General features: G+C 33.4%; 3 protein-coding genes and 1 long non-coding RNA gene across 4 annotated transcripts; 2 read left to right on the top strand and 2 right to left on the bottom strand.

The window, feature by feature from the left end:
* The first annotated feature begins 41,842 nt into the window (after positions 1–41,842).
* Positions 41,843–42,907, top strand: LOC130591925 (protein FAR1-RELATED SEQUENCE 5-like). Its single transcript, XM_057395917.1, has 2 exons — positions 41,843–42,392; positions 42,751–42,907. Exons 1-2 carry the CDS (start codon positions 41,843–41,845, stop codon positions 42,801–42,803), a joined length of 603 nt encoding a protein of 200 aa, XP_057251900.1. The 3' UTR covers positions 42,804–42,907.
* Positions 42,908–44,811: 1,904 nt separating this feature from the next.
* On the bottom strand, positions 44,812–46,812 carry LOC130591854 (uncharacterized). Its single transcript, XM_057395795.1, has 3 exons — positions 46,444–46,812; positions 45,482–45,729; positions 44,812–45,225 (listed from the first exon to the last, which is right to left on the bottom strand). Coding segments are annotated over exons 1-3 (618 nt in total). The 3' UTR covers positions 44,812–45,224.
* A 10,480-nt stretch (positions 46,813–57,292) lies between these two features.
* On the top strand, positions 57,293–68,990 carry LOC104896980 (leucine-rich repeat receptor protein kinase HPCA1). The gene is made up of 19 exons (XM_010683773.4): positions 57,293–57,656; positions 59,105–59,225; positions 59,312–59,383; positions 59,597–59,671; positions 59,776–59,847; positions 60,007–60,168; positions 60,985–61,059; positions 62,313–62,384; positions 62,457–62,528; positions 62,632–62,700; positions 63,405–63,479; positions 63,652–63,723; positions 63,846–63,980; positions 64,254–64,729; positions 64,828–64,983; positions 65,064–65,200; positions 65,514–65,733; positions 67,325–67,563; positions 68,270–68,990. Exons 1-19 carry the CDS (start codon positions 57,551–57,553, stop codon positions 68,741–68,743), a joined length of 2,880 nt encoding a protein of 959 aa, XP_010682075.2. The 5' UTR covers positions 57,293–57,550; the 3' UTR covers positions 68,744–68,990.
* LOC125498314 (uncharacterized) lies at positions 58,391–60,102 on the bottom strand. The gene is made up of 2 exons (XR_007275219.1): positions 59,979–60,102; positions 58,391–58,753 (listed from the first exon to the last, which is right to left on the bottom strand). It is a non-coding gene; the product is annotated as an uncharacterized LOC125498314 (long non-coding RNA).
* Positions 68,991–72,089: the final 3,099 nt, after the last annotated feature.

The following is a 72,089-nucleotide window of genomic DNA, read 5'->3' as shown; positions in this document are numbered from 1 at the left end:
GTAGCTGAGTATGTGTCTAAGTGTCTAACCTGTCAGAAAGTGAAGATAGACCATAAGAGACCCATGGGGAAAGTCAATCTAGAGGTTCCTGGATGGAAGTGGGATTCTATTTCTATGGACTTTGTGACTGCCTTACCCAAGCGAGGAGTGGAAATGATACCATTTGGGTTATGTGGATAGACTGACCAAGTCCGCTGTTTATACCTATTAAGGAGACATGGAAGAAGAAGCAACTCGCTACAACCTATATCAAGCATGTAGTGAGATTGCATGGAGTTCCAAAGGACATTATTTCGGATCGTGACTCTAGATTTCTATCAAGTTTTGGAAAAAGGTCCAATAAACCTTGGGACAACATTAAAATGAGTACCGCCTTTCACCCTGCGACCGATGGTCAGACTGAGAGGACTAACAATATGGAGGATATGTTGGAGCTTGTGCATAGATTTTCAAGGAAGTTGGGAGGACCAATTAGATTTGATTGAGTTTTCTTACAACAATAGTTACCATGCGAGTATAAAGATGGCACCTTTTGAGGCTTATATGGACGGAATGTAGAAGTCCCATTTGCTGGAATGACTTAGTGGAAAATGTTTTGGGGACGAATTCATTGAGGAGACCGTCAAGAATGTAATTGATTCAGGCTCGAATTCAAGCTGCGCAAGATAGGCAGAAGAGTTATGCAGATTAAAACGCGCGAAGATGAGTTGCTGTAGGTGATAAAGTATTCCTGAAAGTATCACCCACTAAAGGCGTTATGAGATTTGGGAAAAAGGGCAAGCTGAGTGCTAAATATGTAGGCCCATATGAGATTTTGGAGCGCATTGGGAAAGTAGCTTATAGATTGGCATTGCCAATGGAGTTTGAAAAGATGCATGATGTATTTCATATATCCCAACTTAAGCGCTATATCCCTGATGAGCGCCATGTGTTAGAGCCTGAAGAGTGCAGATAGATAGTAGCCTCACATTGAGGAAAGACCTGTCAAGATTCTCGACAGGAAAGTGCGTAGTACGCGAACAAGGATGTTCATATTGTCAAAGTTCTTTGGTCTAACCACGAGTCAGAAGAGGCAACGTGGGAAGCCGAAGAGGATATGAAGAAAAAGTATCCAGACCTATTCCTTGAGGTGAGTTACGAGGGCGTAACTCGTTTTCTTTAAGGGGGGTAGAATGCGATAAATTTCGCGCTTTTGTCTATTTTTATGAGATTTTCATGCATATGTATGCCTATGTTGGGCAATTTGCACATGTTAGTGCAAAAGAAGTAGAGTCTCCGCATAAGAAAAGTGTTCATAAGTAACACAAGTTTTTAAAAATGGGAAAGTGCACGAGAGGCACTACCTGTTCTTCAAAAGTTTTCGAAATGTTGAGTTCAAACTTTTGAAAGTACGAGGGTTTTGTGTTAAGTTTCGGGACGAAACTTCTTTTAAGGGGGGTAGACTGTAATCCCCCACATTTTTAAAGGATTTTCATAAATATATTAAGGTATTTATGTAGTTATATTTAAATCCAAATGAGTTTGGAAAATGATTTGACTTTTAAAAAGGGTTGACTATTTTAAAAGTCAACTAAAAATATTTTCATAGCTTAATAAAATTTGAATTTTTAATTAAGCATGTTTTAATAAGAGTTTAATTATTAAAAGCTATTTGAAAAGAAAGCTTAATGGAATCGAAAGCCCAAAAGTATAAAAAGGGAAAGGTATTTGATGACTAAAGTCCTAATAGCCCATCTTTTAGTCATCAAAGTTTTAATTATTAAATCTCTTTTCCTAAGCCCAAAAGGAACCTTATTTAAATATCCTAAAAACCCAAATTTTTACCCTACACACTTTATTTCTCTCTCCTCTTCACGTGATTTTTCTTCTCTCACTCGCATTTTCTCTCTCTCTTCTCTTTGGTGCGTTCTTATTTTCTCTCTCAAAATGTTGTTTCTTCTTCGCTAAGTAACGTTTCTTGTTGAACAAGAAACGTCACAAACTTTTGAAGCCAAAACTGCCGCCGCCGTCCTTGCTGCTGTTGCCGCCGTTCCTCTCCTCCTTTTGTGGTTGTTTTTCTTTTCTTCTCCAAGATTCCATTAAAGTATTAGTTTTTTATTATTTTATTATTATTAGCATGTTTATGATTTAAATTATTTTTTTATGATATAATATTTTCGGTCATATGATATAAATAAAATTTCAGATTTTATTTATATTTATTTAGTTTTATATGAAAGATATAGTTTTTAGGGTTTTAATCACTAGAAACTATATTTATAAATATAAATATGAAGTTTGTTAGATATTTTATATGTATTAAAATATTTTCAGAAGATTTATAAATTTTATAATGCTGAATTCAGAAATAGTATTTTAAGGTTTTAATGATTTTTAATCACTAGAATAGTTGTACTATACTAGGGATTAAAAATAACGAAAGTTTAATTAAAAAACGATTTTAAAACAGTTTAAGGGTTTGGGTCGTTTTAAAGTTGCTGTAATTTTTAGTTCAAGTATTTATTTTATTTTATTTATTTTCTAGGCGGAGAATTTCAGTAGGGAGACTTTTAGAGCGTAAAAGTGGCCTACCGATTGTTTATACAAGGTACGTACATAGTCTACGTGCTATATGATTTAGAAACATGCCTTAGAGTATTTTTATTTATTAGTATCATGTATAGGACTCTTTTGTTCATATATATGATTTACTGGAATTGTTTTACATGTTATTTGCCTGTGTGCTACATGTAAACTAGAAGTATTTATGAGTATAATGTTTGTATGGAAGTTTGATGCAAGCAGATAAGTCAGTTTATGTATTAATTCGTGAGTGAATTAATGTAAGTAAGTTGAATCATGTGTTACAATGATTCTTGAGTATTATTTATTTATCTTATAAGAACCGTGGATCTTATTTGGTAAGTTAAGTTATACCTATATAAAGGTAATTGTTCTGTTGGCTAGGTTCAACAAGAAGTTAGTAAAGTATAAAAAGAAGTTAAAGGAGTCTTGATTGATAAGTTGTGAACACTTGTTAATTCTAAGATAAAAAGGATTTCTGTGATGATTATGTGATTATTAGTTATGTGTTATTTGCTTGGTTGGTGTCAACACAAGTATAAAATGTATGCAACGTAAAGTGAAACGAGAATAGGTTATAGACTTTAGACTGGTGCACGTCTAGAGTTGGACACTAAGGGTTGGAGTACATGGTGGTAGCCATGGCTTTCCTAGGATTGGATTGATCACCTTTCCTTTAGTTAAAGGTTCCTCGATATCGCAGGTCATTTGGAATATGTGGTAGCTCCCATATTTCCTATTTTAGTATAGACAACTCGTCCAAAATTCCATTTAAAGAATAAATAAAGTTTAGAGTCTAGTTCAGTAAGAGTTGTCTGCAGATTATTATATGTTTTATTATTATTTATTCCTGCAAGTTATTTTTGTAGTATCATGTTTAGGGTTATGTATGCCTGATATGTAGTACTCAGCTTTGCTGATTACGTGCTTGTCTGTGTTTATAATCATGGCTTTGCCTATTGATCCTGTGGTGATCCTTCGGGGGAGCAGAGTTAAGACGGCATTGACATTACAGGTTCAAAGATGCATATCATTGGGGAATCTGGAATGGAGGGGCTCTTGTGTTATTAGTTTCATTTAAGTTGTTTTCTAGGAGCTTATGTTTTCAGAAAATAGTTTTAAGTTGGTGTGTTTTAGTTTCTGACATTGTTTTTGAGTTCATAAATTTTAATAAAGATGTTTTTAATAAGTTGTTTTCCGCTGTAAAACACTGAGTAAGCCGAAACGTTATCACACGGGCGATAATGCCTGGGTAATTCTCTAAGGTTATTATAAAGTTATTTCTAGAAAGAGAGAATTATTGGGGTGTTACAAAGTGGTATCTGGGTGCTTTAGGTTAGTTTAAGACCTATAGGCGCCTAACTAACTAGCTTATTAAGTGACTTTAGCTTCTTAAGTTACCTAGCTTATTGGTTATTTGAATGAAACCTTCGTATTGCTCCTACGTTTCAGTTTTAGTTATTTGAATTATCGGGGTGTTACAGTTTTAATTCTATTCATTCCCATAATCCCAACCACTTAGTGTGTTTTCAAAGCCATTTTTTACTGGTTAATTAATGCTATATTAACCATTGTAAAAAGCTTTTTATGATTCCATTTCAAAGCAATTTTTTACTGGTTAATTAATGCTATATTAACCATTGCAAAAAGCTTTTTATGATTCCAAAAAGAAATTAATGGGCAAAAAAATCTCTAGATGGGATAATGGAGTAGGTGAGAGGGTGAATTAAGCTTTTTATTATTTTTGTAATTAATTTTTAAGAATATAGGAATAAATAATTATGGGTTCCACCTATTTAAAATAGAAATGGTGCAAGTAATTTGGTACATCCATTTATGGTATATGGTGCAAGTAAAAAAACGGAGGGTATCAACCTAAAATTATAAATTAATTATAACTTCCCTAATAACCACGTTTAATTTTCTAAAATCCACGTTTAATTTTCCAAAAATTTTAACATCCAAAATAAGAGAGAATAACATAAATTACTCAATCTCCAAGAATTAATCGTTTATTAATTAAATTATTCAATAATCACCCAAAAAAGAACGCTTATCTATTGAACTAGGTGCAAGAAAAAAAAGAGAATAAAAAGTTGCAAAACATCACCTTTAACTTCAGTGACATTCTCAAAAAATTATGGCTACAAATCTTCCCCATCATTCTCTAACCCTTGTTCAAAAATCTCAAGAGCAAATTGTAATTCATTTTTGTTCTTAAAAATCTCACAGCAAGATATTTGAATTGACCCTTATTATTATACAAACTCATCTTTGCGCCATGATTGTTGCGTCACCCTTTCCCAAACTCATCTTATTATTATAAAAATCTCATAAATTATGGCTACTGCTGGTTTATTACCTTCAAATTTAGAATTCTTCAAATTTTTATCAATTATGCCCAAAGCATCTTCATACTTTCCCTTTTCTATCAAGGTCGAAACTACATTTTCTAATATTTATAATTTTTTCAATAACTGTTGTTCTTCCATAGCATAGCAGACTAAGGAGTTTAATAAAGAAGAAAGATGAAGAATATGGTTGATGCGGAGGAGAGAGATCAAGAACGACTCCATGAAAACATGAAAAATAAAAAGAGGTCGACGTCGTTTTGATTTCAATTTTATGGACTTTTATTTGACCTAATCTATGTTCCTTTATAAAACAAAAGGGGTTTTTTGGTTGCTAAATTTCATAAACCTAAATTACCCTCACTCAACTTGCATAATTATATCTAAATATATGCTTTCTTTCTTTTTTATTTTATTTTTTGATATTTGGATGCACAATTAGTAATCGATATTTACCAAATGTGTTTAAGTCATGTCTCTCACATAAATTATTAAGTCTTGGAACAAAATCAATGCGTTCCCATAAATTGCAAAGTAGGGGTGATCTATAACCAAATACGGTGGCACCAATCCCAAGAAAGAAGGAAGGAAAGAAAAAAATGAGATAATTCACGTGGGAGGAAATCTAGAAAAACAATTGATGATGATAGCTTTTGGTAAAAAGGAAATGAAATGACAGACATATTCTTAACTCAAAATCATGGACATCTATCACTCCCTTTGAAGCGACGCCCAATGATTGCACTAATAACCCCGTTTAATTTTCCAAAATCCACGTTAATATTCCAAAATCCACGTTTAATTTTCCAAAAGTTTTAACATCCAAAATAAGAGAGAATAACATAAATTACTCAATTCTTTAAGAAGAAACCTTGGTCTTTCATTTATAAAAGTTAATACAACTTATTATAAATCAATCCTCACTCAGTTCCTCTAGGAACCAGTTCCCAGTCACCTTGTTCCCCCTGAACACGTGACTTCCTCACTTGACTTCAGTAGAAGTCTTCTCTTTCTCTTTTCTCACTCTCGAATAAAAGATTTGAGTTCGCTCAACCCACACTCTAAGAATAAATGACTTGACCTCGCATGAAAGTTCTTAAGTTTTTCTTTGAATAATTTCTTCCTTAAATAGCTGCTGCTATACTTCCTTCATCTGGACATGTTGTGCTCCATATTATCCTCAAACCGCGCAAGTGGAGTAATGGGGATCATGGCCTGATTTTCGCTGCACTTCTTCCACTCTTTTTGCAACGAAAATAAACGTTTATTTTCCATTCTTAGGGGGTTTCTTTAGGCTTTGTTGTAGTAGTGAACCGCCTTCCACTAGCTGTTAGTGAAAGCGTCTTCAGCGAGTTGGTTGGAGAGCTTCAAGGAATCAGCTCCATAATTTTTGCCATGCCATGGGAGTTTGTTGGAGATATTCAAGGGATCATCTCCAGGATCACCTACGTTATTTTCCACCTGATTTCTTACATAATAATAGCAACAAAATATCTACTAACTTAAAGAATCTTTTATCCAAAGATTCCTAAGTTACTAGAATATTAAATATACCATATGATAAAGATTCAAAGAGTATAATGTAAATACCTTGATTTAGATTAAATAAATAATCTTTCTCCACAAGATATAAATTCAAATTAGAACATTACATTATTTTTGGTTTTTTTTTCAATTTTCACTTAAATAAATAAATACTATATAGTAAATTTCACCTAAGTATTTGACATCATCAAAACATAGAATACAACAATATTCCCCCTTTTGATGATGGCAAATAATAGGCAAAAATTAAGAAAACAAGAAAATAATAAGAACGTAAAAAAAAAGTGAAAACTCTACGATATTCTAAAACACTAAGACACTAAACCTTGACTAGGAACAAAGATAACAATCCTAGGAATAGAGACAAAGATCATCAAGAAACGCAATAGAGACTAAGGAAAGTTCAGAAAGTTTTTCAAGTGCCAATACATCTTCCCCCTTTTGTCATCATCAAAACTAAGTAATGAAACCTGCAGCAGTAGTAGAGTCAACAATCTTAAATTAAGGCAAGTAGCTCTAACATACTATCTCAGAATATTAGCCATCCACACATTCCAAGAGAAAGACACAGGAACAAGCACAACAAAGCAGTAGTATATCAGGAGCAGAGTTCAAAAAGCAAAAGAGAAGATGATGAGAGATAGAAAAAGAAAGATGCATGTATTGAAAGTCTTGTGATTGTCACAAGAAAAAGAATAACAAAAGAAGATACGATGCAATTATTTGTCAAATATACAGCCCAAAATCAAAATATTTAATGTCTAAAGTAGAAGGGATCAAGGAAGTTCATGAATGGGAAAGGAGGCAGCAACATTATCGATCTTGGTACAAATGTTGGAGGTTGTTCATAGCATGAAGAAGCTGATCATGCTGAACATCTTGATGTGTAATTCGAGCCTCCAAAGCTTGCACCCTTGTTCCTAGTAGAGCAATTGAAGCTTGAATCTCCTTGAGTATCCCATGTAGACCCGAAGTAGACAGAAGAGGGAAATCCACAGGTTGAGAAGCTGTTCCTGAAGGACCTTGCTCCTCCTCCAGATCAATCATGATCCCACTAACTGGGTTCCTCCTATGTTCAGCAAGCCTCTGGCTTTTCCTCACACCCTGCTTGACCCCAGATCCTACTTCCTCTTCTCTCTTCCTCTTACTAGCAGGTGTAACTTCCTTCTCCACCTTAATCTTCACCTCTTCAACCTCAAACCCCAACACACCCCCATTAACTTGTAGACTTAGGCGAGAGAGGGTGTCTTTGGTTAGGTAATTCTTGGGTTTTAGGGCAAAAGAGGGTTTGAAGGGCAGTTTAATCTTGCACTTTTTTAAGATTATGGTAATGAGATTACCATAACCAATGCGAATTTTGTGGGTAATGCAATGAGTAAGGTGGGTTATGATTAGGGCAGGGAGATTGATGTGAATGTTGTTGGCTAGGCAGTAAATGAGATAAAGATCAAGGAGATTGGCTTGGGTTCTTTTTGAGGTGCGAGGAACAAGGAACCGCCAAACAAGTTGGAAAAGAAATTTGTGAAAAGGGCTTAGGTATTATTGATTCATAGACATATCAGAAGGATGGCCACCAAAAAATTTAAAAACTTTTTCATTTTTAGGCCCACCCACATTTAGTTTAGCCTCCCCTTCACATACTCCTTGTACCCAGCAGCAGGTACATGGAACCACTTACTCAGTTTTTGTTCATCAAACTGAACCAGATTTCCCCCAACAACACTAATACCTAAACCATTCAAATCACAAACTTTGAACAAAATTCAGTTATGTCAGATTCATACAGCCCCACATTAATACATAAAATTCCCGACCATTTTTGAAACTTAATTATATCAAGAGATTTCGTCCACTTCACTTTCTTGCACCAAACCAAATCCACACAAAAACCAATTAAAAATTTTGAGGACTTTGACTTTTTACCTCTTTTCGTGGGAATTTGAATTTCTCTCTCTACTTTGTCTTCTTCCTCAATTTAATCTTCTAATTGCTTGGAAGAGAGTTCCAATTCCACCGACTCTTCTTTGCATGCAGAGGATTCTTGGCTTGAGGCCTTGGTACCATTATCGCTTTCATCATAGTCCACAAGAGGAGTTTTCTCATGTGGAAGAGGGATACATTCGGTGCTTGAGCGTTTGGGAGCCATGGAGATTAGAGTTTATGATAGGATTTTTATGCAGAGTGAATAATAGCGCGAGTAATGATGGGATGGAGGGAAAGGTTTATGATAGAATTTTTATGCGTGTGAGAGGAGGTTTCATTTAATGTGGTGCTTTCCCCTTTACTTAGACATTCAATTTTTTAAAAGGGCCTGCATGTTGATTTTTTGAAACAATGCAACGTATGAAAATAAGAAAATGGAAATTCAAAAAATATAATAAAATAAAAAAAATAAAAGAGAGAAAAAGAATGAAGAATATTTGAACTCATGCTTATGATACCTTCTAACTAAGTTGTACAAGTATTGTATTATTCACGATGTACTAGTGATGACACTAAGGGGATATTATGAGACTAATGTGACTTCTCAACCTTAACCAAGGTGTATGAATAAGATTCATGAAAATTTGCAGGACACACTTAGTAATGAATATTACTTAGGAAAAAAATATAAAGGCATTTTCAAATTATTCTGATCATCCCTAGTTTCAAGTGTATCTTTTCAAATCTATCTCTAGAAAGTGGGTTGGTCAAGATATCAGCTATTTGATTTTCAGTGGGACAAAATTCAACTTTGACTAATCCTTTTTCTACATTGTCTTTCAAAAAGTGATGACAAATATGAATATACTTGACCCTAAAGTGATGTACTGGATCCTTGGAGATACATATTGCACTAGTATTATCACAGAATATAGGAACACACTTAAATTTTATGCCAAAGTCGCATACCTGTTATTTGATCCATAATATGTGGGAACAACAAGCAGCTGCTGCTACATACTCGGCCTCAGCTGTTGAAAGTGCAACAATGTTTTGTTTCTTTGAACTCCAAGAAATTAAGCTTGTTCCTAGGAACTGAGCAATTCCATAAGTGTTTTTTCGATTTACCAAGTCTCCAACATAGTCAACATCAGAGTAGTTAACTAAATTAAAGATGTCACTTCGAGGATAGAACAAACAAAGATCATCACTTCCTTTCAAATACCTAAGAATTCTTTTGACTGCTGTCAAGTGTGATTCCTTGGATTTGATTGGAATCTGGCACATAAACCAACATCAAAGGAAATGTCAGGTTTACGTGCAGTTAAATAAAGTAAAGATCCAATCATACCTCTATATAGTTTCTGATCTACTGATTTACCACTTGGATCCTCATCCAACCTTAACTTGTTCTTGTTCCTATAGGAGTATGGTTGGTTTTTGCTTGTTCCAACCCATATTTTTTCAGTAGTTCCTTCACATATTTTTGCTGATGGATCATTGTTCCTCTTTCAGTTTGCTTAATTTGTAAACCAAGAAAGAAGTTCAATTCTCCCATCATGCTCATCTCAAATTCAGTACTCATTAGATTAGCAAATTCCTTACAAAGAGATTCGTTAGTAGCACCAAAAATTATATCATCTGCATAAATTTGTACTACTAGAATGTTTATTCATTTAGATCGAAAGAATGGGTTCCTATTAACTTTACCTCTTATAAAATCATGTGAAAGCAAGAATTTTGAGAGTTTTTCATACCAAGATCTAGGAGCTTGTTTCAACCCATAAAGAGCTTTATCAAGCTTATAGACATGGTTTGGAAGATCATGGTTTTCAAATCCAGGAGGTTGTTCCACATAGACGTCTTCCATTAAATATCCATTTAAGAAAGCACATTTAATGTCCATTTGGTACAACCTAAACCCTATAAATGCAACAAAGGCAATCAAAACTCTTATGGCTTCTATTCTAGCAACAGGAGCAAAGGTCTCATCGAAATCAATACCTTCTTGTTGATTGTACCCTTTAGCTACAAGTCTGGCTTTGTTCCTAATGATTGTTCCATGCTCATCCCGCTTGTTCTTGAAGACCCATTTCAGCCAAATTACCTTTTGGTTCTTAGGCTTGGTCTCAAGATGCTAGACCTTGTTCCTCTGGAATTCATTCAGTTCCTCTTGCATGGCATTAATCCAATCATGGAGAGAAAGGCTTGGAATGCACAGAAATTCTTGAGTTGGGATCTTGTCTTAGTTCTCTTCTCAATGTCGCTTATGATAAGATCTAGTGGATGGGATCTTAGGTGTCTCTAAGGCCATGGTTCAAAACCTCTTCTTCCTGTTCTTTCAACTTGAGGTTCTCCAGTTGTTTCAATTTTTGGTTGTATTTCTTCTACTTGTGTTCCTTCATCTGCCTGTTCCTCTTGAAGAATAGGATCAGGAACAATCATCTCGTTTTCAGGAATATGCTTCTTATCGGTACCTGCAGGTGTTAGTTCCTCATCAACATTGGCTGACTCTTCAGAGCGAGTCAATCCAATTTCAAAATCATTTTCATAACATGGTTCTTGCAGAGAGTTAGTTTCATCAAATATGATATGGGCGCTTTCCTCAATGCACATTGTTCTTTTGTTATAATCTCTATATGCTTTACTATTTAAAGCATATCCTATAAAAACAGCTTCATCACGTCTAGCATCAAATTTCCTAGATTATCTTTACCATTATTGTGTACAAAACATCTACAAACAAAGACTATAAAGTAAGAGATATTGGGATTTCTTCCTTTGAGTAGCTCATAGGGGGTCTTCAAGAAAATAGGTCTCAGCATGACCCTATTCATTATATATAAAGCGGTGTTTACTACCTCTGCCCAAAAATTCTTTGGAAGATTGCTGACTTTAGCATTGTTCTTTCCCTTTCCTCCAGAATATGATTTTTCCTTTCCACCACGCCATTTTGTTGTGGGGTCCTAGGAGCAAATAAGTTGTGGACTAGTCCTTCATTGCTGCAAAACTCATCAAACTTGGATTTTTCAAACTCCTTACCATGGTCAGAACGTAAATGTTTCAATTTAAAACCACTTACCCGTTGTATTCTTTTTGCAAAGGTCACAAATTCATCAAAAGTTTCATCTTTGCTATGAAGAAAAATAACCCAAGTGTATATTAAAAAATCATCAACCATTACTAGTACATATCTCTTACCTGATCTGCTTTGGATACGTACAGGGCCCACATATGTCCATGTGAATCAATTCAAGTGGACTTTTTGTACTTACCATCTTCTTTGATTTGAACGAGGATCTAACATGTTTTCCTTTTGCACACGCGCCACAGACTTCATGATTAGAGACCTTGATTGTTGGAAGACCAACAACTAAGTCTTTACCACTTAGCTTATGGAGCAAGGACATACTTGCATGGCCACACCTTTTATGCCAAAGGAGTGGTTCGTTATCTATCGCACTTAGACAAGTCAGATTGTTCCTAGGAAGCATGTTCATGTCAATAACATAAGTATTTCCCTTCCTAGTTCCTTCCAGAATTTTGGTACCTGTACCTACATCACTTACTACACAACATTCGTCAGTAAACTTCACATTGTTCCCCTCACAAAATTAAGAAATACGAAGTAAATTATGTTTCAAACTCTAGACCAAAAATACATTATTTATGGAATGTGACTGAGATTTCCCAACCTTACCTACAGCTACAATATTACATGTAAGATTGTCTCCAAATGTCACAGTTCCCCCTTCATAGACTGAAAGTGAGAGAAATTTGTTTTTGTCTCTTGTCATGTGCTTAGAACAACCGCTATCGAGGTACTACAGGTTGTTCCCCCTCACTTTAGCATGTATCCAGAATAATTAGTCAGTGGTAGGAAACCAGTTTGACTTCGGTTCCTCTGTCGGGCTTGAGTTCCTTTTAACTTTTCACACTTCCTTAACTAAGCGAGTGTTCATTTCAATATGTTCTTCTCTGGAGGAACAGTCAGACACTAAGTGACCATTGTTCCCACAGTAAGAGCATACTCGGTTGCTTGGTAGATCAACATATTTTTTCATTTTATTTTTCTTCTTATGATTGAAACCTAATCCATTTCTTCCTTCATTTTTATACTTTTGTATCCAGCTTACTGGATCAGGAAGTTTTGTTCTTGAAGATTCAAATCTCCCTTTAAGTACCATATTTTCATTTAAAATTGTATTGAATTCGGATTTCAATTTTTCGAATTTGTTCTGGTATTCTTAGGGGAAATGGTTGCTTCAGGAACAAAGAGTTTCAATTTTACCATCTCCATATTCAAGAAGTAGTTTTCATTTCTAACCTTTTCAAAGGCTTCTTGAATGCGTCGGTTTTCATCAAAAATCTCAAAGAACCGATCCTTAATACTTGCATTTAAAGTTTCAAACCAGTTTGAATGTTCTTTGGGGACTTCCAAGACATTCTCCATATTCTTCTCTCTAATTCAGATTGCCTTGTAATCGTCCAAAGTCTCCAAAAGTATTTTTATTAATTGGCTCTTTTTAAGTTCTGATAAATCTTCTTCAATAACATTAACACATACCTTGTTGTTTGGAAAGTTCTCTTCATCACCTGTCTTTGCCATGAGACATAGATGAGTTGTTTCTTCTTCAGGTTGTTCATGCTCCTCGTCAGAATCGGATTCCCACCAGGCAGCAACCATGGCCCTTCTCATTTCCGTTTTCAAGAAAGGCTTTTGCTGTTTCTTTCCTTGATTTTCCTTTACCCTTGCCATTTTCCTAAAGTGGACATTCCTTAATAAAGTGATCAGGACTTCCACATTTATGGCAACTTAGCTTTGTGGGCTTTCTCATGCTCTTCCCTTTGTAGTGCCTATTAAAGAACTTCTTGATCGAACTTTTTCACGATCGATGCCGCTTCCTCATCATCAGTTTCTAAATCATCTTGTTCTTTAGATTTGAGAGCCAAGGCTTTAGGTCTACTAGGATCAGCCTCATGAGTTCCTAGGTGCAACTCATGAGTCAACAAGGAACCTGCAAGTTGCTCGATATTAAATGTGGTGAAATCCTTGGTTTCTTGCAAAGTAGTGACTTTCGCCATCCATTTCTCATCCTGTGGGAGACTCCATAGAACTTTTTGAACATGTTTTTCTAGAGTAATAGCCTTCCCTAGATAGTCAATCTCATTGATGATGTTGGAGAACCTAGTGAGCATATCATGAACTGACTCCTTAGGTTTCATCTGGAATAACTCATACCTGTGCATGAGCATATCTATCTTTGATCTCTTGACTTTGCTTGTTCCTTAGTGCGTAACCTGTAGAAGTTCCCACATTTGCTTGGCCGATTTGCATCCCATGATTCTATTGTGTTCATGGGGACCAAGGCTATGGTGGAGAATCTTCTTGGCTAAGTTATTCATCTCCATCTTATCGAAGTCATCTTTATCATATTTTGAGAGAGGTTTGAGAATGGTCTCGCCTTTTTCATTTTCTCTGTGACTTCAAAGTCACCAATATCAATCACTCCCCAGACTTGATAGTTTTCAGCCTTAATGAAAATTTCCATACGATTCTTCCAGTATGGATAGTGCTTGCCATTAAACATAGGTGGACATTGATTTGAGTAACCTTCATCCAATCTTTCTCCGCTAGTGTTCATAATTACCAGGTACTAGCTCCTTAGTGTTAACTGATTTTGGAGGAACCAGGCTCTGATACCAATTGTTAGTCTAGTATAAACACTAGATTTAACAACTACAAGAGGGGGGTGAATTGTAGTTGGGGAGATTTTTAAACTTTTTGCGTATAATAAGACTTGAAAGATAATGAGCAGAAATAATATATGGAAGAACACTCGAAGATCCTTTTAACAAGGTTCTCTTCCTCAATTCTTTAGGAAGAGACCTTGCTCTTTTATTTATAAAAGTTATTACAACTTATTATAAATCAATCCTCACTCAGTTCCTCTAGAAACCAGTTCCCAGTCACCTTGTTCCCCTAAACTCGTGACTTCCTCACTTGACTTCACTAGAAGTCTTCTCTTTCTCTCTTCTCTTACTCTTTTCTCACTCTTTAATACAAGATTTGAGTTCTCTCAACCCACACTCTAAGAATATTACAAATGTGTATGTTAAAATGAAGAAGCAATTACAAGAAAAACTTTCTAAGTAATAAATGACTTGATCTCGCATGAAAGTTCTTAAGTTTTTCTTTGAATAATTTCTTCCATAAATAGCTGCTGCAATACTTCCTTCATCTGGACATGTTGTGCTCCATATTCTCCTCAAATGGCGCAAGTGGAGTAATGGGGATCATGGCCTGATTTTCGCTGCACTTCTTCCACTCTTTTTGCAACGGAAATAAACCGCCTTCCACTAACCATTAGTGAAAGCATCTTTAGGGAGTTGGTTGGAGAGTTACAAGGAATCAGCTCCATAATTTTTGCCACGCCATGGGAGTTTGATGAAGATATTCAAGGGATCATCTCCACGATCACATCCACGTTATTTTTCACCTGATTTCTTGCATAATAACAGCAACAAAATATCTACTAACTTAAAGAATCTCTTATCCAAAGATTTCTAAGTTACTAGAATATTAAACATATCATATGATAAAGATTCAAAGAGTATAATGTAAATACCTTGATTTAGATTAAATAAATAATCTTTCTACACAAGATATAAATTCAAATTAAAACATTACATTATTTTTTAATTTTTTTTTAAATTTTCACTTAAATAAATAAATACTATATAGTAAAATTAACTTAATTAAGTATTTTGCATCATCAAAACATGGAATACAACACAAGAATTAAGCGTTTATTAATTAAATTAATTAATAATCACCCAAAAAAGAACGCTTTATCTATTGGACTAGGTGCAAGAAAAAAAAAAGAAAAAAAAAGTTGCAAAACATCACCTTTAACTTCAGTGACTTTCTCAGAAAATTGTGGCTACAGATCTTCCCCATCATACTCTAACCCTAGTTCAAAAATCTCAAGAGCAAATTGTAATTCATTTCTGTTATGAAAAATCTCACCAGCAAGAAGGTAGGATTCAACATGTTTGAATTGATCCTTATTATTATACAAACTCATCATCGCGCCATAATGGGTTGCATCGCTATTTACCAACAACTGATTTACCTTCATACTTAGCTCATAAATTATGGCTAATGCTGGTTTCATAACTTCAAATTTAGAATTCTTCAAATTTGTATCAATTATGCCCAAAACATCTTCATACTTTCCCTTTTCTTTCAAGGTAGAAACTAAATTTTCTAGTATTTCTAATTTTTCAATAACTATTGGTCTTCCATAGCATACCAGACTAAGGAGTTTAATAAAAAAGAAAGATGAAGAATATGGTTGATGCGGAGGAGAAAGATCAAGTGAAAAGAAAGTTAAAGAACGACTCCATGAAAACATGAAAAATAAAAAGAGGTCGACGTCGTTTTGATTTCAATTTTATGGACTTTTATTGGACCTAATCTATGTTCCTTTACAAAACAAAAGGGGTTTTTTGGTTACTAAATTTTATAAACCTAAATTACCCTCACACAACTTGCATAATTATATCTAAATATATGCTTTCTTTCTTTTTTTATTTTATTTTTTTGATTTTTGAATGCACAATTAGTAACCGATTTTTACCAGATGTGATTAAGTTATGTCTCTCACATAAATTGTTAAGTTTTGGGAACAAAATCAATGAGTTCCCATAAACTCCAAAAGTAGGGGTGATCTATAAGCAAAGACGGTGGCACCAATCCCAAGAAAGAAGGAAGGAACGAAAAAAAAAAGAGATAATTCACGTACGAGGAAATCTGGAAAAGCAGTTGATGATGATAGCCATTGGTGGAAGAGAAATGAAATGACAGACATTATTTTTGACACAAAATCATGGACATCTATCACTCCCTTTGAAATGATGTCCAATGATGGCAAAAATTTCCCCGTTTCATCGGAAGTGACAAACATAGTAAATCCAAGATTGCCACAAGTAAAATTCTCCTTATATAGAAATAATAAGGCTCGGGAAATATCTCGGAAAATATGCCAAAACTTGGTGGATATGTGATCCCGCCAAGTTTGCATTGAGAGAGGAGAATCGAAGAAAGGAAAGTTTTTCAACATCCGGTCAAAGAAATCATCAAGATTGTGTGCAAATTCACACACTAAGAGAAGAGATTCACTGTCAGGATCAATAACTATATTCTCTAGCGTGAGTAGAAAAGGATTAGAGGAGTACAAAGAATGTAGTTTGGAAGAATTATCAGCTAGTACATCATAGGCAACAACAAACAATTTTTTATGGTTATATAATCATCTGTTGAAGTTTCCCCATAATAAGTATCATCACGGTTTCTTGAGTGTAATTTAACTGTGAAAGGGACATAAAATTCTCTAATGATCCTAATCCTCAACCTCGATGTCACCTTTACTCTCACCATCCTTCTCTCCCTCGCCCTTTGATCTCCCCCTCTCCCTCGTCCTTAGATATCTCCTCCTTTGTCTTCTCACCATCATGCTTAGTCCTTTGTCCTTTTTGTTTCCCTTTTCCTTTTCCTTTTCTAGTGGACGTTTCTGACTCTGCAGCTAAAAGATCTCGGGCCGTTTTATCCGAAATTTCTATAAAAATTGAAGAGTATAAATAAATTGATAATAAGCAATAGATTTATATTTTCACAATATAATACAAGTATCAATACATAAAATAACACAATAGTTTTGGGTGGAACTAAACGACATGATAATAAGACATAAAATATATCACCCAAATCTCTAAATAATACTCCCTTCATTTATTTTTTTACTTGCACCACACCCAAAAACACAATTTTTTAGGAGAGTTTTAATTGTATTCATTCCCATAATCCCAACCACTTAGTGTATTTTCAAAGCTGATTTTTGCTAATTAATTAATGTTATATTAACCATTCAAAAAGCTTATTATGATTCCAAAAAGAAATTAATGGGTAAAAAAATCTCTAGATGGGATAAGTGAGAGGGTGAATTAAGGTTTTTTTATTTTTGTAATTAATTTTGGAGAATACAAGAATAAATTATTTTGGGTTCCACCTATCTAAAATAGAATGGTGCAAGTAATTTGGTACATCCATGTATGATATATGGTGCAAGTAAAAAAAACGGAGGGAGTAGGACAATAAACCTAAAATTATTAATCAATTATAATTGCCCTAATAACCACGTTTAATTTTCCAAAACTCACGTTTCGTTTTCCTAAATTTTTAACATAAAAAATAAAAGAGAATAACATAAATTACTCAATCTCCAAGAATGAAGTGTTTATTAATTTTTAATAATCACCCAAAAAAGAACGCGTATCTATTGGACTAGCTGCAAGAAAAAAAAAAGAAAAAAAAGTTGCAAAATATCACCTTTAACTTCAACGATTTCTCAAAAAAATGTTGCTTCAGTCTTCCCCAGCATACTCTAACCCTTGTTCAAAAATCTCAAGAGCAAGTTGTAATTCTATTATGTTCTGAAAAATCTCACCAGCAAGAAGGTAGGATTCAACATGTTTGAATTAACCCTTATAATTATACAAACTCATCATCGCGCCATGATGAGCTGCATCGCTCTTTCCCAACAACTAATTTACCTTCATACTTAGCTCATAAACTATGGCTAATGCTGGTTTATTAGCTTCAAATTTAGAATTCTTCAAATTTGTATCAATTATGCCCAAAGCTTCTTCATACTTTCTCTTTTCTAGTAGAAACTACATTTTCTAATATTTGTAATCTTTTCAATAAATGTTGGTCTTCATAGCATAGCAGACTAAGGAGTTTAATAAAAAGAAAGATGAAGAATATGGTTGATGCGGAGGAGAGAGATCACAAACGTCTCCATGAAAACATGAAAAATAAAAAGAGGTCGACGTCTTTTTGATTTCAATTTTATGGACTTTTATTTGACCTAATCTATGTTCCTTTATAAAACAAAAGGGGTTTTTGGTTGCTAAATTTCATAAACCTAAATTACCCTCACACAACTTGCATAATTATATCTAAATATATGCTTTCTTCCTTTTTTTATTTTATTTTTTGGATTTTAGAATGCACAATTAGTAACCGATTTTTATCAGATGTGATTAAGTTATGTCTCTCACATAAATTGTTAAGTTTGGGAACAAAACCAATGCGTTCCCATAAACTCCAAAAGTAGGGGTGATCTATAAGCAAAGACGGTGGCACCAACCCCAAGAAAGAAGGAACGAACGAAAAAAAGAGATAATTCACGTTCGAGGATGTCTGGAAAAGCAGTTGATGATGATAGGTTTTGGTGAAAGAGAAATGAAATGAAAAACATCATTTTTGACACAAAATCATGGACATCTATCACTCCCTATAATTTGAATCGACGTCCAATGATGGCAAAATTTTCCCCCTTTCATCAGAAGTGATAAACATTGCAAATCCAAGATTGCCACAGGTAAAATTCTCCTTATGTAGAAGCAATAAGGCTCGGAAAATATGCCAAAACTTGGTGGATATGTGATCCCACCAAGTTTGCATTGAGAGAGGAGAATCGAAGAAAGAAAAGTTTTTCAACATCCGGTCAAAGAAATCATCAAGACTGTGTGCAAATTCACACACTAAGAGAAGGGATTTACTGTCAGGATGAATGACTATATTCTCTAGCGTGAGTAGAAAAGGATTAGAGGAGTACAAAGAATGTACTTTGGAAGAATTATGAGCTTGTATATCAGAGGCAACAACAAACAATTTTTTAAGGTTATATAATCATCAGTTGAAGTTTCCCCATAATAATTATCATCACGGTTTCTTGAGTGAATTTAACTGTGAAAGGGACAACAAATTCTCTCTAATGATCCTGTTCCTCAACCTCGATGTCACCTTTACTCTCACCATCCTTCTCTCCCTCGCCCTTGATCTCCCCCTCTCCCTCGTCCTTAGATATCTCCTCCTTTGTCTTCTCACCATCATGCTTAGTCCTTTTTCCTTTTTGTTTCCCTTTTCCTTTTCCTTTTCTAGTGGATGTTTCTGACTCTGCAGCTAAAAGATCTCGGGTCGCTTTATCCGAAATTTCTATAAAAATTGAAGAGTATAAATAAATTAATAATAAGCAATAGATTTATATTTTCACAATATAATACAAGTACCAACACATAAAATAACACAATAGTTTTTGGGTGGAAGTAAACGACATGATAATAACACATAAAATATATCACCCAAATCTCTAAATAATACTCCCTCCATTTTTTTTTACTTGCACCACACCTGAAAACACAATTTTTTAGGAGAGCTTTAATTGTATTCATTCTCATAATCCCAACCACTTGGTGTATTTTCAAAGTAGTTTTTTACTGATTAATTAATGATATATTAACCATTTCAAAAATCTTTTTATGATGCCAAAAAGAAATTAATGGGTAAAAAAATATCTAGATGGGATAATGGGGTAGGTGAGAGGGTAAATTAAGGTTTTTATTATATTTGTAATTAATTTTGGAGAATACATGAATAAATTATTGTGGGTTCCACCTATTTAAAATAGAAATGGTGCAAGTAATTTGGTACATCCATTTATGGTATATGGTGCATATAAAAAAAACGGAGGGAGTAGGACAATCATCCTAAAATTAGTAATCAATTATAATTGTCGTAATAACCACGTTTAATTTTCCAAAAATTTCAACATCCAAAATAAGAGAGAATAACATAAATTACTCAATCTCTCAGAATTAAGCGTTTATTAATTAAATTAATTAATAATCACCCAAAAAAAGAACGCTTATTTATTGGACTAGCTGTAAGAAAAAAAAAGAGAATAAAAAGTTGCAAAACATCACCTTTAACTTCAACGACTTTCTCAAAAAATTGTGTCTTCAACCTAGAAAAATTTGCCTACGTGTCATGTCCACATCTCTTCCGTCCACAGGTCAAGTGCAAATGAATTTCATCCCACGTCAGCACAGCGTATTTCTTGGACAAGTGGCAACATGGTTGCTATGGGCATTGAACTTACCATATAATTGTCATGCAAATCTAACCAAATCATGCCTAATTAGTTCCATGATCATTGCCAAGTTTGGTAAATTTTTAATGCTATTTTTAATTGTCGGTTTAATCTAGATATTTTTAAATGCTATTTTTTTTAATGCGTCAATCAAAATTCCCTAAATTCGGTAAATTTATAATTTAATATACCCATTAAAATTACTTGATCTATGCAAATATAATCACCACTACATAGTCCATATCTATCACCTTATTTTTTAAGGAGAGTGTCAAACATAAAATCCTAATTATTTTATAGTTCAAAAATGAAAGCAAACAATCAAAGACTTCATGCATCCAAAAGAGTCGGTAGCCTTTGCAAAATTAACAACCTTACAGATATTGAAGACATGCTTATAAGTAAGTAACTATTACAATATCAGTGGTATCATTATTCTACTTTAAATGCATTAATATAATTACTTAGCCTAATTTTTATTAATGTTAGGTATCATTGGTATCATTATATATGCGAGTTCTATCACCTTGGCCAAAGATGGAGTGACATACCTACAAAATATTGTACTAATTGATACAAGGTAACATTTTTTTTACTTATCACAATATGTTTATTGGATCTATTCTTTTTTTTATGTAAAATAATGATTTCCATGTACTATGAATTAATTGCATGGCAGTTATGTTGACTATCTCAAGCCATTTATATTTGGTCCCAATGAATTGGACAACCTTTAAAGATTCAATCAGTTGCCTTATTTGTGGATTAGTTGTTGCAAGAAATTATGGTAATTGTATATCACTATTAATATTCATTGTAAATTTTTTTTTTGTCAATTGCTTGAAAATAATTTTTAAAGATCCCATTATTTTATATGTCCCTACATTTTTTTAACATTAGGTATATCTTCATTACATTGTGGAAATGCTACAACTATAACATGCAGTCCAAGGTGTAAAAAAGCAACAAGAATGATGTGTTGGTAAGGAACTTACAATATGTATCTAACTTCTTTTAAATGTTTACAATTACTTATCTTTTAAATTAAGTTTAACATGTTTCTTACTGATTGTTTTGTCCGACACAAAGTCAATTGGATAAAAAGAAGCACCTTCCCATTAAGTATGACACTGAAGATATCTAATACAACGAGAACAACAATTAATAAATTTATTAATATGAACCATGTATGTCAAGTTTAATTTACAACAATTCCAATATAATATCTTTTTTATTTTGATTATGTTTATGATACTTTAATATGTATAACAATATTTTATACTATTAATGCACGAAATACGTTGTCGAATCGTTGGCCGATTAGTCCATGTAAACATCGATAGTATCAAATGGATTGACTCATATTTTTTTTGTAATACATTAATGACTGACGTGGGACCACATAATATTTGCTACATGTGCCACAATAAGAATTTGCCACCAAAGAAATGGTAAACATACCTATATTACAAGTTAATGTACGTTTATTATAACTTACTAATATGTGCACTAACGTATTTTTGTATCTAAATTTTCTACAGCATGTCATTGAAGGTTACAATTAAGGACAAGAGTGGATCCATAACTGTCACTCTATGGGACAAGCAAATTGGCTTTCTATGAAATAAAAATGTTGAGGGACTCGGTTATTTAGAGATCCATGATTTATTCGTTTAATGTTTTCGTAATACTTTTAACTGTTTTTTTTAAATAAACATGGAGTTAGGACAAAAGAAATTTCTAAAATACTTGAAGTACATGTAGGATATGCTTATAATCTATGTTGATTGGGATGAAGAATGTGCTTATCATGTTTTTTTGGAGTTTTTCATGATTTTATATTTTTGGTTAATTGATGTCAAAATTTTGGTTGCTGATCATTTGTGGTGTTATTTTATATTGTTATGTTATTATATTTTATGTATGTTTCCAATAACATACAAAATAAAGCACATCAATATTTATGTTCTAAATAATTAAAGTACAAAATAATAATGTTGAATACATTATTATTTGCCTGATTTTAATTTGGCTATTTGACAAGAATTATTAAACAACATATTTCTATAGTGTACATCCAGTAGGCCCAAATATCTAATTACTAAATTGTTGAAAATATATGAGATCATGCTTGGGCAATTAATTAGGTTCAAATAAATTTACTAAAGGATAAATGAACATGTAGATTCACACTTTTTTATTAATAAAGGTGAGGGTCAAAATTGAACTCTTACATTTAGGGCTATTTTAAAATAATTATAGTTATTCCTTGACCCTAATATATATTTAGGTACATAGTGGATGAATCTTCTTTTTGTTATGAAATAATTATATTTATCTATAAACCTAACCTATATTTAGGTGCAAAGTGGATGAATTTTAATGTTGTAATGTTAGGTTTTGATCATTGCTAATCCGGGATCCACCACTTTTGGTAGGTGATTTAGGTAATTAATCTAAATGTTAGACTTGCATTTCTAACTTTTGTTTAGGAAATATGGAAGGGTTTAAGCTTAGCACTTTTGACAGCTCAAGACACGAATGAGAGTAAGAAAGAACAAATGGCCGAATTCCGTAAGCGAAAACAGGGATTGGGTTTGGGCTTTAATGAAGTGATGTAGTTTAATAATATGGTCTTATTAAGCTCAAATACTTAAAAAGTGGATCATTAAAACCCAAAACAGTTTTAAGCAAATTTAGAAAACTCATTTCATAGATGATTACGACTATGATTGCAAAAGTAATATCTATATTTAAGAGATAAATTCGTATTTCTCATAATATATCAAAAAGATATATATTATCACATTATTAAGCTCATAAAATGCAATTAGCCTAAATAAAAAATTGCGTGAAATTCGGGCTATCATATTATATGAGGCATTGATTCAACTATTACAATTGTATAAATCTCCGCACTATTCGGTGAATTATTCATATTTTGTTGATTCATTATCTTCCCATTCCAGAAAATGTATGTATCAACATTTCATGTTTTGTTGCTTTTTTCTCTTTACATTCTCATTCCATAAAGTAAGTATAAAATTGAAGGGGATGAAAAACAACCTTTAGAATCTATGTTATCTTTTTTTTCTACAAGAACGATAAGTAACAAAAATCTTCAAACTATAAAAAAAATATTTGTTAACTTTGGCAAATAAAAATGATAATAAAGTGGCCTGAGGCGGTGAAAAGTGATGCTGCATGAGGGCAAAAAAGAGAGAGAGAGAAAGGGGGGAGAGTAGGACTGTCGGAAGCGGGTGTATGGTTGAGTTCCGATGGTGGTTTGAATTATGATTTTATCTAGGCCTTTAAGAAAAAGTAGTAGGTGGAGCAAAGATTTAATCAACTTTTTCTTTTAAAAATAAAATCGTAAATCACATGATCCACCATGACATTAACTACGTCAACCATAGAACACATGGTTCATAAGCCAGTTTAAAAATATTTCCAATGTACGGTTATAAAACTTTAAATCACAAGCTAATATTCACAAGATAGTTTTAGGAAAAACATTCTGAAATCTTAAATTTATAAAAATAAATTTTTTTCTTTCAATTAGCACGGGTCTAAAATCTAAAATGTTTATATATTTTTTTATCCTTACCATCCCATTTAAAGGATTTTAAATTTTAGCATATTAGTTATAATATAATAGATGTCTTTGAATGATGAATCAAGAGACGTTTGAAAGAACAGGGACAATACAAAAGGAAAAAATCTAAATAATAAGATATTGTACAACTTATAGCTATTTTAACCTTTTTTTATATGCTTGAGAAAAATATGTGGCAAATTAAGAGTTACGTAGAAAAACTGAATATAATAATGTACGGTCCTATGTCAATGTAAATTAGTGACCCTAATTTTAATTAATTTATGTGCAACAAATATTACCAAGCTTTTGTGACTAGCTCGATATCCCTTACTCAAATTTCATAAGCAAAATTTATCCACAACAACAACTATCTACTTATATAAATCGATCAAACTGGGAACATGCCACATGAAGCCTGTAATTTGTCGGGAGCTGAAAGTTAATAACGGGACAAAGAAAACAAATGGAAAGGTAGATTGTATACTGTGTACGTATATTATTTTTTGAGAAGTTATAGTATTTCATTCACTTTTACAGATTTCCAAAACATAATTTAAGGAGAAATATCATAAATATATGATTCAATATCTTATAGTTTATCAACTTTTGACGCAATTATTGAATATATGCAATATATTCAGTTTTGTTGGAATATTTTAGGTCTAAAAGTTAGAGATGAAGTACCATACAATATAGTTTTACACGGGTCTAAGAGACCTACTTATAACTTGGTTATGAATAATAATCAACTACTTAATAGACAAAACAATTCCCGCACATTATGCACAGTCAAAATCATATTAACTATAAAACTTCCCGTGCATTTTTGCACGGGTAAAAAACTAGTTATTATACAAACTCATCATCGCGCCATGATGAGCTGCGTCGCTCTTTCCCAACAACTGATTTACCCTTCACACTTAGCTCATAAATTATGGGTAATGCTGCTTTATTAGCTTCAAATTTAGAATTCTTTAAATTTTTATCAATTATGCCCAAAGCATCTTCATACTTCTATCAAGGTAGAAACTACATTTTCTAATATTTGTAATTTTTTAATAACTGTTGGTCTTCCGTAGCATAGCATATTAAGGAGTTTAATAAAAAAAGAAAGATGAAAAATATGGTTGATGGAGGAGAGAGATCAAGTGAGAAGAGAGATCAAAACCGACTCCATGAAAACATGAAAAATGGAAAGAGGTCGACGTCATTTTGATATCAATTTTACGGAATTTTATTTGACCTAATCTATGTTTCTTTATAAAACAAAAGGGGTTTTTAGTTGCTAAATTTCATAAACCTAAATTACCCTCACACAACCTGCATAATTATATCTAAATATATGCTTTCATTCTTTTTTATTTTATTTTTTTGATTTTAGAATGCACAATTAGTAACCGATTTTTACCAGATGTTATTAATTTATGTCTCTCACATAAATTGTTAAGTCTGAGAATAAAGCCAATGTGTTCCCATAAACTCCAAAAGTAGGGGTGATCTATAAGCAAAGACGGTGGCACCAACCCTAAGAAAGAAGGAAGGAACGAAAAAAAAAGAGATAATTCACGTACGAGGAAATCTGGAAAAGCAGTTGATGATGATAGCCATTGGTGGAAGAGAAATGAAATGACAGACATTATTTTTGACACAAAATCATGGAAATCTATCACTCCCTTTGAAATGATGTCCAATGATGGCAAAAATTTCCCCATTTCATCGGAAGTGACAAACATAGTAAATCCAAGATTGCTACAAGTAAAATTCTCCTTATATAGAAATAATAAGGCACGGGAAATATCTCGGAAAATATGCCAAAACTTGGTGGATATGGATCCCACCAAGTTTGCATTGAGAGAGGAGAATCGAAGAAAGGAAAGTTTTTCAACATCCGGTCAAAGAAATCATCAAGATTGTGTGCAAATTCACACACTAAGAGAAGAGATTTACTGTCAGGATCAATAACTATATTCTCTAGCGTGAGTAGAAAAGGATTAGAGGAGTACAAAGAATGTAGTTTGGAAGAATTATGAGCTAACATATCAGAGGCAACAACAAACAATTTTTTAAGGTTATATAATCAGAAGTTGAAGTTTCCCCATAATAATTATCATCACGGTTTCTTGAGTGTAATTTAACTGTGAAAGGGACAACAAATTTTCTCTAATGATCCTGTTCCTCAACCTCGATGTCACCTTTACTCTCACCATCCTTCTCTCCCTCGCCCTTGATCTCCCCCTCTCCCTCGTCCTTAGATATCTCCTCCTTTGTCTTCTCACCATCATGCTTAGTCCTTTTTCCTTTTTGTTTCCCTTTTCCTTTTCCTTTTCTAGTGGATGTTTCTGACTCTGCAGCTAAAAGATCTCGGGTTGCTTTATCCGAAATTTCTATAAAAATTGAAGAGTATAAATAAATTAATAACAAGCAATAGATTTATATTTTCACAATATAATACAAGTATCAACACATAAAATAACACAATAGTTTTTGGGTGGAAATAAACCACCTGATAATAACACATAAAATATATCACCCAAATCTCTAAATAATTGTATTCATTCTCATAATCCCAACCACTTAGTGTATTTTCAAAGCAGTTTTTTACTGGTTAATTAATGCTATATATATTAACCATTTCAAAAAGCTTTTTATGTTCCAAAAAGAAATTAATGGGTAAAAAAATCTCTAAATGGGATAATGTGGTAGGTGAGAGGGTGAATTAAGCTTTTTATTATTTTTGTAGTTAATTTTAGAGAATAGAGGAATAAATGATTGTGGGTTCCACCTATCTAAAATAGAAATGGTGCAAGTAATTTGGTAATTATTGTATATGCTGCAAGTAAAATCAACGGAGGGAGTAGAATAATCAACCTAAAATTATTAATTAATTATAACTGCCCTAATAACCACGTTTAATTTTCCGAAATTTTTAACATCCAAAATAAGAGAGAATAACATAAATTACTCAATCTCCAAGAATTAAGCATTTATTAATTAAATTAATTAATAATCACAACAAAAAAGAGCGCTTATCTATTGGACTAGGTGCAAGAAAAAAAAGAGAATAAAAAGTTCCAAAAAATCACCTTTAACTTCAGTGACTTTCTCAAAAAATTGTGGCTACAGATCTTCCCCAGCATACTCTAACCCTTGTTCAAAAATCTCAAGAGCAAATTGTAATTCATTTTTGTTCTTAAAAATCTCGCCAGCAGGAAGGTAGGATTCAACATGTTTCAATTGACCCTTATTATTATACAAACTCATTATCGCGCCATGATGAGCTGCGTTGCTCTATCCCAACAACTGATTTACCTTCATACTAATAAAATTATGGCAAATGCTGGTTTATTAGCTTCAAATTTAAAATTCTTCAAATTTGTATCAATTATGCCCAAAGCATCTTCATACTTTCCCTTTTCTATCAAGGTAGAAACTACACTTTCTAATATTTGTAATTTTTTTAATAATTGTTGGTCTTCCATAGCATAGCAGCTTAAGGAGTTTAAGAAAATAGAAAGATGAAGAATATGGTTGATGCGGAGAAAGAGATCAAGTGATAAGAGAGATCAAGAACGACTCCATGAAAACATGAAAAATAAAAAGAGGTCGACGTCGTTTAGATTCCAATTTTATGGACTTTTATTTGACTTAATCTATGTTCCTTTATAAAACAAAAGGGGTTTTTTGGTTGCTAAATTTCATAAACCTAAATTATCCTCACACAACTTGCATAATTATATCTAAATATATGCTTTCTTTCTTTTTTATTTTATTTTTTTGATATTTGGAGGCACAATTAGTAACCGATTTTCACCAGATGTGATTAATTTATGTCTCTCACATAAATTATTAAATTTGAGAACAAAATCAATGCGTTCCCATATACTCCAAAAGTAGGGGTGATCTATAAGCAAGGACGGTGGCACTAACCCCAAGAAAGAAGGAAGTAACGAAGAAAAATGAGATAATTCACGTGGGAGGAAAACTGGGAAAGCAGTTGATGATGATAGCTTTTGGTGAAAGGGAAATGAAAGGATAAACATCATTTTTGACACAAAATCATGGACATCTATCACTCCCTTTGAAGCGACGCCCAATGATTGCAAAATTTTCCCCCTTTCATCGGAAGTGACAAACATAGTAAATCCAAGATTGGCACAAGTAAAATTTTCCTTATATTGAAACATTAAGGCTCGGGGAATAATTCGGAAAATATGCCAAAACTTGGTGGATATGTGATCCCACCAAGTCTGCATTGAGAGAGGAGAATCGAACAAAGGAAAGTTTTTCAACATCTGCTCAAAGAAATCATCAAGTTTGTGTGCAAATTCACACACTAAGAGAAGGGATTTACTGTTAGGATCAATAACTATATTCTCTAGCGTGAGTAGAAAAGAATAAGAGGAGTACAAAGAATGTACTTTGGAAAAAATTTGAGCTTGTACATCAGAGGCAACAACAAATAATTTTTTAAGGTTTCCCCATAATAATTATCATCACGGTTTCTTGAGTATAATTTAACTGTGAAAGGGACAACAAATTCTCTTTGATGATCCATATCCTCAACCTCGATGTAACCTTTACCCTCACTATCCTTCTTTCCCCCACCTTTGATCTCCCCCTCTCCGTCGTCCTTAGATATCTCCTTCGATCCTTTGTCTTCTCACCATCATGCTTAGTGCTTTTTCCTTTTTTTTCTTTTCATTTTCCTTTTTGAGTGGATGTTTCTGAATCTGCAGCTAATAGATCTCGGATCGCTTTATCCGAAATTTCTATAAAAATTGAAGAGTGTAAATTAATTAATAATAAGCAATAGGTTTATATTTTCACAATATAATACAAGTATCAACACATAAAATAACACAATAGTTTTTGGGTGGAAGTAAACGACATGATAATAACACATAAAATATATCACCCAAATCTCTAGATAATACTCCCTACATCTTTTTTTTACTTGCACCACACCTGAAAACACAAGTTTTTAGGAGAGTTTTAATTGTATTCATTCCCATAATCCCAAACACTTAGTGTATTTTCAAAGCTGTTTTTTACTAGGTTAATTAATGCTATATTAACCATTTCAAAAAGCTTTTTATGATTCCAAAAAGAAATTAATGGGTAAAAAAAATCTCGAGATGGGATAATGGGGTAGGTGAGAGGGTGAATTAAGCTTTTAATTATTTTTGTAATTAATTTTGGAGAATACAGGAATTAATGGTTGTGGGTTCCACCTATCTAAAATAGAAATGGTGCAAGTAATTTGCTACATCCATTTATGGTATATGGTGCAAGTAAAAAAAATGGAGGGAGTAGGATAATCAACCTAAAATTATTATTTGCTTCTCCTTCGTTGCCATCTCCAATATTCAATATTTATTTAGAGAATTTTCGAACGTCCTCCAAATCTGAAGTATCCTTTGGTCAGGCACATATTTTGCGTAAGTTGAAGCACATAACAGAAGTCCCATTGGTAAGAACTATTTATTACATCGAATACAATTCCTTTTGGAATAACCGACAATTTTTGTCTTAAATCATCAACAAATACGATAACCTTCCCATCAAAAATTATATGTAAGTTGACAGGATTCACAGACTGCATGATATCCTTCGTGCCTTTGTCAAGGGCTTCAAAGCAATATTTATGCATTATGAGGGCTTCATTTTCATAAGTCTGATCATGGCTTAATACCTACAAGTTGAGTTCTCATTAACATTTAATGGAATTCCAAACATGGAATGAACAGTTCTTGGGAAAAGTAAAGAGGCAATGGCACTTGAAGCCACATGTAAACCGATGTCATCTAAACATCATATTTCAGCGCATAAAGTTCTCCAAAGGTATGTTTTCCATGTTCCTCCATGACCATATACGAAAAAGACACCACCTTTACCTCTTAAGGCAGCGTCAATTGTCTCATGAAAATTTTTGTTTTACTCCACATACAAGCCTGAATACAGTTGACTGAACTCTTGTTCATGTAGTTTTACTCTATCAAAGGACAACTTGTCCATTATCGGATTTTTTTGACCTTCCATGACCATCAAGTTATCTTAAAAAAGGCATTTCATTAAAACACAGCAATGTGCTGCCATTAGTTTGTAGTTTTTCCTTGATTTCAGCCAACATAAAATTTTACAATTGTTCATTGCTTAATACCAACACTGTTAAACATGATTTTTTGTTCAAACATTTAAACATAAAATGGATCAATATAATATGACATTATGAGAAAATTTAAGAAAATAATAGTGGTTACCTTCATCATGCATAAGTTTGCGCTGTCTATAAAGTATATCATCAGAAAGAAGATACCAAGTCTTTGCCGAATTGTCTCAAATTTTGAAAGATTGCAAGATAAGAATAAAATGCAAACAGATTACGCAAATATACTCCGGATTCTAGAAGCTCGCTTCTATAATCGCATCAACATACTCTTTGTCATCAATCAAGAGACCTCTGGCATAACATGCTTCTTTGAAGGTGGGACGATGAAGTACAGTTCACAACATGTATCTCTTCATAACATGTTGCACCTTTAACGAAATTCAGCAAAGTCTTGAGATAGAATTTTTCTCCCGCACATGGTGTGACATGATAAATTCTTCTAATTGAAAAGCCCTTCTTCCTTGAGGTCCACTCACGTGCTCGGGAAATCAACATAACTCAATCTATATGCTTCAACGTATTTCTTATTGCACTCCATCCAGGCCAAAAACTTGGTTATGTCAATATTTGGCCTTTACCTCATCATCATCAGTAAACATGACAGTTTGTTCGTCGAATAAATGGAAAGTAGGCCTCTCGACAGTTGGGATACTGAAGTGATTGGTGAAACCAAGATATCCTCCACATTGCTTCACACGGAGATATGTACCGGCAATTATAGTACATCTTGATTTCATCAATTATTTCAGGATCATCACTGTTTTGACGCTTTTGATATGATGTTGTTGTAATTCTATCATAGCCTTTGTTTATGTACTCAACACAAGTATTTGTTAGATCTGAATTGGTTACTCGACATTAATATGTGCAGGGTACTTAGAGAGCAATTGAGCGTCATATGGCACGACGAATTGATTGTCAAGCAACATACCATTCTTTTCCACTATTGCTCCAATTTATCTTCTTTTATAAATAGGGTATCCAGCCTCATCGACTCTTTAACTATCATTGAATCCTTTTGCAAACCGCTTTGTGCATTTTTTATCCTTAATACATGGTGCATTTTCATTAGAAGCACCACGTGGACCATGCATCATATACTTTGTTGCAACCTCATATAATTCTGGGTTATCATCTTTTTGTGGAAGTTCGGCACAAAAAATCTTGTTAATAGCATTAACATATGGAAATTTGACTTCACAGAGTAGAAACAAAAGTGGCATACATACCATTGCATCTTAACATGTCGCAAACCACGCTTCTGGAATTCAACAATATATACAATAATTGCATCTTAACATGTAAGTAACAAAAAAAAAATTATGTAAGTACTTATACTAAGAACTAATGTTTACCTAGCTCTAACTCTTCCAAAAATCTTTCGATCCTTTAGATCTCTAACTATTCGATTTAGCTTCATCTTAAACACACGATATATAATGTTTGGTCTATCTTCTGACCTTAAACCCCTCACCGCATTTGGGATTCCATGTGAATGTTATAATAAAATTTGGATAACCATACCATCTACAAATATTGCATCTTAATACCCACATGTAGCTATGCCTTTTGGTGAATAATATTGGTATGGCTACACAACTACCAATTGATCCACCTTCAGTATCAACCCTACTCATAGCAGATCTTAGGTTATAGTCAGCTCTAAAACTGTCTTGGATATTCTTAACAAACGACGGTCTTTCAACGTCCATCATAGTATATCTTAGGTGCCTCTTTTTTCCGATCCTGCATTCGATGCGCAAACCACTTCCTCATAGTGTGGCTGTCCCTTTTTTATTTTTGAATTGTCAATTGGTAAGGTCTTGTCTTTGTGTGACATATCAACTAGATATCCATCCTCACCATACGAAATTAGAAGAGGATATTGTAAGGGAAAAATGAGGTTGTCTGAATCTCCCGCTTTTTGTTTCAACAACTATGTCTCATTTTCAAATAAATATCACCAACTATTAAAGCAGCAGCTTCAGATGTTGTTGGCAAGTTGTATGTCCTCCCATCAGATTCCCTCTTTCGAATTAGCTTCGACTTAACATTCTCACACGCATCATTATTGAAGTGATATCTAGCCATCCTAAAGTTATTTGCTAAAGGATTGTGTTCATGAGTCATATCTTTTAATTGGGCAATTATAGGGTCTTCAAACTTATCTAAATTATCAGAACTGTGTAAAAGTACGAAAAATGAAAACTAAGGTAAAAATAATGTATTAAGGCAAAAATTTAAGTGATTGTTTATTATTAAACATACATGTTCATTTAACATTACTTACCTTATAACAGTCTCTCTATTCACAATCTCATGTTCCTGTCACGCCGGTGAAGTCGTTGCCTTCACAAGCGGCATCTTCTCACGCCGGTTGTTGCGTCATGTCCCACCATCGCCAAAAGAGGAGTGAAGGCCACCTTTGATAATAACCACCCCTTATGAAGACCACCTTCGCTTTCAACCAAGCCACGTCTTCTCATGCCGATTTTCTTTGCCTCTTCATTTTTATAATTGTGTTCAAATCTAGGTTTTGTAATTATTTTTCATTTTCCTTTTTATTTTCATATTTTTCGTTCAAATTCAGGTTTTATAATTATTTTTTTATTTTGGTTTTTATTTTCATAATTTCCATTCAAATCTAGGTTTTGCAAGTAATTTTTATTTTCGTAATTTTTGTTCAGATCTAGGTCGTCTTTATTTTCGTTTTTATTTTCTTGCAATTTTTTTTTGTTTTATTTTATATTCTCACTATAATTTTGCTATAATTTCGTCAATTTTTGTTGATTTTATAATGTCAAGATTGGTTTATTTTCATATGTATCCACTATTTGTTTTCGTTAAGTTTGAGTGTTGGATCAATGGATAGCTTGATTTTTTTTATCAGGAAAGGTAATTGATTCGGAGACCAATCCCTGCTAGGCTACTAGCCTGCAAGGCACACTAGCTCAGACTGGGTAAAAGGCTAAACAACCCAGAATTAAATGCCCAACATATTGTTGGGATGAGGATTCGAACCTTGGGCAATGCCTGGAATTCGGGGTGGTACTCCATTGAGCTACCACCTCTCCCTCAATGGATAGCTAAATGAAGTTTCGTTTTTAATGTTCTCGTATCCTTTGTATTATTGATATATGCTATTGATTTTGTTTTGATTAATGATGAGAAAATGCAAAAAGATAAAAATGGCTTTTGGGGGCATCAACTAATGCAGTTCTGAGTCAAAATCGAATCAGTTAACCAAGTTAATTGATTTGGTTTTGACCCAAAATCAGATTAATTAGTTATCAACTAACCCGTTTATGCACCAGATTAGTTGGTCAATACAAGCCGCTTGAAGCCCAGCGAATCCGGACCAAAACCAGATTTGTAAGCTCGAGTTTTACCGGATCCGATGGGCTTTCTTCCACTAGTGTAAGTCTGAAGGATATTACCGGTTAATTGACGAGGCTAGATCACATGGTCGTCTTGGCGGCAAGGTTATTGTGTTTGCTGGTCATCTCAAACAAATATTACCAGTTTTACCTAAAGGAACCATGTAGGATATTGTCTTTACGACCATAAGTTCTTCTTATTTGTGCGGTTCATGTAAAGTACTTTGACTTAATTGCAATATGAGACTACAAAAAGACCATTCAATTCCAATTGGATGCTAAGTTTGGTAATGCAAGTTTGGAGAGGGTCAAATGATGGTGCAAGAGTAATTGAGATTACTCATGACATTCATGTTGATGGAGAAGCGAACCTTATTTCAGCATGTGTTGAAAGGACATATCCTTTCCCCCAGGTCACTTATGGGAATTACAATACTTTCAAGAAAAGGCCATTCTAACTCCGAGAAATGAGATAGTCGAGATGGTCAATGATCATGTGTTGTCCATTATTTCCGAAGAGTAAAAAGTTTACTTAAGTTCGAATGCAATTAGCAAAGACAAAGGCAATTTTTGGGTCCATGAACTTTACTCCACTAAATTCCTAAGTACAATAAAATGTTCAAACATTCCAAATCAGGAATAAAGTTAAAGGTTGGTGCCCCAATTATGCTTCTTAGGATCGAAATATTGATTACACAACTGGATTGTGTAATGGCACGAGGTTAGCTGTGCATCACATATATAACACTCAACACCTCAACGACTCAACCAAATTCCCCATTAAATTTCAAAGAGACAATTTTCTTATCTGGTGTGTTTTACTATGATTATAAATAAAAGCCAAGAACACTCTTTATCCCATATAGGTTATGCATATTCTTAGATTAGTTTTTCAGCCATGGTCAATTCTATGTGTCATTTCCAGAGTCATGAGTAAAAAATGATTTGAAATGCTTATTCATGTTGAGGAACATGGTGTATGTAGAACTACAACCAATGTAGTACATAAGAAAATCTTTTTAGAACGTATAAGTTGTAATGAATTAAAATATTTTAATTACTATTTGACTACTTCTAATATATTAGTTTTACATTTTATCTACTTTTATTGATTTCTATTCTTTGATGGTCTTACATCTATATACATATATAAAGCTAAGTACAATTTGCCTACGTGTCACTATCACAATCAATTCGCCAAATGGTGTTCTCCCTTGTAAATGTAAAATCCAACTGCCACGTGTAGATTGTTGCATAACTCAAGCATATGTGTCGCTTGCACATCATTCCCATGCGTGTGCCATGAAATTTCGATCTAGGCAAGAAATCATAAAATCAGTTACAAACATTCATACTAGGAAATAGTATTACAACGTTCCTAAATTCAAGCAAATATCCTATTAAATCAATGACTCAAAATAACTTTCCTTAGATAATCTTAAATCAACCCTTAAATTCTAGGAACATGTGTTGTTGATTGAAATCAATCATAGGATTAGTTTGTCAAACAATCAATTTATTATCTATTCAAATCTGTCATAATGTCGAATTAAATCAATAATTTAAAATCAATCATATAATTCACACAAATCAAGCAATCAAACATTTTGTAAAATAAAAATGGACCCATCTTACCACTTCACCATAATATACATTGATCATTTGCTAAAATTGCACTATGCCGACGACATGCAAAATAAAAGTAGCATATCAATGCTTAATCAAATTACAACTTATTTTTAATTATGAAACAACTTTAAGAAAAATTGAAGACATTAATAGGCATTTTATCACTCAACTTAATATTCATGTTTAATTAAAAGGGATAAAGACACCTCTAAAAAAGGGATAAAGATAATATAAATTACACAACATTACAAATTTACTTTTATGTTTTATAAAAAAAAATAATTAAAATTTCCTTTGTTTTATAATACAATCTGAATTTATTTTGTATTTTTGTAAAATAAAAGTAGATAGATTACGTTAAATTGTGTTGGGGTATAAATAAGGATAAAGAGTAAAAATTATCCATGGCAAAAACTAGATGATGAGATTATGTTGTCATTCGTGGTAAAAAATACATACTTATTCACGTATTACCTTCATATTATCAATTAGACAGGCAAGTAAGGCTTAGTGAATTTGAGAAGAAGCACAAATATAAAAAAAAAGTATGGCCATAGCTTTCATCTTAATCATCGTCGGAAACTTGCATTGGCATTTTCGCAAGAACAAGTAATAAAAAAGAGTAAAGGATTTAATTGAGGTTGTAGTTGTTCTGGTTGTAGAACGGGTTGGCGGTCCTGAGAAAAGTCCGCCAAGTAATGGAGTTGGCATCCGTTGATGAAAGTCTGCAAGGAAAGTAAATGTAAACCACCCTCGAGGGGGATGCGACGAAACCCCCTCCAACGCTCAAGTCAGTACGTGCCCACGAAGGATTTTTAGAGGAAAAAAGGAGAGAGATATAAGCTATTTTAGGTGGGAGAGAATATACCTGTAGAACAGTACTGTGTCATTCACTAAAAGAATCTAGCCACATGTCGTATGCTAATAAATCCTTCAAAATCTACTGCCACGTGTATAAATGGGATGCAAGTTGTTGATGTGTCACCTCTACACATGTCATTAGTGTTTGGCTATAAGCTTCAATTCCGAAAATAAGTTTATTTTTCCTTACATGATTTTGAAACAGAAGTGAATCATTAACAACCTTTTGTATTTTAGAAAGTTTTGGTGAAAATTTAGCACCCATACAAACCGTGTTAATTGACAAAGTAACTTTCATGCGTTAGGTATCATATATAAGTGGATACAACCTTCTGTAGTATGCTATCTTACTTTTCCTTTTTTTGAATTTTTTTTAACATCAATTGGTTCAAGACATAATTTATGCACAATACAACGACATAGACAACTAAAATTTAGCATAGGTTATTGAAAAATTAATTTGGACATGATAGACATTGCAGCCTCACCATCACCCAAGTATGTGCAAACCTACTACCAAGGGAGTGATAAGCATGCGCAAAATCAATATGATTCACAATGTTGAAGACATACTTATAAGTAAGTGAGGGCAAATCTATTTTTATTTTCAACCATTTTTCGTTAATTCTATGTTGAATTATAAGTTGCTTTTAGTGAATGACTTAAACTCAATGATAACTTATAAACATGTTAGTTGTATATTGTCTTTAAATACTATTTTATTATAACATGTTTGATTTTCTAATAATTAATGAAACTCAATAATAATTAGGAATTTATATATTCCGTGTACCTTCTAGATAACTACCAACATAGTTAATAGCGCGCATATATAAAGCTAAAATTTTATTGCAGATATGTAGCAACCCATTTTATCACTAATCAACTCCATTAATTTTTTGGTGGTTGTTTGATTATCAAAGAAAACTATAGCGTGAATACTTAAGCTATTTGAATCAATTAATTTGCATGACAAATTGCTCCTCATATTCTCAACATTAAATAGGCCCAAATGTATATTAGTTTAATTTTTAGTCTATATATAAGTTCAACATATTTACTCTATATATTATAGACATAATTTGTATCATTGTATATGCAAGTTCAATCAGGTTAGCTGAAGATGGCTTCACATACTTACAAGATTGTGTAGTTATAGACAAAAATATATATATGCAATATAATTAGAAATATATATGTATGATGATTTTTTGATCTTTAGTTTTATCTAATATAAAAGAGCATGATTATTGGATTAAAAGTGTGTGAATTGAAACCGATAGATAGATAAATTTAGCATGTGTGATTATATTAAGTGGTAATCGAGGATTTTATGAATTTTCAATGAGCACACCAAATTTACAAGACAAACGAAAAATTAATTGAGACCGACAAGAGGACCATAATAGTTTTTTTTTGGCGAATATTTTTGATTACCTTTGAAGAGGATGATATTAAAAAAAATGAAGAAGAATAAGAATACCAATGATGTTATTGATGGTAAGAGAAAGAAGGTGAGGAAAGTAGTATGTGATGAAGATGATATTGTTGGTAGTTTTAGTGAAGTACATGCAGCATATAATTTCTTTTACTTCTTATTTTTCTATTTTATATATTTAAAATCTTATTTGGTTGAATATATTTTAATTGTGTAAACGTGACTTTTTTGTTGAGGTGGCAAAAAGTCATACGACTCACTAACTAAAATCCGAATCCAACACGAAATTATCGGGTTGTTTAATTTAGTATATTTTGGTAAAATATTAGTAAATAAGAACTGGTAAAAAAGATTCATGAGATTGATTTGTTTGGGTTATGCATATGTTCAAACTTGATAAACGGTTTAATAAACGGGTCGGATGAATAAAATCAGCTAATAAATAAACAAAACAAATTCTGTTTCTTTAATATGCACGGGTTCAAGTCATATCTACATAAAAACTCCCGTATATTTTTGCACGGGTTAAAAGCTAGTATATATATATATATATATATATATATATATATATATATATATATATATATATTAATAGCCCCATGCATATAATATATTGTTTTTCCTTATACTATTTGAATAGATATGTCTATATGGGTTGTCAAATTAAATGAACTTCTTTAAAAATCTTTATCAGTTTGTCTAATATTAAATTTTGTTTAGTCATCCATACAAAGTACATGCTACTATGAGTATAATATTAGATTAATTTTTATACTTTCAAAGATCAAAGTAGATCTTATACAATGAAATTTCCGTACGTGCATGTTACACGGATCCAAAAATTAGTTATATTAATGTAGGAATGGAGAATTGATCCAAGATTAATCATTTCATTATATTTTAATTTTTATTTTGGTTTATTTAACAAACTAAAACACGATCATGAGGTATATTCAAGATAAGTAATATTTTGCTTGTGAGATATAATGTTACATGGTGTGCTTTCAAGAAAGTCTATATAATTAGTTACTTTTTTTTAGAACGTATTGTGTCGGACTCGTCCGACACAACACTCTCATCGGACGAGCAACGCAACGCGCGCGACTTATTAAAGACCGAAAAAATAAAAATAAAAAACAAAAAAAACACTTTCATCCCCTTCATTTCTCCGCCATTGTTCAAGAACAAAAACAACCAACATTCCAACAGATCCACTTTCTCACTCAAATCTAGTTCCACTACTGAAATCTAGTTCGTTACAAATTGAACAAGAATGTCAACCGAAGATTCGAATTCACAAATCGCAAGTTCGTTACAAATTGATCTGAGCAATGAGAATACTCACAGAGATCTCACATTACAAATTGAACTAAACAATGAAAACCGTAACACAGATATCACATCAGAAAAAAAAAAAAGAAATTACATGAAGAATCAGCTGGAAAAGAAGACAAAGCAACAGGTGTATGTCTAAAATTAATTTTCAATTGCATTTACTCATTTTCAGTTAGAATTTTGATTGTATCAGTTAGTATGTATAAAATTAGCATTTACATTGCAACAAAAGTCTATTTTTCACTCATTAACTTCTTTTTCAGTTAGATTTTTAGTTTTCAGTTAGACTTATTAAGTGTTCAGTTAGAGTATTTAGTTTTCAGTTAATATAGTTTTCAGTTAGACTTAATTTAGTTTTCAGTTAGACTTATTAAGTGTTCAGTTAGAGTACTTTAGTTTTCAGTTAATATAACTTTCAGTTAGACTTATTTAGTTTTCAGTTAGACTTATTTAGTTGTTTCAGTTAGACTTATTAAGTTTCAGTTAGAGTAATTTAGTTTTCAGTTGACTTATTAATCTTCAGTTAGACTTATTTACGCTTCAGTTAGACTTATTTACTCTTCGTTAGACTTATTTACTCTTCAGTTAGACTGATTCAGTTAGACTTATTAAGTGTTCAGTTAGAGTAATTTAGTTTTCAGTTAGACTTATTAACTCTTCAGTTAGACTTATTTACACTTCAGTTAGACTTATTTTCTCTTCAGTTAGCTTATTTACTCTTCAGTTAGACTGATTCAGTTAGACTAATTTAGTTTTCAGTTAGACTTATTTAGTTTTCAGTTAATTAGACCTTAGTTAACTCTTCAGTTAGACTTATTTGCTCTTCAGTTAGACTAATTCAGTTAGACTAATTTAGTTTTCAGTTAGACTGATTCAGTTTTCAGTTAGACTTATTTAGTTTTCAGTTAGACTTATTTTCTTTTCAGTTGGTCCTTAATTTATTTCATTTAGTATAATTATTCTTTCATTTGATACTATTACAATCATTTCAGCTACACTTGTTTAGTTTTCAGTTAGTGCTTTTGTTCTTTAAGTTAGTGTCCTATTTTTTGCAATGAACTCAACAGCTGAACATGAATATCTCAAGTACATCAATGACGAAAATATCAGTAGCAGTTTAATAGGGAGACATGTTACAGATCACAAAGATGGTTACAACTTGTATCAAGCACACTCAAGAGCATTAGGATTTAGTATTAGGAAACAAACTCTAAGGAGGAGGAGAATTGATAATTCAATATACGAATTCTACTTGGTTTGCTCAAAGGAAGGAGGCTCAAAATCAACAAACAAAATAACAGAACCAAAAGAAAAAGACACACAACAAGAAAAACCTGTTCAGATACCAGATGTTGAGCAGCCAACCAAAAAGAAAGGAAAGAGTAGTCAATGAAACAAGAACAGCATGCAAAGCCATGGTCAGATTTAAGCAAGAAAAACCTGGTAAGACTTTGTTGTAGTAGCTCATGAGTTGCAGCACAACCATGAGTTGGTAATACAACAAGAAATACATCATCTGAAATCAGAAAGGAAGATAACTGAACAAAAAGGACAACTAATACAAACAATGGTTGAATCTGGCATAAAGCCAATGCATGCATACAACTTTTTGTGTCATGAGGCTGGATCAGAAGAAGTAGTGGGCCACACAAAAAGGGACCATCTAAACTATATCACACAGTACAGAACAAGATTGGTTGAAGGAAAGGATATGCAGAGGTGTTGGACTTACTTCAGCAAAGAGCGATGATGATCCTGCATTCTTCTACAGGCTGAAATTTGGGGAACATAACAACATGTCAGCTACTTTTGGCGAGATTCAATGATGTTGGAGGACTTCAAAGCATATGGAGATGTTATGATATTTGACACAACATATAGGACAAACAAATATGGACTGATATGTGCACCATTTGTTGGCATAAATTGCCATTGGAAAACAACAATGTTTGCATGTGCTTTCATAACTAATGAAAAGGAAGAGAGCTTTGAATGGCTACTAGAAACATTCAAGAGAGCAATGTGCCAACAAGAGCCAAAGACAATTTTCACTGATCAAGATAAGGCAATGGGCAATGCAATTGAAAAGGTATTTTTCAGTTAGAATTATTTAGTTTTCAGTTAGAATTATTTAGTCTTCAGTTTGAGTTAATTTTATAATCAGTTAGACTTATTTATAATTCAGTTAGACCTATTTAGTTTTCATTTAGACTCATTAATTTTTCAGTTAGCCTTATTTACTTTTTAGTTAGACTAATTTACTTCTCAGTTAGACTAATTTACTTTTCAGTTAGACTCATTGAGTTTTCAGTTAGACTATTTAGTTTTCAGTTAGACTCATTTAGTTGTTCAGTTAGACTATTATTTTCAGTTAGACTATTTAGTTTTCAGTTAGACTCATTTAGTTGTCAGTTAGACTCATTAGTTTCAGTTAGACTATTAGTTTTCAGTTAGACTCATTTATTTCCACTATTTCAGTTAGACTTCTTTCTTTTTCGTTAGACTTATGATTATTCAGGTAGACTTAGTTAATTTTCAGTTAGACTTATTTAGTTGTCATTTACACTTATTTACTTTTCATTTGGACTTATTTAGTTTTCAGTTAGACTCATTTAGTTTTCATTTGGGCTTCATATTACTTCTTTTTGTCTAATGAAATTTTCAGTTAGCATTTACACTGTTTTCAGTTAGACTTCTTAATTTTCAGTTGGTCTTCATATTATTTCTTTACCTTTTCAATTAGATTCACAAGCATTCAAATGAAAGTGATTTCTAAGCATAATATGTACTATCTTAAAACAGGTTTTCCCAAATACAAGACATAGGCTTTGCCTTTGGCATATAGAGAAGAACTTTGTAAGCCACTTCGGATCCCTCAAGACCAATGAAGACTTCAAGAACATGTTCAAGAACTGTTTGATGGGGTGTCAAAATGAATCAGGCTTTGAAGAATTGTGGGCGAAAATGATGGAATTGTATGGACACGAGAAAAAGGAATGGTTCGAGCAAGTATATGATCAGAGACACAAGTGGTGCACCGCATTAAATAAGGGATATGTTTTCAGCTGGAATCTTATCATCACAAAGAAGTGAAGTCACAAATAAGGCAATATCATTCAATGCAAAAGCAACAACAAACCTGTTTGAATTCTATCATATATTTGAGCAAACAGTGAAAAGATGGAGAAGCAATGAAACTAGTGACAACTTCCGGAACAGAACTGAACGTCCCAAAGCCGTCAAATCCAAATCAAAGCTTCTGAAACATGCAGCTGATGTATACACACTAGCACTGTATAATGACTTTGAAACAGAGTATGAGTGGGCAATGGCATCATTTTTACGAGCATTTGCAACAGAAAACTCACAGCTGAAGTTGTTTGAAGTCTCACCAGAAGAAGATTTCACCAATTCACATACAGTAGCATACGATGAGGCTACAACAGAATTAGTGTGCTCATGTCAATGCTTCACAGAGACGGGGATGCTTTGCTTTCACATAATAAGGGTCATGCACATGTTCAGCATATTTCAAATACCACAACAATATATCCTTAAGAGATGGACAAGACTTGCAAAGTCAGCAGTATGGGAGAATGTTCAAGGTTAGTGAAATAAATCAATATGACTAACTGACAAATGAAAGCAACTAACTGAAAAACTGAAGACTCCAACTGAAACAATTAACTGATCACCTGAAAGATTTAATTAGTGAACTGAAAAAAAAAAGGCTCCAGCTGAAACATTATATAACTAACTGATCATTAATGTTACTACCAGAACATTAATTGGGGGTTTTGTTTGTGTGGGGAGGGGGATATTAGTGGTGGGGGTTTTGGGGGTGTGGGGTTTAACACTTAACTAACTGAAACAATTAACACACCACCTGAAAGAATTTATAAGCTATCTAAAAATTTAGTTAGTCAAATGAAATAATTGACTAAGAAACATTTATTAAAGCAGACAAGGACCAAAGCCAAAATGCACGTTGTGGACACCATGGAGACATGCAATAACCAAGAATTTCTACAACCTAGTGTCAATATGTCAATCAAATGAGGATGCAAGAACATTATGTGACAAGTCGTTGAAGGAATTATACAAATCAGTGAAAGAAGTTTTCAAGACGATCAACAAAAACAACAAGAAATCGAAGATGAAGAACTACGAAGACAAACAGTTGAAAATCCTGAGGTGATAAAGACAAAAGGAAGACCCCAAAGGGAAACAAGAGAGTAAAAGGACATTTTGAGAAGCGTAAAATGAAGACAAGGCATCCGAACGAATATGGAACAAAAACCCCAAATGTACCTCAAGTTGAATAGTGTTCAAATAATATTAGTTTTCAATTGTATTCCAGTCAGTAATTGTATTGAAATTTACACTTGTTTATTTCTAAGCTACTCGAAATTCAGTAATATTAGTATTTATTGTCCTTCAGTTAGACTTGTTTATTTTTCAGCTAGTGTTTCTAGTGCTTCAGTTAGACGTGTTTACTTTTCAGCTTATATTAATTGAGTTTCAGTTAGACTTGTGTATTTTTCAGCTAGTGTTAATTCTGCTTCAGTTAGACTTATTTATTTCTCAGCTAATCTTTATACTGCTTCAGTTAGACTTGTGTATTTTTCAGCTAGTCTTAATTATGCTTCAGTTAGACTTATTTATTTTTCAGCTTGTATTAATTGGCTTCATTAGACTTGTGTATTTTTCTGCTTCAGTTAGACTTATTTGATTTTCAGCTTCTATTAATTACGCTTCAGTTAGACTTGTGTAATTTTCAGCTAGTGTTAATTTTCCTTCAGTCAGACTTATTTATTTTTCAGCTAGTATTAATTGTGCTTCAGCTAGACTTCTTTATTTTTCAGCTAGTGTTTATAGAGCTTCAGTTAGACTTGTTTATTTTTCAGTTAGACTTATTAACTCTTCAGTTAGACTTGTTTGTTTTTCAGCTACTATTTACAGTGTTTCAGTTAGACTTAAAATTTATATTTACAAATATATGTCATACACTTATTATTATGAGTTAGATTTTTCATTTTTCAGTTGGTGATTGTATTTTTCCAATTAATTTTCAAACAACTTCATTTACACAAATGTATTCCATTCAAAGTAAGTGTAAATGTACAATTCATTAAAGAACACAGATATAAAATGTAAAATGAGTTCTGTGCTATTTCTACTGTACATTGCAAAATTTAATGGTGTGCTATTTCTACTGTACATTATAATAATAATAAAAAAAAGTTTGGCACCTAAGAATAATGAAATTTCAACAGTTGCTCTATTTTCACTTTGTCTCCAAAATTATTATTCAACACATCTTCTACTTTCGCCTCATGATCCCTCCTTCGCCGTAAAATGTGTGCTTCTTTTCTATTCGTCTTCTTTGATCGATTAAATGCTAATTTATCTAACAGCCTCTTTATCCTTCCTTATCTTCTGTCTTGCCATCAGTTCAGGTTTCTTTGCAGACCAAACATAACAGTCATGCTTCACTTTCTCTCTCAGTTTGTTTAAAGGATGGTCCACAAGACGAAGAGCAAGCCTACACCGCTCAAGGTTTTTGGTGGCTGCCTAAAAAATAAAAAAATCAAAACTATTAAAAAAGTTTCAAAAATGTAACAATTACAAAATAAAACTAACTGAAAAAAACAACAACATCAACTAGTCTTTATAGTGCTTCATTGTTTTTCAGGTAGTCCTTATAATGCTTTCAGCTAGTAATGATTGTGTTTCAGTTAGACTTGATTGTTTTTCAGCTAGTATTTATTGTGTTTCAGTTAGACTTGTTTATTTCTAAGCTAGTCTTTACAGTGCTTCAGTTAGACTTCATTATTTCTCAGCTAGTCTTTATAGTGCTTCAGTTAGACATCTTTGTTTTTCAGCTAGTCTTTCAAGTCCTTCACTAACTGGCTATCATACCTTTTTCTATTAAAAAACTTTCAAAAACAGAAATGTAACAAGAAATACTCCTAAAAACAATAAAGTAATCATACCCTTTTCAGGTCAACAAGTGCACATGGTTAGTATTTTGACCGTCATACAGCTCCATGGTTTTGATTGCATAGACACCACAATCAAAATTGTTGTCCTTGCTTCTCCAAGGGAAGTAAAGAGTTGATGTTTGCCAATGGTGGAGACAGATCAAAATCACGACATCTCATAGTCTCTTGCATAAAAGAATCAAAAGCACGACACTGCATTTGAAGATCAAAAAGTAAACAACAATTAAAAAACAAGTAATAAAATGGAACAAAAAAAAAATACAAATGCTCATAAAAAGGTACGTACAAAGTATGTAAGACCGTTAAATTCCTCATGCTTATATCTATCAATGTCCTTCATGTCTGTACGATTGTCAATATTTTCAATCCTTTTTGCTTTCTTGTTCAGCACCAAGACAGTATAATGATCATCCTTGTGAACAGGAACAAAAATCTGGAAGATAAACATAAGATGCAAAAGCAATAAGTCTACCTGACAGAGAACAAAAAACAAAATGAAATACTAAAAACACTAGCTGAACTAAAAACATACACTAACTGAAAACATAAACTAGGACTAACTGACAAGTAACATACACTAACTGAAAGAGAAAATACACTAACTGAACAAACAAACACTAAATAAACATAAAATAATACTAAGTGAAATCAAAACAAATAAAAAAATGGTTAACAATAATACAACTAACCAGTTCAGCTTCTCGAATATCATTCCTGGAAATGATTTCACCCATGAAGAAATAGCTTCCTTACATTTCTTGTTGAATAAATCATCATCTTTTGTAATAAGCTTTTTCTTGTTTTCTTCCCATTCCTTCAACTTCTGATCATACTGACTAGTGCCCTCCAGCTTCTTCAAAATAATCTCATTTTCAGCAATCTCACTCTCAAACTGAACCTTTTTTACCTTCTCAGCACACAACCAATTGATATAGTTCTACAACAAAAGAAAATAGATATTATGACAAACTGAAAACAGAAGATAACCAACTGAAAAATAAATTTAGTTTTCAGTTAGACTTTTTAAAATGTCAGTTAGATTTATTTACTTTTCAGTTAACTTATTTAGTTTCAGTTAGACTTATTTAGTTTTCAGTTAGACTCATTAAGTTTTCAGTTAGACTCATTAAGTTTTCAGTTAGACTCTAAGTTCTCAGTGAGACTCATTAAGTTTTCAGTTAGACTTATTTACTTCTCAGTTAGACTAATTTACTTCTCAGTTAGACTCATTTAGTTTTCAGTTAGACTTATTTAGTTTTCTGTTAGACTCATTAAGTTGTCATTTTAAGTTACACTCATTAAGTTTTCAGTTAGACTCATTAAGTTTTCAGTTAGACTCATTAAGTTTTCAGTTAGACTTATTTACTTCTCAGTTAGAGTAATTTACTTTTCAGTTAGACTCATTTAGTTTTCAGTTAGACTTCTTTATTTTTCAGTTACACTTATTTATTATTCAGCTAGACTTATTAAGTTTTCAGTTAGACTTATTTAGTTGTCAGTTACACTTATTTACTTTTTATTAGACTGAAAACATAATATGACCAACTGAAAAACATAACATGACAAACTGAAAAACAGAAGATGACCAACTGACAAAATACTATGACCAAATGAAAACAAACATATAAAACTAAGCAATAACAACACTTACAAAAGGCATAATATTAAACCAGAATCTCCTTGTTGCAGAAGGTGATTCCTCTTCTTGCCTATTGAACATGAAGGCGCATCCGTCAATAACTCCACTTGTCAGCCAACCTTGACGAGGCATGCTAATTAAGTCGAATTTGTACAACTGAACCGCATAGTTGCTATGAGGATTATCAAAATCCACAATGAGATCACTTGTTAGTTCACTTTGCATAATGTCATTTTTCATCTTCACTTCCTCAGAATCTGTATCCAATGACATATATGCAACATCTTCATACTCATTGTAAAATAGATAATCAACCAGCAACCTCTGGTCAGGAGACAGATCACTCAAATATCTATTATAATGCTGCAAACTTCGACACATATATTGCCATGGTTGTTGACAGGAACAGCATGCAATCCAGGGTAGAAGATGAAACAACACCAGCTTCCTTCTCATCCTCTTCTTTTTTAGCCTTGTCAGAAGATGAATTCAACTCCATGATCAGCAATCCTATCAATCAGGTCCTCCAAACCTTCATCGTCATAATCATCACCTGGTTCCTTAACTCTCACAACTTTCCCAACTTTCTCTGAAGTAGGGTCATAGTCCCACCCCTTCAATAATTCAGGTGTTGAAGGGATTTCTGACTTTGATTGTTTCTGAGGTTTGTAGGATTTGTATGATGATTGATCAGAATAAGAGCCATCACCCTGCATTCAATTAAAATATCAAAAAAATGACAGATATACTAACTGAAAGATAAACATACACTAACTGAAAATAGAAACAGATACTAACTGACAAGAAACATAAACCAAATGAAAAATAAACTATTACTAACTGACAAGAAAGATACACTAACTGAAACATAAAATAATACTAACTGACAAGAAAAAAACACTAACTGACATGAAACTTACACTAACTCAAACATAAACTAATACTAACTGACAACAAACATACACTAACTGAAATAAAAGATATACTAAATGACAAGAAACATACACTAACTGAAACAGAAAAATAAACAAATTAAAACAGAAACTAAAACTATACTTACTCGAGGATATTTTACATTTACTGGAGTGATGATTGGAATTGAACTTCCAACACCCTCACCACTCTCTGCACTGTCTGCAAGATCCTCAACAACAGGACTAGGAGTTAATAGTTGGAATGAAGGGCCATCGAAATCAGCAATGTTTTTCCTTTTAGCAGAAGAATCAACTCTCCAAGACTTTCTGCTATATACATTCTCAACAGCTTCAACAACAGGAGGAGGAGGAGGAGAGAGTTGGAGTACGAAGATCAACAATATCAATACCAGCAGCGGTGCGAGTAGGGACGTGTGTAGAAATCTTACACTTATCCTTATCCTTAGCCCTTTACTTGATCATCATCAGCATTCCTCCTCTTCTATCATCTTCCTTTGGTTGTTCTTTCTCAACATCTTAATTCAAAAACAAAAAACAATAAAAAATAAATATAAAAAGTTCCATTTGATATTTATATGATATTCAGTTGGTATTAATACTATTTCAGTTAGAGTATCAAAATTTTCAGTTGGTCTGAATATTCTTTCAGTTTGACTTGTTTATTGTTCAGGTAGTCTTTATAGTCTTCAGTTAGACTTGTTTATTTTTTCAGCTAGTCTTATAATACTTCAGTTAGACTTATTTACTCTTCCGTTAGACTTATTTACTCTTCAGTTACACTGATTAGTTAGACTTATTAAGTGTTCAGTTAGAGTAATTTATTTTCAGTTAGACTTATTTACACTTCAGTTAGACTTATTTACACTTCAGTTAGACTTATTTTCTCTTCAGTTAGACTTATTTACTCTTCAGTTAGACTAATTTAGTTTTCAGTTAGACTTATTTAGTTTTCAGTTAGACTTATTAACTCTTCAGTTAGACGTATTTGCTCTTCAGTTAGACTTATTTGCTCTTCAGTTAGACTGATTCAGTTAGACTAATTTAGTTTTCAGTTAGACTTATTTTCTATTCAGTTAGACTTATTTAGTTTTCAGTTAGACTTATTTTCTTTTCAGTTGGTCCTTAATTTATTTCATTTAGTATAATTATTCTTTTATTTGATACTATTACAATCATTTTCAGCTACACTTTATAATACTTATCAGTTATTGTTCAGGTATCTTTATAGTGCTTACTTCCTATTTATTTTTCAGTTCGTTTTCATATTGTTACAAACTAAAACAGTATTTCAGTTGCTATTTATAAGATATTATTTCCTTTAGAGCATCACATTTTTCAGTTGGTCTTTGAATTCTTTCAATTAGGTATAAATGAAAGAAACTTACTTCCTCCTTTCTCTCCTCTGCATGAACCCCAGCATCCAACTCTTATTTCCTCCTTCCTCTTTATCTCCTTGAAGACCACAATCATCATCAGCATTGCCAGTCTTCTTATTATCATCTTCCTTGGTTCTTTCTCATTATCTTCATTCAAAAACAAAAAACAAAAAAAAAATAAATAAATACACAATAACTGAAAAACACAAAATCAGAAATGAATAAATTCATTGACAAACTAAAACTATTTTTCCACCAGATTAAATAAAAACAAATACCAAAAGTTTCATTTGGTATTTATATGATATTCAGCTAGTATTAATATTATTTCAGTTAGAATATCAGACTTTTCAGTTGGTCTTTTTATTCTTTCAGTTAGCTATTTAACTTTTTCATTTAAGCAAACTGAAAACAATACAATAAGAAGAACTTACTTCCACCTTCCTCTCCATCTCCATGAAGACCAGCATCCTTATCTCCTCTTTGTCTTATCTCCTTGAAGACCAGGATCACCATTATCTCCTCCTTTGTCTTCATCTCCATGAAGACCAGCATCCTTATCTCCTCCTTTGTCTTCATCTCCTTGAAGACCAGGATCACCATTATCATCAGCATCATCATCCTTTGTCTCATTATAATTCTGGTGATCCTTATCATCACCATCATCATCATCTCATCATCATCATCATCATCTTTATGCTGATCATCATCAGCATTCTCTTCTTCTCATCCTCCTCTCCTTCTTTTTCATCATCTTCATTCAAAACATAAAAAAACAACTAAATACACATAAACTGAAACAATGTTTCCAACAGATGAAAAAAAAAAAAATAAACTGAAAAAATCCAGCAATCAAATGAAAACTTAAGTGAATTGAAAAAATTCATTTAGTATTCATCTCATTTTCAGCTGGTGTTCATATTATTTCAGTTAGACTGTCAAAGTTTTCAGTTGGTCTTTTTATTCTTTCAGTTAGAGTCTCAAAGTTAGCTATTTCACTTCTTCAGTTAAACATTTCTTTCAGTTAGAGTCTAAAATTTTTATTCCAACCAGATTACAAAACTACAACATGAAAATAATATAATGAAAGGAACTTACTTCCTTCTTTCAAATCAACTCCATGAACACCAGAATCCAAATCAGGAACATTTTCAATTCTTCCAAACTCCAATTCAACAGGCCGCTTCACCAATAGTGAAATTGTAGGATCAACTTTGTTTTCACTGTCTTTCGCTTCCAAATGACGCTTGCATATGTCGTCAATTTGACTCAGAAAATCTGGGTTAAATACTTCACTATCATCCAGAGAAATACTGTCTTGAGACAGCTTCTCGCCTTCCTCCCGAATATTCTGGGCAATCTCCAAATTCACTTGACAGAATGCAAGCGCATTCCTCTTCAACTTGTGCATGTTCTTCACATATTCCTTCAATTAAAAGAGCAAAATAAATAAACAAACAAATCAATATGATGATGACACAGAAACAACATAAACAAAAATATAAGGACCATCTGAAAGAATCAAACTATCAAATGAAAACTTAAATGAAATATAAATAAACTTATTTAGTTTTCAGTTACACTAATTAGTTTCCAGATAGACTTATTTAGTTTTCAGTTAGACTTATTTATTTTCAGTTAGACTTATGTACTCTTCAGTTAGACTTATGTACTCTTCAGTTAGACTTTTTTAGTTTTCAGTTAGACTTATGTACTCTTCAGTTAGACTTCTTTAATTTTCAGTTAGACTTATTTAGTTTTCAGCTAGACTTATTTACTTCTAAGTTAGACTTATTTAGTTTTCAGTTAGACTAATATAATTTTCAGTTAGACTTATTACTCTTCAGTTACATAGTTTCAGTTAGACTTCTTTATTTCTAAGTTACACTTCTTTACTTTTCAGTTAGACTTATTTGCTCTTCAGCTAGAACTGACATTATTTCAGTTAGAGGTTAACAGTCTTCACTTAGAGTTCAAGAGTAAAAAAAATAAAAACATAAGATAAATGAAACTCACAGGAACATCAAGAGCATCTATTTCCTCATCAGTCATCAAACTATGAGGAAGATCCATGATAAGCTGCCTAGTTGAAGGTGATGGACCCTCAACCACCTTAATTATAGGAGAACCAGATTTCCTACTAGCAACACTAACACTGGGAGTTTTAAACTCAACCTTCTGTTTTTCACGCTTCACCGGCAGAATAAAATCCATGTTGATCTCAAACTGCTTCACAACATCACTCAAATCCTTCTCTTCCTGCCAATAACTGATAAATGGCTTACTGACATTTGAATAATCCAGATTACGACACTTGAAGTTGTGAATAACAGCAAGAGTCAAAGCGCTAACGCATCCCCGAAGCTTGAATGATACTTTCTTCTGTCCAAGCTCATTCTTCTTCATCATAATAGACTGATGACAGTCCAAAACAGCAGCACAAAGACTTCTCAATATATATCCACACCAGTCATAACTTGAAATTGTAGATGCATCTTCTAAACTCTTGGCACATTTCAGCACAGGCCCTAAATCAGCTATAGGACATAGAAGCTTGGACAACGAAAAGATAACAAATAACTTCTTGAAATCATCCCCGAATTGATATTTCTTAAACAAATCATCCCAATTTTTTCTACCAATATATACCTTCTTGGGATCAGAAATACCAAGAAACCTATGCCAATCCTTCCTGGCACTTCCAGCCTCTATCTGACTACCTTTCCTCCTAAAGGCGTCATCATCTATAACCTCTACTGTCTATCTGACACAGGTAACCCAAAACATCACTAATGGTAAACTTATTAAAAATCAGTTTACCATTCTTTGTTGAAAACATCATTCCAGATGCATTGTAATTCAACAACACCTCCAAATTCAGATTAGGACAAAACTTCTTTATCCTAATATCTAAGAGACTCCCAAACCCAATATCCCTAATGTCTCTTTTTTGCTCATCACTCAAATTACTAACCACTTCATTTAAATGGGAATAGTCTGACAATACTTGTAGTCTAATTGACTTTATTTCTTGCTCAGTGAAATTCCTAACAAAAGTGAACAAAAATAACTTTAAAACATAAAAAAAAAACACAATCATATAATATAAAAGGAGAATAATGAAAAAAACATACGATTATCAAATGTGTCTTTCTGTTGATCGGGATTAGATCTTGAAAATGAAAACTTGATTGGTGATAAATCAGATTTGCCTTTCTTCTTAGACAATGATTTATCACATCTGAAAGAAAGAAAGTTTAATCAAACAATAAAACTAACTGAAAAAAAAACAGCATCAACTGAAAAAATACAAAGATCAACTAAAAGAATACAAAGTTCAACTGAAAGAATACCAACATCAACAAAAGCAGACCACCATCAACTGAAACAATAGCCTTGATTATTTTTAAGGTAGTCTATATAGTGCTTCAGTTAGACTTCTTTGTGTTTCAGGTAGTCTATATAGTGCTTCAGTTAGACTTGTTTGCATTTCAGCTTATATAAATTGTGCTTCAGTTAGACTAGTTTATTTTTCAGTTAGTCTTTACAGTCCTTCAAAGTAACTTCTTTATTTTTCAGCTAGTATTTGTTGTGCTTCAAGTAGCCTTGTTTATTTTTCAGCTAGTCTACATAGTGCTTCAGTTAGACTGTTGTTTTTTTTCAGATAGTCTATATAGTGCTTCAGTTAGACTTGTTTATTTTTCAGCTAGTCTATATAGTGCTTCAGTTAGACTTGTTTGTTTTTCAGATAGTCTATATAGTGCTTCAGTTAGACTTGTTTGTTTCTCAGCTAGTCTCTACAGTCATTCAAAGTAACTTCTTTATTGTGCTTCACTTAAACTTGTTTGTTTATCAGCTAGTCCTTATTATTTCATTTAGTATAATTATTCTTTCATTTCATTCTATTACAATTACACTTAAAATTTTCATTGAAAATTTACATTGCTTCGGTTAGACTTGTTTCTTTTATCAGCTAGTCTATATAGTGCTTCAGTTAAACATGTTTGTTTTTCAGCTAGTCAATATAGTGCTTCAGATAGACTTGTTCGTTTTTCAGCTAGTATATAAAGTGCTTCAGATAGACTTGTTCGTTTTTCAGCTAGTATATAAAGTGCTTCAGATAGAATTGTTCGTTTTTCAGCTCGTCTATATAGTGCTTCAGATAGACTTGTTTGTTTTTCAGATAGACTTCTCCGTTTGTCAGCTAGTCTATATAGTGCTTCAGATAGACTTATTTAGTTTTTAGTTAGACTTATTTAGTTGTCAGCTAGACTTCTTTATTTTTCAGTTGGTCTTCTTACTACTTCATTTAGTATAATGACTCTTTATTTCATTGTTTTCCAATTAGACTAAAAATATTCAGTTAAAATTTACATTGTTTCAGTTACACTACTTCATTTTTCAGTTACACTACTTCATTTTTCAGTTACATCTTTATTTTTTTAAAAAAAGTAAAGAAAAACAAATAAAAAACAACAAAAGAAAGGTAGAAATGTCTAAATGAAACAAAACAAAATCAACTGAAAGAATATAAGAAGCAACTAAAACAATACTAGAATCAACTGAAACAATACAAGAATCAACTGAAGGAATATAAATATCAACTGAAAACAACATCAACTAAAAGAATACAAGTAGCAACTGAAAGAATACTATAATCAACTGAAAGAATATAAATATCAACTGAAAAACAACAACTGAAAACATGTGTATAAAACAACAAAAACTGAAACACAAACCCTAAAAACATGAAATAAATACTCTGATAAACTGAAAACATTCAAAAATAGAAAAAAAAATATCTAAACTACTCTAAGAACTTGAAATCTACCTTGGATCATAATCACCATCTTTCTCTTTCTTCTTCCCAGCAGTAGACAGTGCCAAAATTTTTCCTGAAGATGCGAGACTCTTCACCTTCTTCGACTTCGGGCTACATTACAATTACAACAACAAAAACGCTCAAATTTTGAAAACAAAAAAAAAAAATTGAAGCAAAAATCAAACGAAATTATACCTAGAATCATCATCTCTAATCCTCTTCACCATATTTGCGATGCAAACGTAATGAATTACGAACAAAAAAACACGCTAAGTTTCAACAGCAGAGAAGCAGAGAAGCAGAAAAATTCTAGAAATAATCAGTAAATATATATCGGTTTCTTTGAAATGAAGAAGAATCAGTTTTAAAACTAGCGAGAATCAAGTAGAAATCCAAAAAACAGTTTCAAAATTGAAAAAAGATAATGACCTAATAACCGTTATATGTTTTTTCTAAAAATAAACATAACTGCTGATCAACAAAACAAATATGAAAAAAAAAGAAAGCCCGCGCGTTTTTGATGGCTAAGCCCGTCCGACGGAAGTTATTGGGTCAGACGGTCTGACCCAATACTTTCACCTTTTTTTTAGGGGTATATAATTAGTTACTTTAAATAACTTTAATTATATGAAATAAATTAATAATTTGAAACTAAAAATATCAAACCCTAATTAATTAACAAGAAGAATGGTCATTAATATCACGTTAATCATTTATACAATAACACAGGGACCGAGGTTATTCATTCAAGTTATTTTTTCTACCATGCAGAGTATCTCAATAACTTTTATTATATATTATTGTTTTCAATTTTAATGTATTTTTTTAAAAAAACACATGATATAAGATATATAATCGTACATCGCATAATTATTTAAACTTGTGTAACCCAGACATAGAAGAAAAGTGCTTTTCCAGAAAAGTATTTCTCATACTTTCTTTTGTTTGGTTTGGGTTAGATTTGAGAGGTAAAAATATGGGCCGAATTTTGTTTTTCAAGGGAGAAAAATAGCTTTCCCTTATGAGGCCAAAAAGCAGCCCTTTTCGTTATTATGAAAGAACACATCCTTCTCCCTCGACAAAATTAAAACGTTATTTCTCTCTTCAACCATCGCATGAAGAACTCACTCATTCCCCATTCAATTGTTTTAGTTAGCTACATCATCTCTTTACTCTCACCAGTTTTCCATACTTTCTTTGCAACCAAATAAAAAAGAATTAATCTAAAACTATTTTTTTCTCTGAAAAATGAATTTCCTATTAAAATCACTTTTCATGGAAATTAAATGTTTTTACTTCCAACTTCCAAGCGAACATCAACTAGTTTGCATGTTTGTATAGTAATGACAACTGGTGAGGAGAGCATGACAGGCGTAATAGTAGTCAAAATTGAGGGCATGATTGGTGACGTAATAATAATAACTAAATAAGTTGGTAAAAGATAAAAAAAAAAAAAAAAACAAACGTCAACTTGGTGGGTTTTCTGTATTCATACTGGAGGAGAAGAAGTGATGAACACACGTTCATAAGATCATGACAAATTAACAACTACTACTTGATGCAAGAAGCAGAAAACCCAAGTACCCTTTTGTTGACACTTTCAAACTCCTTTCTCTCAAAACTCTAGTAGTTGAATTACCTACATCCATCAAATATTTAAATAATTGCTTTATCTTATAGTTTTGTGCTTTGATTTTTCAATTAGTGGACCAAATAATAATTTCATACATGTACTTCGTCTTATAGCAAACTTCTCTCTGTATTTTATTGTATGTTTTAAATTCATTGATTTACTATTATTTAATACTCATAAATTATTAAATTATACGGTCTAATTTCAACATAAAATTAGAAAAATTTAATAGTGAATTTTTCTAACAAGCCCATTTTATTTCACTCTAACTTAGCACTATTCTAGACTTCTCTTCTCCTTTCTTTGTTTTCTTGATTCTCGAACTACCATTAACAATTTTGAAAAATAACTCGGTAGTCTTACGAAACGGATTAAACTTAGCTTGTCATTATGTGGATTAAACTAGTGACTGGGCCTGTTCTCTTCGGCATAAAACAGCTGAACTGAACTGAACTGAACTGAACTGAATTGAACTGAACTGAACTAAACTGAATTGAACTGAATTGAACTGAACTGAATTGAATTGAACTGAACTGAAATGAATAGTGATATGTGAGAGTAAAAGTATTGTCAAGAGCTGAACTGAACTGAACTGATTTGAACTGAACTGAATTGAACTGAACTGAATTGAAAATAAGGTGGGGGAGAACAGGCCCTAAATGAATTAAGTTTGCCACTGAACGGGTTAAAGAATATCATTACTAAGGGCCTGTTCTCCCCAGCTTATTTTCAGTTCAGTTCAGTTCAGTCCAGTTCAGTTCAGTTCAATTCAGTTCAGTTCAGACCAGTTCAGTTCAGTTCAGTTCAGTTCAGATCAGTTCAGTTCAGACCAGTTCAGTTCAGTTCAGTTCAGCTCTTGACAATACTTTTACTCTCACATATCACTATTCATTTCAGTTCAGTTCATTTCAGTTCAGTTCAGTTCAGTTCAGATCAGTTCAGTTCAATTCAGTTCAGTTCAGATCAGTTCAGTTCAATTCAGATCAGTTCAGTTCAGTTCAGATCAGTTCAGTTCAGTTCAGCTGTTTTATGCCGAAGAGAACAGGCCCTAAATCGATTAAACTGGTCATGAGATAGATGAGACCGTTCCCTAAATAGATTAAACTAGTCACAATTTTTAAAAAAGATGACATGTTCTCTTCTTAATATTGAACTTGGATCGTGCCTAATTTTAAATTAGAAGTAGACCATCTTTTATAAGACCAAGTGATTAATACTAGTTAATCAAGGTGGATATTCTTATTGCTTTGAAAAAAAAAGTTGAAGATTTTTATCCCATGTGAGAAAAAATGATAAAAAGTACATATTAATAAAATAAATGTTATGATGAATCTAACAAGGTCCCATATGACTATATTTTCACCCGCGTATAAATCACAAATGATAGTCAAAGTAATATTTGTGAATAGTGCAAGATTTTTTTTTTTTTTTGACAATGAGTACATCAAATATAGGAAAGTGTGCAATTAGCCCTTTCTAGTCTGGGTGGCTAGATTATGGGCTAGCTTGACCTCTTTCCAACTAACCTTCATACGAGCAAAGTAATGAAAACTGCCTCCTAAAGTCCTAATCTCTTTAACAATAGTGTAAGAATTCAAAGTGTTTAAGTGTATACCTTTTTTCCCATTTTCAAGTATTGGCACGTACAAGACGGAATAAGAAATTGTCAGGATCCTTCATATCTTAAAAAAATATATGAAAAAAGTGAAATTGGCCTAATTTATATCCGATTTAACCATCTAAAATAAGCATATTTTAATGGTATCTTTTACAATTTTGGGAAATTGACGAGTATTGTGGGTAATTTATAAAGATATAAATAGTGTTTCTGGAACTTATCAACACAATGTTTACTAGTAATAATGTCACTTGATCATCAAACTCTAGAGGATCCCAACACATATAAATTTATTGTTTGCTTGTGGCGAATGAGTCGATTTTCAATTATTACTTAAAAACATTTTTTTCCACGTTAAACGTTGCTTTCTACTACTAGAAATAATATATCCATACAAATTTTTAAGTACATGGGCACCAGATCAATGATGTGCTTCATTTATTATTAAATTGCCCTACAATCAACGTATCTAGAAATAATAAAAGGAAGGTGTGTTCGACCTCAACAATTTGACTAAATTTCATGCATTATTTTATTTCCAACTCGGGTTTGGTAGGGAGAATATGTCATCTAAGAAGTGGTCATTTAAGAAATAGGAACCCCATTCATGGCTTTTTAGGGAGAAGATATCTTGTATTGTTGAAGGTTCTTAGTTTTTAGTTCTTAAAAACAAATTATATGAATTCAAAGCATTAAAGTTGATTATTGCAAGAAACTTTCTAATAAATTTTAGAGATGAGAGTTTTTGGTTATGGGATTATGGGTCTAAGGATAGGGTTATTTGTTGCATTCATTTGCATTAAAATTGGGGATATAGCAGCACAAACAAACAGTCAAGATTGTAAGTCTCTTTGGTTTTGTCCATTTTTCATTATGTTGTAGTTCATGTGCTATTAAACATGTTTAGCTTTTTTTCAACTTTCATGTGAGTAGAACTTCTTCCACTTAAGTTAGTTCTATAATCTTTTGCATGTTATTATTTCTGCAATATGGTTTATGATCACCTCTTGTCATCATATTACTGCCCAAAAATTCGAAAATCAACCATGTCTCCTGCCTCCTGGCACTTTTCGAGCATCTTAATATGCTCACAGCTCATGCTGGATGGTATTTATCTATGTTATCGAACTCTTCATTTCAATTTTCACCTCTTGTATCCGTGTCGGATCATCGACATTCATATATCAGTAGGACATTTGGGCACTTCATTGTGGGTTAAAATCATGAAAAAAAGTCACGAGTCACACACTTATCCTTGTCGGACTCTTGGACAAGTATGCGTGTCAGACATGAGTATCCGAATACCCGAGTCTTAAGTAACATAAAATTTCTGGATTGGATGTACTTTTCCCTGCCCCATAATATACATGTTTGTTTGGTTGACATGCGAATTGAAATCCTATGGGAAGTTGTATTTCATGGGAAATTCATGAGAATTTTGATTGACCAAGGGGAAAGTGGAATAATGGGTATTTGATTTCCCTTGTTTTCTGGGAAGTTCTAGATTTTATGAATCTCCATTTCCCCATCCTTGTTGGTCAACCGTACCAGCATCAAGAGAAAGGGGAACAGCCATCAGAACAACAAAATTCTAGATATCTAGTATGGATCTTATCTTGTGTAAAGTTTGACGAAGTCTAAACATACATCTTGTAACTAGTGGTTGTTTTGACGGGTAGATAAGCCGAACAATTTTAGTCTAACACCCAGGTACAAGGCTGCATTCTTGATTAAAAGTTGTATGCTATGGTTCTCCAATGTGAAACATGCTCCATGAGTGAGGACAAAACGTGCTGGGAGGACTTGTGTTGTTTGTAGAGACTATGCCTTAGTCCTGCATGCTGTGCCACTTAATATCTTGTACACAAGGAGCTGGCCTCGGTTGCATTTAGTTTTCTGATTCTCTGTTAATCATATCTGCCTACTTCAGTTGACCTACTGTTTAAGATAAGGGAAGACAAATGGCAGCATGAATTATTATGCATTCCACAAAACAAGCAAACATAAAGCTTCTCTCTCAATGGATTCGAAAATCTTGGAGCTGGCATTCCATTCCTTATTTGCAGCTAGTTTAGTTGCTGTTTAAACATTATTTAGTTGAAAGGAATGAGATTTAGGAGATTCAGGATCATGTGCGTTATGGTGATAATAGATTTGTTCTCTTATCATTTCTTTTCCATTTGATGTTGGTTATAGACTTAAGTAACATTTGTATGCATACATAGATTAGTAATTTTGCAATCATCTTCCTTTTTAGTATCTAAAACCTTCACATGATTGTATGTGTAGCTTCTGCTTTGCTGGCCCTCACAAGTGGCTGGAGGAATTTACCACCGAACTGGACGGGTAGAGATCCTTGTGGCAATAGATGGGAAGGAATTACATGCAATGATTCTCGTATTACTGCCATGTAAGTTATGGCCTGTACTTTTCTAACAGCGTTGGTTCCAGACCACCTTTTCAAGTGTGGATAACCTGGCAGTTGTTATGTTTCAGAACATTGGCAAATATGGGTTTGACGGGCCAGCTAACTGGAGATCTTGCATCTTTATCGGAACTCCAGATTCTGTAGGTTTTCGTATTCTACTGACCTCATGTTCTCAAATATGCTTCCGTTACAGAGAAATCCCATATAGCTACATAGTATCGGTGGTGTGGGTTATTAGAAATATGCATATAGAACAACATAGCTGTCATTCTGTTGATTAAATATTTGAACTATATCAGGATACTTTTATATGTTCTGGTGTTATTTTCGCTCACCCTGTCCAATTTATGCAGCGATTTGTCATATAATAGAGGGCTTACTGGTCCCCTTCCGCAAAGTATTGGACGATTGTCAAGGCTTACAAGCTTGTAAGGAAACTTGATTATTCTGTCAAAATCTCAACACTAACATTTTATATACTGCTCTTTCTTAACTATTAACCTATTTTCCCCCTTGTTTTTGAACTTTCAAGAATCCTTATTGGTTGTGGATTTTCTGGAAGAATTCCGGATTCTATTGGATCACTAGAGCTGGTTGACAACCTGTAAGAATGTAACTTTTTTTAATTCTTATTCAGTTTTGTTTCGTTCTCTCTGAATATAATGCATTTTGTTTCACTGATATCTGTCGATTTCAGATGTTTAGAGATGAATAGTTTTGTTTTGCAAATGATACCTGATTGATGAATATTTACGCCTTGCAGATCTCTGAATGAAAACAATTTTACAGGACCAGTGCCGGCTACAATCGGTAACATGCTAAATCTTTATTGGCTGGATCTTGCTGATAATCAGCTCAGTGGCAGCATTCCTGTTTCTAGTGGAGACACACCCGGACTTGATCTGCTAGTTGATACAAAGCACTTGTATGTATTGTTCGTCTATCTCGAGGCAGTGGTTATTCTGTTTATCTTCCAGTATTCATTGTTAGAGCTATAGTGTTTTCATAGCTAAAGTCAAGAGCACAATGACTAGAGAAAAAACACGGAATTTGGTATGTTGTGGCGATTTGGGACCACTGGCTTGAACATAATAGTCAGCACAACAGGGGTGGTCAATTGTATTCGCCGTTCCGTTGCCTATAAGTTAACACACCACTCTCACACTAAGCCACTTTAGGGTGAGAGGTTAGAGCCACATGATGTTATGCCCAAAAGAAGAAAAGGAAGATAGAAGAAGATAGATGAAAACTATATATTTCTCGTGGAGAATCTCTCAACTTATAGAATTAGAAGAAGTTTGTAATACCTCAAAATTCAAACCAATGCCATTGAAAAAGAAATTAAGACAAGATAGGATTATAACCTCCAATTATCCAAAAAGAAATAATGATAATGAAAGTATTGTAATTTGCTATCCATCAATAGGAAATGCAAGTATAATATCCCTTAAATGACCATTAAACTAGCTGTTACAAGGGAATCACACGGAAGAAGGAAAGATGATAAATATACATAAACTCCAGTCGCCATGTGGAGCCATTTTCCCCTGTCCACAGGGTGAGAAAGTTTCAACAGTTTCAACTCAACCCAAATACTTTTCTGTAAGGTGGATTCGAACGCGCGGGGGTGGGGTGGGGGGATTGGGGGGAGGGGGGGGAATAGCAAACACTTTCTTTAAACTTTAATAAAACATTCTTATGTTATTGATTTTTAATTTTTGAGTTGTCTTTTACTTTTCAGTCATTTCGGAAAGAATCAACTCACTGGAACGATCCCGCCAAGTCTCTTTAACTCAAATATGACTCTGATTCATGTGTAAGTGCTGTTACAAGTGCCTCCATTTATGCCTTGAGTGAATGCATTCACATGTCTGCTGGACTTTCATAATTTCTACTTTGCTTTTATATCAAAACATTCAGATGATTAGTGAGGAGTTGATGCTGATTTAACCTTGTCAAACATAAACTAAAATTTTCATGGGTGATATATTTAATGGAATCAGGCTCTGAAGTGTTATATATTAAAACAAGCAGTAGTGACAGAATCTGGTTGCTGTTGCTTATCAGTAGTAACAAGTGCATCTTGCTATCAAATGTTACATGAATTGTCTCAGCTAAAACCTTAATAAATCAACTGAAATGTTTAACCCTCTCGTCTCAAATTATTAAAATTTCATGGAAACTTATTATATGTAGCCTTAAGAGCTACAAATAAGAAGCTAGAAATAGCTAAAAGTAGAAAATACTCTTCATTCTATAACACCAAATGACTCATGATTTTTTCATAGGTTCCCAGCCTATTACCAGTTCGGATATATGTAATGCTAAGATACAGCTGTAAGGGACAACAGTTATAAAATAACAAAACCCTTTTCTAATTTGAGTATTTTCTGCAGCTTAAGAGTCCAGAGGCTCTTGACTATCAATTAGTAGTATCTAACAGATCATATCCTGAGTGTTTGAGGATATGATTTGGGTTATAAAACATAATGTTTTCAGTCACCACTATGTTTCAGTATACATAATAATTAAATTGTGAAACTATATGACCAAAATCTTAGAAGCAAATTTACTCTCTCAGTGTGCCAGTCTGTATAATATGATACTGGCAGGGCTGACACTATGAAAAGGAGTAAAGTTGAGCATGGAATAATCTCCCTGCTTAAGCTTGAAATGCCCCTCCTAGAATTTTGACAACTGATGTTCTAAAATATCTTCTCCTTGATTCTCGGTAGCATAGTCTGCTGGGAATCATGCTGGTATTAATGGTATGTTAGTCTACTTCCCAGATACATATGTGGTGAGTCTTAATAGACTCAGTTGGATGCTCTTCGCATGGAATAGCTCTAGTAGTTTTCATGGATATGCAATTCCTAGAGATGATTCCGGTGCAAAGTTGCTTAAATTTCTTGAATTTAATGCCTGTTCCATACCCATTTACTGTGTGCATTATGTTGGTTAATCCCTGCTCCTTTTCAGTTTTTGTCCTAACTTTTTGTCGGTCATTTCTTTTTTATTTTCTAAAACATGGTTTTTCTGTATCTAAAGCTAAATATCTGAAATTTACAGGCTTTTTGACAACAATCGTCTCACTGGAAGCATTCCTTCATCTTTAGGTCTTGTCCGGACATTGGAGGCAATGTAAGTATCCGACAAGGCAGATTTTTATTTTTGTTCTGATACTTCATGTTGCTGATACCTCTTCTGTATCAGTCGTTTTGATAGTAATTCATTGAGCGGAGAAATTCCATCCAATATCAACAACCTGACTCTTGTGAACGAGCTGTAAGCATATAATGAGAACTTGCTTGGTCTTTTACTTTAGTTACCATCACTTTATTCTCTTATAGAGAGCTCTTTAAGAAGCCTTCTGGTTTTGTTATTTCAGGTTTCTGTCGAACAATGAACTGAGTGGTCCTGTTCCTGATCTGAGTGGCATGAACAGCCTTAATTTTTTGTAAGTGCACATAGAATCATATATCTGGTCATTTGTATGGATTGAGAATAAAAAAGTTGTTTAAATTTTACATGTACATGCTTGAAGATGTTTACATTGGTTTCTCATTTCTTGCCTCGTTTTAGGGTTGTTTTGTCACTTGGTTTGCTTTTCTTTTCTTTTTTTCCCCTCACTGAACGATTATCATTTAGAAGTTAGAACCCTGCATTTCCATAGCCTTGATGTATGCTGACTTCATGAATAAGGTCTAGGAGTAATGCAGTCTTTTCATGTCTTGTTTACACTTGGAGTTGGTTCATATGTATTAGTCTAGAGTCTGGCTTTTTATCCTAAATTTCTGTTGCATGGCTCTATGATTATGTTTTTATGTTACTTCATTTTACCATAAGAACCCATGGCAGATCGTTGATACTCTGACAATAGTATGGATACGTCATATCTTTATTTTACCCCAAAATTATATAAACTTTATCATAAATAGAAGAATCGAACACTTGAAATCTTGGACTCATAACTATGTCTGAAATAAGTACAGCGACATAAGTTTTTCCTGTATTGCATTTTTACCGTATATATACATATGATCAATTATCACCTAGATGATTTTTCTTTCCTTGGTCAAAAAAAAAAAATTATCACCTAGATGCGGAGATACTTCTAGCCACCTATGATTGATCTTTTGTTGATCAAAATTTGATTTGCAGGGACTTGAGTAATAATAACTTTGAAGCTACAGAATTTCCACAATGGCTTTCTACCTTACAGTCCCTGACCACACTGTATGTCAATCGTCTCCCTCTATTCTTGTCAACTTGACATGTCAGGCTTACTCTATTAATATAGGGTTATATAGGAAAGCATTAAGATTTAGTCTTTTTTTTTTGGCGTGAGGAGTGTTACACAAATCTGTTTGTGAAGAGTGAAGACAATCTGCTAACATTTTCTTTCCAGAATGATGGCACGCACAGGACTTGAAGGACAGATTCCAGAAGAATTTTTCAGCATTCCTCAGTTACAGAATGTGTGAGTGTCAAATTTATACTTATGAAACGATTAGGATCAGGTGCTATTAAAGCCGAGGATCATATATTTGCAACTGTTCACGTAGTTTGACAATGATGGAGATAATTGATTATTGTTTTCAGATATTTGAGGGACAACCAGCTTAATGGCACTTTTAGCATTGCCAGCAATTACAGCAGACAATTGCAGGTCATCGATCTGCAAAATAATTCCATTAGGGCGGCGACATTGGCACCTGAATACAGTTTCCAATTGATGTAGGTTTTCTAAGTCACTCGTCCTTCTTCATGTAGATACTTTCAGATTGGGATTTATATCATCCTGATTATGTTACTCGGAGTCGAGTACTCTTGTCTTACACAAGTACGTCACAAAGTGTCTGCCTTGGCGATTGATAATAATATTCCATGATTTTATCCGAAAATGGAGTCTTCAAGTGTCCGTCCAAAAGTAACATTTATTTCTGATTATGTGCATCACATGACTCTTCCAGATCTTAATATACTAAGCAATATGTATACTTTTTGCAGGCTAGCTGATAACGAGTTTTGTCAGAGTCCTGACCTCAATTCACCTTACTGTAACGTTCAGGAGAATCTTGGTTCCTCCTTTTCAACTACAGCAAATTGTAGCCGTCTCCCCCAATGTACTTCGGAGCAAATTTCCAGCCCTAACTGCATATGTGCATATCCATTCACTGGAACTTATATATTCAGAGCTCCCTCGGCCCTGGGAAACTCTGATTACTTCACAACACTTCAGGACCATCTATTAAATACATTAAGGAGTTATGCACTGCCTGTAGATTCCGTCTCTTTAAGTAATATATCTGTAGACGTATTTAACAACCGCCAGATGCAACTGGCAGTTTTTCCAGCTGGGCAAGATCATTTTAATAGAACGGGTATCATCGGGCTTTCGTTTGTGTTAAGCAATCAGACTTACAAGCCACCTGATGCGTATGGTCCCTATGTTTTCAGCGCTAACTTCTATCCATATTTTGATGGTTAGAGTCTATATTAAATCTTTTGGTTCTATCTTGGTATTTGAGATTGTTGTTCCCCTTCTAACAGACCCCTAACCTGCCTATCCCTGTACCTACAGGATTTATAAGAAGCAGCAATCAATCCCATACAGGCATAATTGTTGGAGCAGTTGTAGGAGGTTCCATTCTATTATTGCTATTGGTAGGTGCAGGAGGATATGCGTATTATCAAAAGAAGAGAGCCAAGAAGGCGAAGCAGCAAGCCAATCCATTTGGTAATTAGCAGCTTTATTTTAGTACACAATTTTTAAATGAAAACATTTGAAGCTTGCTGATAGATGTTTCCACATTACAGTATCTTGGGACTCTCATGGAACTGGGGGTGACGTTCCTCGGTTGAAAGGAGCTAGGTTTTTCACATTGGAAGAGCTGCAAAAAAGTACCAACAATTTCTCTGAAGCCAACACCGTTGGTTCTGGAGGTTATGGGAAGGTTGGCATCTATATTAGCATTAATTAAAGAAAAGTGAAATATAATTAAGTTCTCGCTACCCCATGTCTTAAGTTATTGTCTAGATGATAACAAGATGATGTGATCCTTCTTGATCTTGACCCAGCCTCTAATTTTTGAACTAGTTGAAGGTTAACATGGAAACTGAATCCATGTTTAGGTTATCATCATTTCTTTTCATCATTACAAAGTACTTAATATGGTACTAAACTTTCAAGGGGAAATTCCATGTTTATCTCTCTCGAATAAGTGACATCTTGTGGTTAATTAATATTCCATATGATTATTATTGCAGGTTTATAGAGGAGTTCTTTCTGATGGCCAGATTGTTGCGATTAAAAGATCCCAGTTAGGATCTATGCAGGGTAGTCGAGAGTTCAAAAATGAGGTAGAGCTATTATCAAGGGTTCACCATAAGAATCTTGTTAAACTCGTAGGATTCTGTTTTGACAAAGGAGAACAGACGCTGGTTTATGAGTTCATTGCAAACGGTACTCTAATGGACAGTCTTTCAGGTACCTTTCTTACTGCTTTAGCTTCATGCAAGGTAACATGCTATTGTTTGATCTCACTTGATGTATGTGTGATCTTTATTTATTTTCGACTCTGTATTTTTTCCGGTAAAGCTGTTAGAATCAGTTATTTTGGTCCATCATTTCTATGTTGTGATTTCCGGTTTCTTGCAAAACTTTGTTGGTCATCAAAGAGATGTTTTTATATAAGAAATAAAACTCAGCATGCAACATTGCAACTTCAACTGTTATTTCTTTTCCAGACTATTTCATACAAAGTCATAAACAAAGAAAACGGTAACTAATTCGTGTATAGTTTTACATTGAGCATCCTGTGTGAATATTCCATGGTAATGCATCTCTACAACCAAGGTGGTAATAAGTTGTAACAATACAACTTTTAAGAAGAATATGGGAAAATCCAATGTCAAAGCTGATGCACATACTAATATTATTTAAATCCAAAATGACATAAAATAAACTACTTTAGATGTCAATATTTTTAACCCTCTAATCTTATTCTAATGATTAGATACAAACATACAGTATTGGAAAATTCTTTCAGTTACATTTTTAAAGAATACATCCTTTCTCCTAAATTGTTTACATTCTATGATTTGGCAGCATCTCCAAAAGTTATAATTGACCTTCATTTTACATTTCTATAGATTTGAAATGCATTAAGTAAAATATTAGAAAAAGTACTAAAATAACTAAAAGTATAACATTTTCAAAGTATTTCTCTAAAACAAATATAATGAAAATACTATTTTACTTGCACTCGGCTAGGAGTGTCGAGTATGGGTATAGATCCGACTTCCGAGTGTCTGGTACTGGTACGGCATTTCCAAAAAATCAAGATCTGTCCGAATTTTGGACACGGGTACAGGTAATGGCGAATTTAATTTTTTATAATAAATTTTTTAATAATTAATCCAGTAATTTAGATTTTATAATTTTCTATTTGTAATATACTAATAAAATTAAGGTATTTGTTTAAAAAGAACAACAACTAAGAAAATTTTATTAACATTGTAAGTTAAAGTTCTGTGATCGAAATAAGAAATTTTTTAACTTGTTAATCTACGTCAGAAAAAATCGGGACAAAGTGAGCTTTGAAATACTTCTATAATACAATGACTTGCTAATAAGTTCTCTTAGATGCCCACTTCTGCGACTTTTAGGCCGTTACTGCTGTTGGGACTGCTGCAAAAGTGCAGCCATGTTATTTTCTTAAATGGTGGCGATGCATCACCCTGGACATTCTTAAAGAAATTCAATGAAAAATTACATACATAATCATTACTTTTGTTTGGAAATTAAAAGGACTAACAAAAAAAAGCTATTAACCTTTTCAAGTTCTCCCTTTTTACTGAGGGGTGATACTAATTAGAAGTAAAGTTAGATGGCTAACCTTTTCTTTATTTAGTAAATTAGAATGTACAATCATCCACTGCATCAATTATTTCGCTTGTACTCGCGCATACGACTGTTCAATAAAATCCTAGCTCAATCTGATCAGGTTCATCACTTGATGCCCACTAGTCCACTACGTTCTATGTGTTCTCTCATGTTTTCTGATTGATATGTGCAGGAATGTCTGGGATTCAATTAGACTGGGTAAGAAGATTGATGATAACCCTTGGCTCAGCTCGGGGTTTGCAATATCTGCACGAGCTTGCTGATCCACCGATCATACACAGGGATATCAAGTCAACTAACATCCTCCTTGATGAACGTCTAATTGCAAAAGTTGCTGACTTTGGCCTCTCCAAGCTGTTTGGTGACACTGATCAAAAGGGTTATGTTACTACCCAAGTCAAAGGAACCATGGTCAGTTTGACTCTTCAGCACTCCTTTCTTTTTTCCTTATAAATTTCCTTGAACACTTTGGAAAACCAGGTATCATTGGTGTCTGACATGTTCAAACTAATGCTCTCTGTAGCCATAGCCCATAGTATCTCATCTATCGTTAGTCATCTAGTGGGTCTTACCACCTAGATTGGGCTAGAGTCCCTGAATCCAATGCTACTCTGACGAGTCAAATTTGATCTCGTGTCTAAGTATCCAACATGCCTTTTTCTATTAAAGGCTTCAATGTTCTCGGTCCACAATTAAACACATCATGTGGATGCCCATTTCAGAGCATCAAGCATCTGATAGGTTAACATAGCAAATGCCTTTAATTGCCTGGTCTTTCTAGAATAGCTTTGGCTCGAACATTCCTTGCTGCTTGTGCTAATTGAATATGTACTTCTATGTTGAACATTAGCCATACTTCATGCTGTACAGATGTGTCATACATACTTTGCTATAATCAAATTTTATTAAAAGAGGGTCTTCCAAAGTGTTTCTACAATATATGAACAATGAGTGTCGTGTATGGCTCTTACTAGTATCCCTTGATAGTTGCAGCATCATGTAATCCTCTCAAATCAACATACACACCAATTTTGATAAAGTCAAAACTATGCATATTTGTAATTTAATAGAGAGAGCAAAATTGTATTACTGATATTTGTTCTCTTTGGTGGTGCAGGGATATCTAGATCCTGAATATTTCATGACTAATCAGTTGACGGAGAAAAGTGACGTTTTTAGCTTTGGGGTGGTTATGTTAGAAATGGTAACAGCAAGAAAACCAATACAAGACGGAAAATACATAGTGAAAGAAATCAAAGAAGCAATGGACAGGACAAAAGATCTATATAGCCTTCATAGAGTAATCGACCCAATACTTCTGAGAAACACAACTATGCTAGTTGGTTTAGAGAAGTTTGTGGATTTGGCATTGAAATGTGTGCAAGACGACGGAGCTAATAGGCCTACTATGGGTGAGGTTGTAAAAGATATAGAGCACATTGCGAAGCTTGCAGGTATGAATCCTAATGCTGATTCTACAACGACATCACAAAGTTATGAAGGTGCTAGTGGAGGAAACTTTGGTCACCCTTACTCTGATAATTCACTTTTCCAGTATAGTGGAAGCATTCCACTTACAAGGGCTGAATGAGCCTAAGTTACAGGAATCTGGAAATGATTTTGACAGGGGGTAGATTTCCTATTTCCAAGGAAGAAAAGCAAAGGTGTATACATTGTAAATTTTTTACTTCAATACCCATTTTTTAGAGCATAATTTTATTTTTTTCATCTTAAAAAGAAATATATTTATTTTTTGTGAACTCAATTGATTGTATGAGCTATTGGGTTTTGGACAAAGTGGATAATTTAGTGAAATATTGAATGAATTCTTGATAGAAGGTGAAATTTTGGCCTTTGTAGTCCACAATCCACAACGTCCATTCCAGCTGTGGGGAAATAGTCCGTTGTTGGAATATTCAAGCCCTCATCTCATAGCACCAATATTCCCATATCATGGCATTTCTGTAACTTTTATGGCAAAAAAATGATAGGAAAAAATGTTTTTAATAAGTTAACATTTGGTTGATCTTTTCAAAATAAGTCAATTTTTTTATTATCTTAGAATAAGTTAACTTTGTATGTACTTATGTTGTAAACGAGTTAATGACGTTGAAATTATGGTACGTGTCACATTTTAATAGGATGACATTATGATCTAACTAATTTATTGCAAAAGTAGATACAAGGTTAACTTATTCATAGTTAATTGAAAGGTTACCTTATTTTAAGAAGAACGTGCAAAGGTTAACTTATTAAAAATAGTTTACAAAAACAAATAAAAAAAATCAATCAAGTAAGAAAACATACCACAAGTTGATCATGAGCCAGTTGGGCAGCACGAGTTACCAAGGACCCTGTCGACCTGTCTAAGGGCAGCTGCATGCCCTTCAGAATACGGTAGGCAAGAATACCAGCGTTCTCGGGTATGTCGGCATACAACGACTCATCCTCCCTGACGTCCAAGTCAGGCTGGTAAATTTTGCCGGGAGTGACAGGCCGACGAGCGAAAGTGGCCGTCATAGAATCAAGTAAGAAAACGTACCACAAGTTGATCATGAGCCAGCTGGGCAACACGAGTTACCAAGGACCCTGTCGCCTGTCTAAGGGCAGCTGCATGCCCTTTAGAATACGGTAGGCAAGAATACCACCGTTCTCGAGTATGTCGGCATACAACGACTCATCCTCCACCAAGCTAGGCTGGTAAAGTTTGCCGGGAGTGACAGGCCGACAAGCGAAAGTGGCCGTCATAGAATCACTAAGTGGCACCTCTTTCTTCTCACTCCACTCCTGATACCGAGAATAGATATCGGGAGACAGGTTGGACAGAAAACTTGGCATGGTAATCAGCTCCCTTATCTTCTCCCTGATGGAGGAATAAGAGCCCGACAACCAAGAAGTTCCGCTAGCATGTCCAGGATCAGCGGTTGCGACAGTGTGCTCCCGGATCTCCGGAGGAGCATCGACATTCAGGTCCTCCACCTGAACAATACAATCTCATTAACGGCATAAGTCCCCAGATCATCCACGGCCTGCCTCTTGTTGGCGGCAGTACATATGTCGGGACTTGCTAACGAGGTCGTCCCCTGTTAACGCCACCCCTGGTAACGTTCCGAGTGGTAGATGACCTCAGAGGGATGGCAGGAGATGGCGGAATGCTAGTGCTGACATCAGCAGTAACGCCAGGGGCAGAGATGCGAGGCGCAATCGTCCCGCCACGACCTCGGCGGATATTCTAGGGGTCATTACGGTTTCCCCCTCGACGGTCGTTAGTAATGTCGTGCATTGTCTCGTAACCGGTGGAGGGAGCAGGCGGCAAGTTAGTTAGCGGCCGAAGGTCCTCGTCAACGCAAAGCACGTCGAGATCAAGGTTGTCAAAACCTACAATCAAGCAAGACACAGTCAAAAAGCAACAAAAAAAAAGTGTGTTTATCATGTCGGACCCATCCGGCAGCAACACTTACCATTCTCATGAGTAGGCGACAACAGAACGGTTGATAAGGGTTTGTTCCCCATAATGTGCTTGGAGTGATGAATCAAATATTTGGGCTCCTTGACCCTAGCCGTCTTTCCATCATCATAAGTGACAGCATAATCTTCCGTGTCAAAATAGTCAAAAGCCGCTAACTCCTCCTAAGTTAACGGCACTAAAGGTAGATGCTCCATATGAGAACGAGGCTCAGTGAAATGGCGGGGCACAGGGTAGTTCTCGGGCAACCGTAACCAGAAGAAGGCATCTTGCTAACCCTTTAAAACTGTCATCTTAGGCTGAAAGTCAACTTCTGATCAGTCGTAGTTAACGACCACCAACCCGCTTGCTTAGAAGATCCGTTCTTTTTCAACCAGTGGATATGACGGAATAAATTTATCGTTTGTGGGAAGTCCAAAAATCATATAACCCAAATGTACGCGATCAAGTTCCGAACCGCTGATAAGTCATATTTATATATAGTTTTTAGGTGCATTTAGGTTGCATTTTAGAGCATTTAGTTTCATATTAGGTTCATTATTGCATTATATTCTTAAGTTATGATTTTCTACTCCTATTCGGTATGTTTTCTTGTTTTTGATGAATTTCAGGCATTGATAACGTATTTGGAGTATGATTAGCTAAACATGAGGTTTAGGAGCACTTGGAAAGGAGTTACAATGCATAAGGGTCATATGGATATGTCATAGTACGAGTTTGAGCAAAAACGAAGCGGAAAATCATTAGAAGAAATGTGAAAAAGAGTCTCATATACTCTTCTGATCATAACTTTTGATTTACTTCTTATAATCGAGTAATTCCAGCATATTTGGAAACACTTGAAGTGCTTTCCAACGATAGGTGGCACGCCTCGAGGAGACTTTTAGTCAAGGAGTTATGCCTTTCGGAAGATTGCACTGTTTCTGCTGGAATCTGCCACGCGTACGCGCGGATCACTAATCCGCCTATTAATGATTTAATTAAGACTTTCCTTATCTTGTAAATTACTTTTTTAGTCATATTAGGTGAATATTATTTAGATAGGCTTTCATTCTTTCTCTCTCCTCTCTCCTCTCTCCTCCCTTCACGTTATTTTTTTGGTTTACATTTTTGTTTTCACTCATCTCTTTTTCTCTCTAGTTTTTAGTTATAAACCCTAGTTTTTATTCTTCTTCATAAATTCATGAGTTTCATTAATTTCTTTCCTTGATTTTTTTAATTATGCTTTTCGTTGTAGATTTAGATTTCATTATTTATTTCATGATAGAGTAGTTTTTATTTCTTGGGTTTAGGAATCCATGTTTATATGCTATGATTTAATTGATATTTATTCATGGTTTAATTAGTTATTGATTTCTCTAATTGATTAGTGTTTTCTTGTTAATTTTGCAATCTGATCAATTGTCTGATTAAATATTGCTAATATCAAGTCATAGATTAAGAGATAGTACTCTTTAGAGGCTTACCTACA

The sequence above is a fragment of the Beta vulgaris genome, chromosome 6 (assembly GCF_026745355.1).
Source record: "Beta vulgaris subsp. vulgaris cultivar EL10 chromosome 6, EL10.2, whole genome shotgun sequence".
NCBI lineage: Eukaryota > Viridiplantae > Streptophyta > Magnoliopsida > Caryophyllales > Amaranthaceae > Beta > Beta vulgaris.
The sequence above is the reverse complement of the archived record's forward strand: the minus strand, read 5'-3'. Positions and strand labels throughout refer to the sequence as shown.

Excerpts from the sequence above, each read along its gene's own strand:
- LOC130591925 (XM_057395917.1), top strand. The coding sequence starts at position 41,843 with ATGTTTTCAGCTGGAATCTTATCATCACAAAGAAGTGAAGTCACAAAT. Across the intron at positions 42,393-42,750 it reads AGTATGGGAGAATGTTCAAG|ACAAGGACCAAAGCCAAAAT; the intron begins GTTAGTGAAATA and ends TTATTAAAGCAG.
- LOC130591854 (XM_057395795.1), bottom strand. The coding sequence starts at position 46,812 with ATGTGTCGAAGTTTGCAGCATTATAATAGATATTTGAGTGATCTGTCT. Across the intron at positions 45,730-46,443 it reads GGTTTAATATTATGCCTTTT|AACTATATCAATTGGTTGTG; the intron begins GTAAGTGTTGTT and ends CTTTTGTTGTAG.
- LOC104896980 (XM_010683773.4), top strand. The coding sequence starts at position 57,551 with ATGAGAGTTTTTGGTTATGGGATTATGGGTCTAAGGATAGGGTTATTT. Across the intron at positions 64,730-64,827 it reads CTTCTATCCATATTTTGATG|GATTTATAAGAAGCAGCAAT; the intron begins GTTAGAGTCTAT and ends CTGTACCTACAG. Across the intron at positions 67,564-68,269 it reads CCCAAGTCAAAGGAACCATG|GGATATCTAGATCCTGAATA; the intron begins GTCAGTTTGACT and ends TTGGTGGTGCAG.